The following is a 72,089-nucleotide window of genomic DNA, read 5'->3' as shown; positions in this document are numbered from 1 at the left end:
TCATTTTATTAACCCAGCCAGTAGCCGAGTCTGGGGCTCAGGACTCGGCGAGTCTGGCGATTTTGAGCCAAAATCGCCAACTCGGCAAGTCTGGCGAGTTTACTCTCCAGACTCGGCCGAGTCCGAGTCCGAGCCCCTGGGACTTGTTTGGCTTGACTCGGACTCGGACTCGCCGAGTTTGGGCGATTTCGGGCGATTTTCGTTTCTCTGGCTGGCCCACATTGTATAATGATGCGAGAGAATGGGTACTAGGTTGTGATACCTGCCAGAGAGCGAGGAGGCCGCTAAAAAGGGATTTCATGCCCCTCAACCCTTCGCATGCTCAAGAACTATTCGAGCGTTGGGGGCTGGATTTTATCAGGCCACTCAAGGTAAGCTGCGCTAGGAGGTGTCGCTACATTGTGGTAGCCACGGAATATTTAACCAAGTGGGTTGAAGTGTGGGCCCTACCTGACAACTCGGCCGTAAGTACAGCAAGATTCATCTATGAGCAAATTATTACACAGTATGGGATCCCTATGCAGTTGACAAGCGACAGGGGTAGACATTTTGTGAACCACGTTATTAAACTCCTTACTACAAAATTCAAGATTTTCCATTCATTGTCTAGCCCCTATTACCCGCGAGCCAATGGGCAAACCGAGACTACCAACAAGATTCTCGTGGACATAATTTACAAGTCGTGCGGTGTTGAGGGAGAGGACTAGGAAGAAAGGTTACCTTCAGTCTTGTGGGCCTACCGCACAACCTACAAGGTAACCACTGGCCAGACTCCGTTCCAACTCATGTACGAGCGGGAAGCTGTGGTGCCAGCGGAATTCATGGTGCCAAGCCTTCGCATTGCAGTGGAAAACAGGCTCGGGGATATGGAGAGCCTGAGGGAGAGATTGTATGCCTTAAGCAAGCTGGACGAAAAAAGAATGATGGCACAATGGGCCACAGAGGCAGCCCAGCAAAGACGAAAGGTTTGGCACAACAAGCATCTTCGACGAATGAAGTTTACTCCGTGGCAATTAGTGTTAAAATTCAATGGGAGGAACGAAATCAAACCCAGAAAATTTAAAGTACGATGGCTAGGCCCCTTCAAGGTATGCGAGGTCAATGCCAATAGGGCGATTAAGTTATGGACGCTCGACGGGAAGGAGATACCAGATGTTGTCAATGGGTCAAAATTAAAACAGTACCACGAACAGAGACGGACGACCGATCTCGAACCCTCCAGCAGAAATAATGATTAAACAAAACAAAACAAAACATACGGTCGTATGGCCAGGGGAAAAAAAAAGAGAAAAAAGAAAAAAGCACGTACGACGAAGATACCGTACGGTGGCACTCGTCGTACGGTGGGGGCCACACAGGTGGCACCATGGGTCCACCATGCGGTGGCTATATTACCGCACGCAGCATCAAAGAGGCCAACAAATAAATATGAAAACATTGCCGCAGGAGGAGATTACAAGCCAAGGTAAAATCGCGGAGGAAGGAGATTGCACGCAATACACCGCACGCCAAGTACACAGCACGCCAGCCGTACACCGTACTTGACATCTGGAAGGAAGGGCAGCACGTGCAAGAAGGTTAAAAAACCCTATAAAGGGAGATCAAGGGAATTAATCGGGGATCAATGGACACAAACAGGAACGAGGCGGATTGGAGAAAATGGTTACAGCCGTTAGAAGACAAGTTACAAGGAGGGCAAAAAACTTCAGAATCAAGTGCAGACACAGGCAAGCGAGTTTTGCCATCTGGTGTGCGTATTGCAGGCAGCCTCGGGATGAGCAGCAGTCAGAAAAGCAGGAAGCATCACCCAAAAACCTAGTCGACAAAGGACAAGGATGAGGTAACAGCAGATAATATTGTGTTTGAAGGTCTGAATGGAATAGACTGTAGAAACTAGTGGGCGAAGACACCGCATGATGACCCAATAAAGAAAAATCTTCGCCAGGCAAGTACACTGGGCTGTCCAAATGCCAGTTTTCTACATAAAAGATTTTGAGGTGGTTTTGCGTGCCATGATTAGCAGCTATGACAGACATCGCCACCAGTCTGTATTTGACTATCAACACCAGCGGATAACTATTTCATTCACGACAGGCGAGTTCAGCAGGGTGTTTGGCATACCGGGGTTGAAAGGGAAAAAAATAGACACTTCGCAGAAAATTACTCCAAAAAACCGTGCCACCTTGCTACAGTTGATGTTGAGGGATAACCTCACGCAGGGAGAAAAAGATAGCCTCAAAAGTACAGGCAAGAGTAGGGGGGGTCAAGAAAACATTTTTGGCTAAGGGAGTATGGCGATGCCTGTTGTCCGTAGTGAAGAGTCACCTTACAAGTGCCAACCGCACGTATGACATAGCTATTGCACAAATAGTGTTGATGAATGGGCTGCACAACGGGGTGGTGTATGACTGGGCATCACTACTGGTAGATAGAATGGACGAGTTCATAACCCTGCAGTACAAAAAATTTTACATGCCGCATCATGCCATTGGGTTATTTCTCGATGTAATCCGCACACAGATCACCCAAGGCTCACAGCCATTAGAGCCACAGGGTCATGTTGCACCGGACCAGCCGCCCATATTCTATTGGTTGCACTTGGACGTCTTGGCACATGGCGCAGAGGCACATCTGGGCACAAAAAGGAAGAAGCCCGCCATGTCAGACACGGAGTCCAACACAGAAGAGTCCGATGCAGTGGAGGATGCGGATAGCGGCAGGGAAGAATCCGCAGACACCTCCCAGGTGAGCAGAGGGAGCTTTCGGTTGGCAGGAAGAGGAGGTGACCAGTTGCCTGAAGAGGAGGTGGTGGAATCGACCGGTACAGAAGGGTTTGTTTTAGCATCGCAGGTTCAGGTCCACTTTACACCAACACGCTTACCAGAGACTTGCCAGTTGGCGGTGCCACGGTCATTCGGGACAGTGAGCGTAGTCACCACGATGCCAGTTCCTAGCTTTGGGCAGCCTTGGGTGACGATAGCTATGACACCACCGCGGGTCGAGACCACAGCAGGGACCGACTCTGGGGTGGCCTCAGTTCAACAAGATGTGTCGGGTGTGCTAGGTTATATGCAGGAGGTAATGATGGAAGCAGGCGCTCTCCAGGATGACCTGAGTGCCTAGTTGAGTCATTACCAGCTCACAGCCATGGCACCTGTAGGGGAAGCCACTCTATCTCCAGGCAGGGAGATGCATCCCTTGGATATCATTGATCTAGAGGAAGGGAGTTCTCCGAGCAGTAGAGCGCTTCAGAGGGCTACGTCACCCCCGGCGGATGTAGTAACCAATCCTTACAGAGAGGAGGAGGTGCCTGTGGGAGTGCAGCAGGGCGTCAGAGAATTTGAGCAGTTCATTGCAGAGATGACTGTAGGAGCACAGCGACTTGTGTCATTTGCCAACCTCCAGGCGGATGCAGCCATGGTCGAGCAAATGGAGAGGTTGTTGACCTTTTCCCGCACTGGATGCAGAGAGGAGTTTGGGAGGTGTTTTGAGTCTGTCAGGTGGCCCGAGACGGAGAACCTGGGGATGTTGGAGACTTGGCACCTCACTGAGGGGGTTGGCAAGACCCAGATGCAGTCCTTGTTGAGAGAGGTGGAGCAGGCCTTCCGCGAAGGCCATCTTGAGCTCCGAAGGACACAGCACATGGCATCCACGGTTGAGGCCTTGCGCGTAGCAGCAGTGACGGCTCAGGAGGAGCTGACTGCCAGGTTTCAGGAGGTTGAGGCTACCATGGCACAGACTCACACAGCAATGGATGTTCCAGTGGCAGATAAGTCTGCCTTGGCTATACACCTGGAAGAGGAAAGGGCATCCAGAGAGCAATTGGAGACTCGATTGGTCAGTGCACTAGGGAGCGTGGACAAGAAGGATAAGGAAGTGTTGGAGGCCACCTACATGGTGAAGACTGCACTGGAGAGACAGATGGGGGCAAAACAGGATCTAAAGAGGAGGACAGAGCAGGTGTACGAGCTGCATGGGCGATTGGCGTCCACCACAAGCGCCTTCTTCATCAAGGATGCCCTCTACACCCCCTTAGTTTTTTATGTTGGGTTCTGTAATAAGCAATGTATTCCCCATTTTGTTGTAAGCCATCTGGAGACGACCTTTCTTTTTTGGGGGGATGATATTGGTGGCAATATTGTACACGAATAAAACTAGTTAATTAAGTTGTAATTGGCTTTGTTAGTTCGGCAACCGAGGCATGGTAGTTACGGTGCGACGGTTGGCACTCGCACCCCCTCGGTACCTTTATATACCTCGAAGGTAACTTGTACAAGCACACATGATTATGAATGGAATAGCATCTCTTATGTTTTATCTAATGTCTATGGCGTTATTATTCTGCACGTGTTCTATCTGTATGTTCTAAACTGTTCACCCAGAGGGTAAACAGATGTGTTGTTTTGGACGACGATTTCCTGTGTTGCAGCAGTTGTTCATCTTTGGATGCGGATTTTCTTAAAATCAAATCTCAAGTCAATCATTTCAGACTTGGTGGGCTGTTGGTGTACTTTTTTTCAGACTTCGCAGTCTCTTGGCAAAACGGGTTTATGGTCTCAGATGACAGGTATGGCGAGTTAGGGCTATCAATATCTATATATGGGAAATGTTCAGGCTCTAACTAGTGGTTATTCTTATGCCCTCTCTTCTACTTATGATTGGGACAACGAACCTTTGCTCTCTATGCTTCATCATTCTGAGGTCCTTGAAGTAGGAACTATAAGAGATTTTAGAAGTCTCTATGGTTGTATCAGAATAATTCAATTGAGGCCTAGTAGATTCATGTGGAGCTATGGGGATGAGGTTGTTGAGCTCTTGCAAAGGATTGTTTTCATCTTTGCATAGAGATTTGGAGAAGTCACATTTACAGTCATGGCCCTGCTTGACAGTTTGATCGTGAGATGAGTAGGCTTAATTTCCTATTGCCCAGGCTTGTGATAGACAGTGGCATTATTGATATTGATTACTTAGATCTTTATGGGCATGAGATGCTGCATGATATTGATTTCAGTCCTTCAAGGTTTTTCAGTTTGAGTATCATGGATGGTAACATTTTGGAGTTACAAGGGAGGTTAGTGCAGTTTGGGCATGATGTTTTCATTGATGTGATCAGAGTGGCACAGCATCGACATGGTGGGTTCTTCTTGAAACGGGCATGGGACTCTGGGATCGTACTTGCTTTGCTGCGGATCAGTTTAAAATTTTCAGGAGTTGTGATGGCATTGCTTGAGGACAAGCAATTTTGGGAAGGGCAAATTGTAATGTCCCCTTCACCGCAGTGAGTAGTTCAATGGTCCATTGGCCTATTCTAGAGACCCGTAGGCTATTTAGAAAGAAGAATTAGGGTTTCCAACTTTTGTGGAGTTCTGCTCGAGCTTTTTAGGGTATATCAACAGGGAGGGAATTCTTCAGTTCCATCTATGGTTTCCTTCAGGGTTTTTCATGACCTCCGGGATGGTATAACATGCATTTGATTCTTTGGTGAAGTGAGAACTTACTATTTTTAGTAAGTTAAGGTTTGGTTGTTTGGATGTTGTCTTACTGAGCTTTCCAAGCTCTTTCTCCGAGTGCGAAGATCATGTTTTTTGCGGAGTATTTCATGACTTACTATTTTTAGTAAGTGCCAGTATTGAGCAATTCTATTTTTAGCAGCCTCGGACAGGGTCCTGACTCGGCACAGTTCAGTGGTCTTCATCGCACAGCTTCATCCTTGATTTTGGTATTGATCAGTATTGGAGTTATAAGTTATTAATTAAATATTAATTCCTTATCCTAAGGTTTAATATTTAATTATTTTTATTACTAATTATTTGTATTGTGGGCAACTTAGGGGAAAATATTTATCTACCATCTATATTGTTATGTTCATAAGTTAGGCGTTGAAATTTGAAGAATGCCTTAAGTTATTGTTTGAGGACTTAGGCAAGTTCGAACTTGTCTAATTATTGATTATAATATTATATACAACTTGGGCGCCCACTTTGGTAATGAAATGAAATGTAAATTGGACGCCATGTTATAGCAAAATGAAATGCAATGAGATTTGGGCGAATTTGGGAGCAATTACATTTGAATTTCAAAGGGAAAAAACTATAAATACAGTCGCTTGGCCTCCCATTTGGATATCTTATGAAATTGCATTGTTATGCTGCCGGTTTGGCAATTGAAAATCTGAGCTTCGAAGTATGGCTTCCTAGCCAAGTCTCAGTTTCGTACTTGGAAGATAGTACCTAGTTGTGTTCCTGTAATTCCAGTGTTGTCCGTGAGTGTTCTGCAAATTGTGGAGAGTTTTATGTGGATTTTGGAGTGTTTCCTTGTTGCTGGTCGAGGAGTTGCTGAAACCATATTTTGTTCATACCTCTTGACCAAGTGATTGCATCGTTCTGGGTATCGGCTCTTTGGAAGCGTATTGGGAAGACAATCATTCTCCTATCTTGGCGTGGCTTTTGGTGGTCATCACAATTTTTGGTTGCAAATCGAAGTTTGGTGTTGTAGCACAATTTTTAGACTTACCTCGGGATGCATGCAACACATTCGAGGCTTCCAAGTTGCGAGTTTGAGGTATTGGATTGGCCTATATTATATTAATCATTTGCATTTTATTTGGTGTGATTCCGGTTAGTTTTGAGAAAGTTATGAATGTTTTGGTGTTTCTGGTAGTGGCTGGATAGTGTGTTTTCTAGCTTGCAAAATTAGAACAGCAGTGGTGTTCAAGTGTGGTGTGATTTTGATAGTGGATTGTTTGAGATCAGCATTAAGCTTCTTATCTTATCTCATATCTCTATTTTGTAAGATTGTTTCAGTAGTACTGATCAATCATTCTTGTTGTTCTTATTTGTAATTCTCACTGCGTAAGTGGAATAGGTTGGCTTAGCCGTCTTCTTGCTTTGTAAATCTTATTGCAAAAATAAATAAAAAATTATCCGGGATATTACATAAATTTGCAACATTTTCTTCAATCCACTCTTCTGAATGAAGAGCAGTCTCTGGCTCGACTAGTTGTTGTATTGCAAGCAAGAAATCAAGCTATGGCTAAGAGGTAAGCATTCCGTGAAGCTTTCACTCTGCATTTCGGCAGCATTTTGTTATAAAAATTCTTGGATAACCAAAACAAGTGCCGAACACTCTTATTTATAACTTTTTGAAGCTCCAAATTCAAATTCAACTCCCTCCAAAATGTCGTGAAATGAAATGAAATTACATCGACTTTGGACGCCCAAGCAAAAATAATATTTGCCTTTATTTTAATCATGTATTTCCTCCAAAAGGGATGCCCACTTAAGTTAAAAATAATTCTTAATTCATCAAATTGACCCCCTCAAGGTAGCAAAAATATACTTTATGGAATATTCATAAAGTGAGTTAGGGCATCCAAGAAAAATATGTAAATTATTTCATAAAATTAACATATTTCTTTCCAAGGCGTCCATCATGCCTTATAAACAAAGAAACGGGACTCGGACTCGGCTCGGACTCGGCAAGGCCAACTCGGACTCGGACTTGGGACTCGGCTCCAGACTCGGCTGGACTCGGGATAGTGAAAAACTCAAGAAATTTAGAGATTTTTAAATATTTAAAACTTGTTTCAGACACCCTTTATTGAATACACCTTAAAGACACAATAACATCATCAAACTCAGCTCATTTGATTACATACACAAGTATACATCAATCACATAAGCATAAACGCAAATTGTAGCTAAAGAAAATAACAAACATAGATATATAAATATTGTCAAATGTATACAATATTACAAAACTCATGGAATAAAAAATCCATGTCATCATATGATCATCATCAAATGTTTCATACAAATACCAAAGGTAAATACAACTACAAGTCTATGGCTCAGAGGAGCCTGCACCATCCGGCCCCAGCCCCCTGCGAAGGCGTCTAAGGTAGTTCCTGGATGATTCGACTGCCATAGCCACTCCCTGTGACACCATGCCATGCTCACCAACATCAGGAACATCCGTGTTACTATCTGCCTCTGAATCTCCTGTCTGTGCTCGTGCTCTCCGCTCCTCCTCTGCCATGGCTACAGTCTCAACCTCTATATCTACCTGGTTGATCCAATCAATGTCAGACTTGGAGGTTAAATTTTCTCTACTTCTATCGACACAGTTTCCCCCATATTTTTCGACGGGGGTTTGGGGGCAGTGCCCCCAAGGTGGGGTCAAGGGGCAGCGCCCCTTGCGCGCTTCCTGTCGCGATACAGGGCGAGGTCGAGGGGCAGCGCCCCGCGAGGCCAAAAAAACTTATTACAAGTCTGAATTAGGGTTTCTTTGAGAGTCTTCCTTAGGGCCTGGTTTTGCACTTGTTGCTAATTAGGTCTTGCTTGGTGAGTATCATTCTTGAAGGTCCAAGCTAGGTCAAGTTGGTGAGTGATAAAGTCTGGAATGTTATCCTGATCTTCAAATGCCCTGAAATTTGGCTAAGTCTGGAATGTCCTGATCCTGAAATTTGACTAAGTCTGGAAAACTGAAGAATCCTCCAAAAACTAGATTTTGCAATATAACTCCTAGAGGCCCGAAACCACTCTCAAACATCCTGACAGTATATATGGAATATAACTTAAAGTTATATTCCATAAAATAATCCTGACGGAGAGACCAAAATGTCAAATTTCGCCCTTCCAAAAAAACTTATTACTTTTTAAAAAAACTTTTTAAAATGTTTTTTTTTTGTCATTTTATTAACCCAGCCAGTAGCCGAGTCTGGGGCTCAAGACTCGGCGAGTCTGGCGATTTTGAGCCAAAATCGCCAACTCGGCGAGTCTGGCAAGTTTACTCTCCAGACTCGGCCGAGTCCGAGTCCGAGCCCCTGGGACTCGTTTGGCCTGACTCGGACTCGGACTCGCCGAGTTTGGGCGATTTCGGGCGATTCTCGTTTCTCTGCTTATTAATAATTTACTTGTAAAATATTTTTCCTCAAGTATAAATCACCCCAAAAGAAGCTCCAAAAATGTTGGAAGACAAACTGCTCAAACTGACCATGAAAATTGTACTGCCTGAAATAGCTTTTGAACGGGACCACTGCACTCTGCCAAAAATAGTACTTACTATAAATAGCATACTGCTAAAAATAGTAAGTGTTTCCAAAGTTATTTTGACCACATTCTGAGAAGCAGTCGTACTTACTAAAAATAGTAAGTCCAAAAAAAGTCACCCGATGCATGTCAATCCACCCTGAAGCTCTCTGAAAACCCAAAAGGAAGCTAGAATCAGAACTGTAAAACTCCAACATATACACCCCTGAAAACACCAAAGAATCCTCCTACAAATAGGAAACCCTAATTCTGCATTTGACTAGCCTACGGGCATCCGAGGATAGGCTAACAGTCACTGGAAAGCGTAGTGCTAAAAACGGGGACGTTACAGGGAGACTTCGAAGATGGCAGCAAAAAGCACCTTATGTTTTGAAACAATTTTCCGGAGACATCTCCAGTACCAGAGACACGTCTCCAAGGTTAGGAGACAGGTTTCCGGGTAACTATGTGTTTAAGTTATTTTAATTTTTTTGGGTAAATTATGAATACTGTTTTGAACATTTTATGCATAACAAGTTGTTATAATGCCATTTTTTTTTTTTTTGTAATGCTTTTTTGTTTTAGGTTCATAGAAAATGGCAGGACGTTCTAGATCAATTGCTCCAAATGCAAAGAGATCATTAAAATCTGATGCATCATCACCTCTTTTGTCAAATATGACATTGATTGAACAAGTTCCCCAGTGAGAGGGTCTTGAGAATATTTAAATGGGACCTTTACAATCTCCTGTGAATTTTTTTATGATATGAAATTCCATGCCCCATGCCATTATATTCTTGGGAAATCCCATGCCCCATGCCATTATAATCTGAAATTTGTTTTAGCATTTATGATATTTGATCCTATTGTACCCACAAATTGCTTAATTTGTACCCACTTTTACTTAAAATTTTAATCGTAGGCTTGTGAATTTATTGTAAATATGAGATTTGACTCTGTTTGTCATTTTTAGATTTTTTGCCTCTTTTGCTAACTATCAGATTTGGCAAAAATCTTCATTTATATTCACTTTCTAAATACAAATAGAACTCTGATGTTATCTATTTAGCACCTAATAAACCATGTAGAAGTTGCAAATCCAAGTTCCAAAAATTAGCATTTACATACTCTCTTAATATCACACTTTTCCAAATTGCTTTGTGAATTTAAACGATCCTAAAGAATTAAGTGACATGCTCTCACAGGTGTAATACTAAGCAAGGTGGCTTCTTCTCTGTCACTAACGTTAATACAAAAATGGTTGCTAAAATATATTTAAGCAAGAAATATCTTTTGTATAAGCATTGATATGTTGGTTCAATGGAAAGGCCCACAGCTAGTTAGTGCCCTGAACTTTTTTAGACTCCTAAAACATAAATGGAAGCAGATATTCCTCAACAGCTCGCCAACAACAGATTTCTGAAAATAGGCCTTATTAAGCACTTCAAAATAACTAATAAGTGTGACTAAATTCCACGCAATAAATCCTAAAACATTTGCAGCATCAACAAAACAAGGAATAACTTGTACAAACAAAGAAAAACACAGAAAAGAGCAAGACAGTGACAGCACACACAATATGCCCTAGAGAAACCTTGAAAAAGGGAAAAATTATAGCAAAAGTGAATTACCAGCTCCTCGTTTCACTCTTAGTATATCCAGTTATAAATAAATAGTAGAAGAATGAAATAATATCAAAACAAGCCCCGGATATGACAACAGAGCTAGAATATCTATTATGAAGTTTGCCACCTAGAAAACCTTATTCAACACTCAATTTCCCTATATCACGAACATAATATGAGCTTTCCTTTCCCTTACTTGGAAGGGGAAAAGAACCATCCAAAACAATTCAACTTCCTTCTTTGTCCATTATGTGCAAAACTGTCACGCAGCTTGTGGTAATTCCAAAACTGCCACTTGTCGGCAACGAGCAGTTGTGAACCTGCCACTTGCTGATAGAAATGCAACTGAGGAAGAATAGCAGTTGCAAAACTCCCACTTATTATTGAGGAACAACGACCTATAGAAACCAGCAGTTTTGAAAACTCTAAAAATTGGCATCTGTCTCTGCATACACACCTGCCCTGTAGTTCTCTGTGATAATCCAGATCATTCCAAGGCTTCCTATCAATCGACCAAGCTAATTATGTGTTTGCTCAGAGAGTACCATGTATATGCTTGTTACATGACCTTCACCAATAATGTTCATAGATGCATTTCCCTCTAGTCAAAGAATAGATGGGACTCTAATACTTCTTTCTTGTTTTCATAATCCTACATTCACTGCTAAAATTCACAAATTTCTAGCACCTTTTTTGGCAGGAAATAAAAACTAGTACAAAATGTATGACTGAATAAAGGTATGTGATCAATTACAAATCTTTTTGGGTATGTTATACACAGTTTTCTGTATTATCTTCTTGTAAAAAATTGTCACCCATGTAAGCCTAATAGTTTAATTTCTATCCATAAAGAGTTGTTTATTACAATCTATTTGCTAGGGCCAAGTTCAACATTATGTAGTTGTAGCTTTCTGATGAACTTTGAAGCCATTTATTGGCCTTCTAGATGTAATATTTTGCAATTATAAGTGTAGTATAACTGAACTACTACAGAGACATGTCACCAAGAGTCATAACAAACAGAAAAATACAAATATATGGCATTGAAGCTGATCAAGTAAACACATTCTAATAGATAATATAGATCATTTTGGCCTAAACAACATTTCACAATATTCTATCTTATAAAGAAAGATGAGTTGTCCATTTACAATAAGCTTCTGAGAAATCGGATTATAGAAGGCCATGTTACCCACCAATGCAAGAAGAGTCTATGTTTTGTGTGCCAGGACTTAAATGATGAACTACATGAATGGAAATAGGTTCTAATTAACACCAAAACCAAACCTATACAATTTCTAAATAATGTGGTGATAAAAAGAATGTGACTGTCAGTATTAATAGGAAAAAAAAGAACGTGACTGTCAATATTAATGGGAAAAAGAAAAGAACATAATGTACTCACATCAATAATGAAAAAAAATCAGGCGATAATGGAACATGAAGATCTGGAAAATAAATAGTGTGACATGAAGAATGATAGTTTTTAGAAGACTATAAATGTGATCCTTTTTTCAAACATAAATACAGAAAAAACATTCTTATGTAAAATTCCCTGTTTCTCAAAAAATCAAGAATGATGGAATTGATAGAGAACAAAAAAATAAATTTCGTATCCCAGTATAAGTCATTAACATCATATAGACTCTGGTAATCTGTTGAAATTTTAGTGCATGATTTCTGCATTTTCACTTTTATCCGATCATCATTCCACCTTATTCCATATCAAAATGTGCAGAATCTATTATTAAGATCTAAAAATAGAAAGCATCACTTACTTATCATCAACTAAAAACCTTCCAGAGATAGAACATCGTTCCTCTTTCTTTAGAAAATTAGGGGAAGCAGGAAAATAGTATGGCCAACTTTGTTCTTGATAAAGCCTCTGTGGAATTACAATCCATACCGGAGAATTAGATAGCAAAGATCATGAATTTTGAATATATTTGTTTCATATTTAATGATCATCGCGTGCATATATTATTACTTTATAGATTCATGCAAAAAATTGCACCTGCTGCTTTGCATCATTCCAGAGTAAAAATGGATCTACAAATTCTGAAGATGAATTCAAGTGCACATAAAATGGACCAAAAACCTTCATCCAGGCCTCTCCTTTGCGGAATTTGCAGGAGTTGTCACCAATATAATGAGCACTGTGAAATATCTGCTAAGTCATCAACGGTGCCAATTATTTTGCTAATTTTGACTTTAATATACATACATACATCTTTCAAGGTAGAGATTGATTCTTTCCATGAGAAAATGAAAAACAAATTTAAACTTCTAGATATTGTATTTTAACTATGCCTAGTAGAAAATAATCACTATTTCATATCAATTTTAAGATGTACGTTTTGATTTTCAAGGTATTTATTACCAAAGTTTCACCCAGGTCTGTTATAGAACATCCTATTGTTGCAGCCATGTTTTGTAAACAACATTTTACTAAACAGGATTTATTGTATTGGACATTAATAACATGCCTTTCAATTGCATCTTAGTCGTATTCACAAGATTCAAGCTATATTATCGCTAAAGTTTGTAATGGAAAAATTGATAAGTAGAAGTCGGCAAGAGATATCCCTTCTCTATTTGGAGGGGACGACTTCCTTCTATAACTACCTATAAGGATGTATAATGATGTGCACATATTTACAATGATTTTTTGAAAGTTTAAAAATTTGTCCAAGGGGTTGAGCTTTTAAAGCATTGAGTTCTCAATGTGGAGACCCAAGTTCAACTCCCATGAGGGACACCTTTGTGTAGAATTCTAAGTTGTGACTCTTGGTCTTCCATTGGTTGTTTAAAGTGGATTTCTGAGTTGTGGCTCTTGGTCTTCCAATTGTTGTTTCTAGTTTGGTGCTCGAAAGGAGCTAGTATTTGTAATAAGTTTGGATGCTCGAATGAGCAAAAAATGAGCTTTGTGATTCTATGATACTTAATACAAAAAAAAAAAAAGTTTTAAAATTTAAAAGCATTCAAAACTAAAGATTAACTAAGAAAAGGAAAAAGACATTTTTTAAGGAGCGTAAGTAGAATTCCAATAGCAACAGCAAGATAATGTGATCCCCTTCAGATTGAAAAACTCTCTAGCACTCTTCTCACACATCGTTGTTGCAGTTATTAAGGACTTTTTGCATGTGTTCTGTTGATGTGTATTTTACGCACATACGAACACAGAATAAAATACCAAAGTATTTTACCCTCTCTTGAACAAAGAATAAAATACCAAAGTATTTTACCCTCTCTTGAACAAACTCACCTCAAATGCTAAAGGATTGATCAACTAAAATGATTCCAAGGTTTCTACGGTCAAGTCTTGACATGTGGGCAACTCAATGGCTTGATGTGATAATGTTGTTTTCACGTAAAGACTTATTGTTGAAATGTGGCGACTGATCAGCAAAGTACTATACACTCAACACGTATCCTTGCCGGGGTCTGGGAAAAAAAAATTTGGGTATTTTTTTTGTTGATGAAAACCGACTTTGTTTTTGCCCTAAAAATGCATGTTATAAGCGGCTGGGATGCTTAAGGCATTGTAAGGTTGATGTACTATTTTTGCTGGATAATAAAAAAGATTGGACGGTTGTGTATGGTGGACGTAACCCATTCTGGGTGAACCACGTTAATTCTCTGTGTTATCTGTGTCCTGTTTTATTTCTTTATCTTTTGTATTTAAATCTGCATATAATTGTTAGTTCATATTTGCTTCGGATCTGCTTGAAACCCTAACAATTGGTATCAGAGCGAGGTTTTCTATAAATTGGCAGGACTCTCAAATTTGAGTGGGAGCAATGGAGGATTCCAAATTCAAGGTCGAAAAGTTTAACGGCCAAAACTATCAGTTATGGAAAATGCAGATGGAGGATTACCTATATCAAAAGGATTTGTGGCGGCCATTGGAAGGAAAGGCAAAGAAAGCGACCACAATGTCAGATGAAGAGTGGGACATTTTAGATAGAAAGGCACTGGGATCCATTCGATTGTGCCTTGCACCGTCTGTAGCATTCAATATAACAGAAACAAAAACGACTGTAGATTTGATGGCGACATTGGCAAAGTTGTATGAGAAACCCTCGGCTTCGAATAAGGTATTTCTTATGAAGCATTTGTTTAATTTGAAAATGAGTGAGGGAGGTGTTGGGTCTCAAATCAACAGATTGGATAGGTTCTAAGGAAATGCCAACTCCTATGATCAAACCCTCCAATTGACTTGGCCAACTTATAGAGTGAACCTATTTGGTTACTAACTCTCTCACTTTAGGCTCTGCAGGACCTAGGCGGGTATACCTACTCACTAGTTGTTCCTTCAACTAATGCTTTTTATAGCAGATTTATTGTCTTAATCTGATATCTCCTAGTCTCAGAATGGCATAAGTTTCTCAAACAGATTGATTTCAGATGTGTGTATTGATCTATGTATCTTACAAAGGTATATATGTTACACTTTGGCTAAATTACCTTACTATACCCACTCTACTAATCCTAATGCTTAAAAGTAAAGGGTAATTGAGATGGTTAAAGGGTTTGTTTACAAATGATCAGTGCCTTTCCTCTTATTTGGGCTACAGAGTCTTATATTTCTTCAGAACTTATTGTGTAAACTTATGAGACAATTTTTAAACCCACCCCCTCTCGACGAGTCTGTCAGTTACTGTTTCTTAGGAGCTCTACTTCAATGTCTACATTGTAAACCGCTTGAATGAATTTAACCCTAACTTTAAGAGACCATCCAAGGAAGAAATACATGGAACAATTACAATTCACAAGTAAATCATTTTTTATCCAAATCTACAATATGAAACACAAAATTTCACTGGAAGAACACAAATAACCTTATCTCCTTTAGATAATATCACAAGCAACTACCTTCTAAAAATATGTTAAACTCTCAACACATATGAGAAAGAAAATGCAACTGGTTATTTTTTATAAAAAGTTTAAAAGTACAAAATTGCCTCCACCTCTTGTCTCTCTCCTTCTTCTCTCTTTACATTTTACATCACACATATATATGTGTTTGAATGGTTTTCATACCCCTTTGCATGAAAAGACACCCCCCTTTTAAATAAAAATAATTCCAAATCCCGAAATTGCCTTAGTTTATGTAATTAATTGTCACTTTACAAGTTGTTTAGGCATATTAGAGGTATTTTAAGGCTATTTTATGGGTATATAATGGATAAATGGTCTTTAATGATGTAAATACCCCCTTTGGTGCTTCACACTCCATTTTTTATGCCCATTATTGTGTTTATGTTATGGTTTCATATTGTGCAACAAATATAAAATATATTACTTGTACCTATTCAATATATATATATATATGTATATATATATTTAGAATTTTTCTTGCTCCTTGTCTTGGAATTTGGAATTCTAAAAATTGCAAATTTTAAGGTTCCAACAGGAGGATCTGTAGAAGAGTACTTAAATGAATTTAATACAATTACCAGTCAACTGTCTTCGGTAAAAATTACCTTTGCAGAAGAGGTTAGGGCTCTCTTGATTTTATGTTCTTTGCCAGAAAGCTGGAATAGCTTGGTTATGGCTGTAAGTAACTCTGTCTCTGGTAAAAATACTTTGGTATTTGATGATATTGTTGGTGTTATCCTAAACAAGGAAATGCGAAGGAAAAGCACAGGTGAGACTCCAACATCATGGGGTAGTGTTTTGAATGTGGAGAACAGAGGAAGATCAAAGGAAAGAGGAAAAGGCCCTAGGAATGAGAAGTCACGAGGGAAGTCAAAGAAAGGACGCTCTCAATCTAGAGTAAAGAAAGATTGCTGGTACTGCGGAAAGCCTGGTCATCTAAAGAAAGACTGTTGGTCTCGGAAAAACAAAAAAGGAGACAAAAATGAAAATGACAGTAAGGAAGCTAATATTGCAAGTAATACTTTACAAGATGCTTTAATCTTATGTTTGGATAATGTTAATAATTCCTGGGTAATAGATTCTGGGGCTTCATTTCATGCTACACCCCATAGAAAATATTTTCTAGATTATGTTCAAGGTGATTTTGGACAGGTATATTTGGGTGATGATGATCCCTGTCAAATTGTTGGAAAAGGAAAGATAAAGATCAAGTTGCAAAATGGAAATGACTAGTTTCTGCAAGAGGTAAGACATGTTCCTAACTTAAAAAGAAATTTAATTTCTACAGGGCAACTAGGTAGTGAAGGATGCATAGTTACCTTCTCAGACAGTATCTAAAAGGTCAGTAAAGGATCATTAGTAGTAGCTAAAGGTGTGAAGGTAGGCATATTATATATGTGTGTTGGTTGAAAATTTTGTACACTTGGGGGAAATATACAAAATTGTGGTTTCAACCACAGCACATGAGTAAAAACTCTCCTAATTAAGGGAAGGCTCCCCCTATCTAACTAAAACTCAAATAAAAACAGGATGGGACAGCAGTCTTCCTTCTTTCTTCAAGAAAGACAATATCCTTTTCTCTTCACAGAAAAGGATAGCGATTGAAAACGAACAACAGTAACTACTTTCAAGTGAAATGAGAGAAAGGAAATGAAGTTTCCTGAAAGCGCAAAGACTTCCGTCACTTCCTTCGGGACGGGACAACAATATCAAGTTCAAAGACTTGACTATTGGAAGTCCTATCTACCCTTTGCTATACTAAATTTTACAACGAATAAAAGATAACAGCTCAAAGACTGAAATAATCTATTCTTTTAACACAAAGACAAGAACTAATGCAAGCTCAAAGACTTGCTGCTATTTCTTGTCAAACAGTAATTTTTCCTCAAGAATAGACGCAAGCTCAAAGACTTGTTGCTCCTTCAAGAGGGTTTCCTATTTTAATTAATCTTCTCTACTTGCAGCTCAAAGACTTCAAATCAGATTGGACTAAGCTCCTTTAGAAACACTTTGCATAGAAGAAATAAAAAGATTCAAACTCAAACATGTAGTTCAAAGACTCAAAACTTGAGTAATCCTTCTTTCTTATTCTTCAAAACCTTCAATTCACATACATAAGCTCAAAGACTTCTTGCTGTAAATTTGGCAGAGTTTTTGCTTGCTTTCAAAAAGATAAATATTACAATAGACTCCTCCGGTATTTATAGAAGAGGAGCCTTGAGAAAAAGGTGGGAGGATCCTAACTAACTTGAGAGATTCTCTCAACCACCAAAACTCATTCAATAACTAACTGAGACTTCATTAACTAACTAAGAGTTACTCCAACTAACTAAGACTTATTCCAACTACAGTCCTAATCGGACACAACTTGTAGTTGTCTTACATGTAATTACAAAAGTGCAAGTAATGTGTAACTTGCATTTTACAAAAAATATTTTTACATGTAACTTGTCAAAATGAAATTACAAATGCATAACTAAAACTATTCCATGTGTCTAAAGACACGACTCTAACTGCATCATCCTTTGTCTGTGATGATCTTCATGTTGCTTCAGGATGCTAGAACTTGAAGTATTCTAGATTGGTAAAGACATCTTGAACCGGAACGGGAACTTGCATCCTTGTCTTCTTGCTTGGGGTAATGCTAGCTTTTCAAGAGGGAACGGGCTGCCTTCCTCTTTTCATGTCATGACCATCTTTGTCTTGAAAGCATTTTATGCTCTCAACCATGAATTGTTGTTGTATTTCTTCTTTGTATCATCCTTCATTCTTGAAATTTGCTTGCAAAATAAGGCCCATGCCTTAATCCATTGATTTGGTAGATCGTGTGTGCAAACCGGACTGACAAGGGAAGAGAGAAATTGATGCAAAAACGGGCTCACCAGTGAATTTCGGGTTTTGGAAGTTGCATTACATGTGTGGGGAAAACAAGAGCATTAACTTGCAAATGTGGGAACAAACATGCAACTTCATATGTGTAATGGGTAACTACAAGTTTGCACTTGTAATTGGACCTTTAAAACTCATTTTCAAGTGTTTTTTTGAGTGCATTTTGGACCAATTTCGGGTTCTAGATGGCTGACTGCAAGTAGACTTTAAATGGGGAAAATGAATGAAGGTGTGAAATGAGTGGATGAATTGGTATGTACGGATGAGGGAATTGGAAGCGGATAGGTAAAAATGAATTTCAAGAAGATCACTTGGAACTTTGCCAATGCAAAAATGGGAAGAACTTTCAACTTGCAACCCGGATTTCAAAAAAAAAGATGGTTAAATCTTTTATCCATAAGGGAAGAACAATGATTTTCATCCAACTTGTAATCGGAATTTAAAATCCCGAATACAAGTAAAGAGGGAAAATGGGGAAGAACAATGCAATTCTAAAATTGCTTTACAAAAGGAAAAATCTCTCTCACAAAATCTGATTTTTGGGGAAGAACCAACCATTTACAAATTTACAACTAGAAAGAAAAAAAAACAAGAAAACAAGAAAAAAGAAACAAGAAGAAAATAAATCTTACCTTGCTCCAATGTGAAAATGCCTCTCCAAAAGATAATCAATCTTTGAAATAAAGAAGAATATCTCTTAAAAAGAAATTAACCGTATTCCAAAACCCTAGCCACGTTTTTGAAAAAATGGCAAAAACTGAAAAACGTGGCAGCAAATGCATGAGAAATGGCATGGAAAATGGCCAAGAATGCAAGAAGATAGGATGCAAACCCAAAATGCCTCCTTCATCCAACGATTCCTCCACAAATTTCGCTTTGAAAAAGTCTAAAATCGCTTCCCTCTTGCATTTCGGGTTTTGAAAAACAAATGGCAAGTTCGTTTTCTTCAAAAGGGAGCAAATCGGGTTTTGAATACAAAATAACAAGTTCGATTTGCACTTTTCCCTCTTTCATGCTTAAAATCGGGTTTTAAAAGACAAATGACAAGTTTAATTTCTCACTTTTTCACTCATTAAGCCAAAATCGGATTTTTTTTGGACAAATGACAAGTTTAAAATTGTCAAAAATGAACTTTTATATTAAAATCGGGTTTTAAAAGACAAACTGCAAGTTTAAAAATACTTGTAAGGGGGAAATAAAATCCCTACAACAAGTATTAAACACTTGCACACATGTAATGGGGATTTAAAATCCCTATTACATGTGAAAACCATTAAAGTAGGGGTTTTTTGAACAAACTGCAAGTTTACTTGCAGTTGAGCTAAAAAACCCCTATTTTAACTAAAAATGACCAAAAAACAATAAAAAGATAAAAACATTAAAGGGGAAACTTAAAATAAATTACAAGTGACATATTTAGAACAAAAGTGCACATGTAATTGATCAAAAATTCCCCTACAAAGACCATAACAATGAATATCATTAAAACTTGCAGTTTGAAGAAAATTCTCCACCTACAGTCTGGGTTTTAAAACCCGAAATTGAAGGAAAGGCATAGCAAACGAACCCAGAATTGGACGAAATTCGAAACGTAGTTCGAGAATGGACTGAGGATCAAGCCAATCCAAGGATTAGTCGAAATTATGCCTCGGGAAGCGTGCCATAGAGTAAAACTTTCAATTTTTTCATAAAAATTTCAATTTTTTCATAAAAATTTCACTGTAGTGGTCCTTCATTTTTGGAAACAAAAATGAGGACAACAATGTGTACTGGCACCACTTACTCTACCTTAGCAGCTACAGATAAAGTTACTGTAAGGACAGCAACAATAGATGTTGCAAGAACAGATTCGATAATGTGGCACCATAGGCTTGGGCACATGAGTGAGAAAGCGATGAAAATCCTTCACTCCAAAAATCTATTGCCAGGACTAAAGAAGATTGATTTAGAGTTCTGTGAAAACTGTGTTTATGGTAAACAGAAAAAAGTCAGATTTATCAAGGTTGGGAAAGAGAAGAAGAGTGAGAAGTTAGAGCTTGTGCATTCAGATGTATGGGGACCGGCTCAGTTATCATCTCTTGGTGGCTCTTGTTATTATGTTATTTTTATTGATGACTCAACCAGAAAAACATGGGTATATTTCCTAAAACAAAAATCAGATGTTTTTGAAACTTTTAAGAAATGGAAAACTTTGGTTGAGAATGAGACAGGAAAAAAGTTGAAGTGTCTCAGATTGGATAATGGAGGTGAGTATTGCAGCAAAGAATTTGAAGATTACTGCTCCTTAAATGGGATTAGAAAGCAGAAGACAGTTCCAGGAACTCCACAGGAAAATGGTGTGTCAAAGAGAATGAATAGGACTATCATAGAACGCGCGAGGATCATGAGATTGCATGTTGGATTGCCCTTACATTTTTGGGCAGATGTTGTACATACTGTTGTCTATTTGATAAATAGAGGACCTTCAACCCCTTTGGATGGTGGTATTCCAGAGGAGGCATGGACTGGTAAAAAGGTAAATTATTCTTTTCTAAAAACCTTTGGTTGTAAAGCTTTTGTCCATATTGATAAAGAAAACAGAACCAAACTTGATGCTAAATCTCAGAAATGTACCTTCATTGGATATGGGATAGATGAATATGGCTATCGGTTATGGGATTTTGAAAATAAGAAAATAATTAGAAGTAGAGATGTTATATTTAATGAGAAGGTTATGTATAAAGAACAGATGCAGGAAAAGAAGCATGAACAAGACAAACAAGAATATGCGATGTTAGATGAGATTCCTGAAAATGAAATGCCACAGATACCTGATGCTCAGCAACAATAGATTGTCCCACAAACTCCTGCAAGTGTTAGACGTTCTACGAGGTCAAGTAGACCCCCTGAAAGATTTTCTCCTTCTTTGTATTCTATTTTATTAACTGATTCTGGTGAACCCAAAGAATATGAAGAAACAATGCAGGTGGATGCCAAACAACAATGGGAGCTAGGCATGAAAGAGGAGATGGACTCTTTGATGAAAAATAAGACTTGGGACTTAGTCCCTTTACTGCAGAAAAAAGAGTTGTGCCTAACAAATGGGTTTATAGGCTGAAGGAGGAGGAAGGAGGTCAGAAAAGATATAAGGCTAGACTTGTGGTAAAAGGTTTTGCACAGAAAAAGGGTATAGATTATGATGAAATATTTTCTCCAGTTGTAAAAATGACTTCAATTAGAACTGTACTTAGTCTTGTGGCTGCAGATGATTTACATCTTGAACAATTAGATGTCAAAACAGCTTTTTTCCATGGAGATTTGGAGGAGGAAATTTACATGTTGCAACCACAAGGATATGAGGTCAAAGGTAAGGAGAACTTGGTGTGCAGGTTGAAGAAAAGTTTGTATGGCCTAAAGCAAGCACCCCGACAATGGTATTTAAAATTTGATAGTTTCATGGCTAAACACGGTTATCATAGATGTCATTCTGATCATTGTGTATATTTTAACAGATTGGATAATGGCAGTTATATTATCTTGTTGCTTTATGTTGATGACATGATTGTTGTTGGGTCTAACATGCAACATATAAATGACCTTAAACAGAAATTAGCCAGGTCATTTGCTATGAAGGATTTGGGTGCAGCTAAGCGAATTCTCGGTATGAGGATTACACGGGACAAGAAAAATAGAACCTTGAGTTTGTCCCAAAGTGAGTATATGAAGAAGGTGTTGAAAAGATTTAACATGCAGGATGCAAAAGCAGTTAGTACACCTTTGGCTAGTCATTTCAAATTGAGTAAGGAGATGTGCCCAAAGGCACAGGAAGAGGTTAATAAAATGTCTAACATCCCATATTCATCAGCTGTTGGCAGTCTGATGTATGCAATGGTATGCACAAGGCCAGATATTGCACATGCAGTGGGAGTTGTGAGCAGGTTTATGAGTAATCCAGGTATGGAACATTGGAATGCTGTGAAATGGATCCTTCAGTATTTGAAAGGAACCACTACGAAGGCATTATGTTTCAAAGGATCTAATGTTGCTCTTAGTGGATTTGTTGACTCTGATCTGGCAGGTGATATTGATTCACGGAGGAGTACTACAGGGTATGTTTTTACTATAGGGGGAACTGCAGTCAGTTGGATTTCTAGGCTACAAAAGGTTGTTGCACTTTCAACCACTGAAGCTGAGTATGTTGCTGCTACAGAAGCCAGCAAGGAGATGATTTGGTTACAATGTTTTCTGGAGGAATTGGGTCAGACACAGGAGGATCGCCCATTGTATACTAATAGCCAGAGTGCCATTCATCTTGCGAAGAACTCTGCTTTTCATTCAAGGACAAAGCACATTCAGCTCAGGTACCACTTCATCCGGACTGTTTTGGAGGAGGGTCAGTTACGGCTTGAGAAGATTCACACAAGTGAGAATTCTGCCGTTATGTTCACGAAGGCAGTTCCACAAGAGAAGATGATTTCTTCATCAGTTTCTATTGGTCTTCTTGATTGATAATTGTGGAATTTATACCAGTCGAGTCCTAGTGTTTTATCCAGTGGATGGTGCATGTACGATGGTGTTGTGTAGTATCAGCCTCCAAGTGGGAGATTGTTCGATGTGGAGCCTGATCAGTCTCCAAGTGGGAGATTGTTGAAATGTGGCGACTGATCAACAAAGTACTATACACTCAACACGTATCCTTGCCGAGGTCCGAGAAAAAAAAATTTGGGTATTTTTTTTGTTCATGAAAACCGACATTGTAATAAAACCCTAAAAAGGCCGACTTTGTTTTTGCCCTAAAAACGCATGTTATAAGCGGTTGGGATGCTTAAGGCATTGTAAGGTTGATGTACTATTTTTGCTGGATAATAAGAAAGATTGGATGGCTGTGTATGGTGGACGTAACCCATTCTGGGTGAACCACGTTAAATCTCTGTGTTATCTGTGTCCTGTTTTATTTCTTTATCTTTTGTATTTAAATCTGTATATAATTGTTAGTTCATATTTGCTTCGGATCTGATTGAAACCCTAACACTTACGTAATTTTTCAATATGGGAATCTTTCACGGATTTGGAATTGGAATAGTTATACCTAACTTAAGATTTTGCAATTCAGCTCTTCGTCTAATCTAACAAAGATTTCTAAAAAAAAGGGCAAAAGGGAATAGGGTTTAAGAATTCTATTCTAAAGCCTAGAATGCAAGAAAAGTGTGAATGATTCACAGGAATCCTACTAGGCAAGGTCTCACCATCAAGTCAAACAATTTGACACAAGCTTAGTGCAATCATCTAAGGTATATCTCAAAGATGTTCAAATCATTACCATCAAACATTGATCACCATTCAAGTTAATGGGTAAACAATGGACGTATAACAATTGAAGTTAAACTCATATAGAAATTCCAGTTGACCATGCAAGGCACACTTACAATCAGCAAGAGGCTAGTGGTATGGAGTCTGGACTAATATGGATTCCACACAAATGTATTCAACAAAGTCTCTCATTCGATCTAACAAATAACTGAAAGCAAATTCTAATCTAAATTTCTAATTTAACTTGGAGGCGATGAGAACCTCAAATGAACACAACACTTAAACAAAAATCACCATCAAGTCAAACAATGATTTGTATTCAAATATGTAGCATATACTGACAACTCTCAAAAAACTCTCTTACAAATGAGAGGCAATCGGGTTAATATAGAGTCTCAAATGAAACAAATGGCCAAGATTTAATCAAAATCAAGGGCCAAGATCATGCCAACAATGCCCTAAAGTTGTTGTAATTAGGGTTTACATCAAAAATGGAGCCACCAACATATGGCCCAATGAAATAATGCCTAATCATCAAGTAGGGAATCTTCTAGAATATTTCGGTCTACATCTCTTTCACTCATAGCATATTCCAAGAATCTAGCCAATACAGAATCTAACTCCTCCATGGAAATGCTAGGCAAAACATCTTGTTGCACATCAATCGCATCCAACACATCGGAACAAGCATCTAAAGTATTCTCCCAATCTGGCATAAGCTTTTGTGAATTGTGGACATGAATCAGCAAGGAAACCAAATCATCCATCTGATTCTTCTTCAAAGAATCCAACTGATTGAAGTACGTGAACTTCATTTTATCTCTCAACTCTGCTAAGTGTAAACCACTGGCATCACTGACATCTACTCCCAATAACTCTTCAATTGATGTAAAAATCCTCAACTGTATCTCTTGAATCGATCCTTCCATCTCTACACAATCCTTGCACGTGTGCTTGTAAGTGGATTTCTTCATGGCCAATGAACAATACCAACCATGGAAATCGTTCTCCATTATGTACAGCTCCTTCCCTGATCAATGTGGACATAGGAATCTTCTTCAAAACTCTGAGGCGGGGAATAGTCTTCTCCTGAATAGGCTGGAATTCGTCCCTAATTCCCTCCAAACACTGTATCCGTAATATCATAGATGGCACACTCGCCGAAAACTCGGCGAGTGACAAAAACTCGCCGAGTTTTTGGACCTAGCGAGTAGTAATGACTTCTACTCGCCAGGAAAACTCGCCGAGTTTTTGGCGAGTTTTTGTCAAAAACTCGGCGAGTTTTAAAGAAAAACTCGCCTGGGTTAGCATAACAACAAAAAACGGCCAAAAATACATGCATTTTTTGTTTTCTATATGGTTTTGGGCTGAGAAGGGGGAAACTCACTTGGAAGGGCCACCCTGAGATGCCACTATGCCCTCAAGTAATCGCCGAGTTTTTTGGTCTGTCCGTCAGGATTCATATATGGAATATAACATTTAAGTATAAGAAAGAAGAAAGTCACTTATACTTTAAGTTATATTCCATATATACTGTCAGGATGTTTGAGAGTGGTTTCGGACCTCCAGGAGTTATAATGCAAAATCTAGTTTTTGGAGGATTCTTCAATTTTCCAGACTTAGTCAAATTTCAGTCAAATTTCAAGATCCTTCGGCGATGCCCCTTGACCCCAACTTTGAGTTGAAAGTTTGAAACTATGAGTATGAATGATGAAATTTCAAATATGATGAAAGTTTGAAAGTAGTTTTAGCTAGAGCTGGGGAGAGGAAGTTGTATTTACTTTTGGTTTTACAAAAACTATTTACTATTTTGCTTCCAGCCATCAGCATTTCTCATGAGGATGCGATTTTGTAGACACTTTGCAATCAAATATATCTAGAATCAGCTTGTTTCTTTTGTGTTATCATTTATTGACTCATTGGATGCATCTTCTCATTAAATTTTGCAAAAAAAATGCATTTTTTATTAAAATTAAGCGTGTTTTTACGTTGCCGAGTTTTTCGCCGAGTTTTTCCGAGTTTTTCCCGAGTTTTCGCCGAGTTTTTTTCTCAGGGGCTTGGCGAGTCGAGCCGAGTCGCGAGTAGTTCAACTATGCGTAATATAAGCGTTGTTGTCCTATCAAATGCCTGGACAAACTGAGTGAGGAAATCATCTGCCTGTCTCTTCACATCTTCAATCCATTTTCCCAATTCCGAGAGTGTAGCCCTAGCTGTGAAATGACCCCCTTACTTTTTTTCAATTCTAAACACCACAATGCAACCGTTAAGATTAGGAAAGAGAAATATAATATTGCTGAAAGGTAACCCTTCCACTTTCTGATCACCAAGAGCCTAGTGTGGGTGAGGTGAGAGCATACGGTGAATACGGGATCATTAGCTCCAAAACAAACTTAAGTACAATGTTGGCCAGCAAGCCAGCCCCTTCCACTTGTCCAGCGGACAAGAACAACTTAATATAAATCACTCTACCACTTTTCAGCGAGAGGACAATTATTACAATACTGAAAATAAGATCACTCAAACACTTTTGAACAGGAGGACAATTATTACAATACTGAAAATAAGATCACTCAACCACTTATTCAACTGGAGGACTATGAAACCAACTGAAATTAAAAGATAGGCAGCTAGGCCATCCTCTTCCACTTTTTCAATGGGAATACAAAATGTAAAATGCAGTGAAACAAAGGTTGATCAGTACTATTGATTTCAGCGTTACAATGAGAGCATTAGCTTGCAGATTACAATAGAAAATTGATATCTAATCACACCAAAATGTTAGGAATGGATCCTCTAACAAATATGAGCTATCCAACATATGGAAAGTAACCAAACTGGTAAATAATTCAGGTCTGATATAAAGAACAGCTAACTAAAATAACAGACCAGCAATGAGAGAAATCACCTAAATGCTCATAACTTTACCCGCACACCTCTGAATGACTTGCAATCAAGTGTGAATGATCTCTAAAGAGAAGGTGCCCAAGCCAAAGCCAACAACTCACTACAAATCTGAACCAATATCACTACACGCTTCCCAAGGCAGCCTCCAGCATGGTACAACCAAGCAAGAAGGGCAATTTTGTCTAGAAAATCCAAATCAACACCAAAATCCACGAAACTTAGCAAAATGGATCACCTAACCAAGAGGAAAACAAAGGAAGAATACCCATAAACAGCGACTGAACTCTCAAAGACTTGTGAAAGAATTTCATGTTCGGCACCACACAAAACAGCAACTCCAAAACTGAAAACAACACTCAAAATCAGAAAACAACAAATATCTTCATCTTCACTAAGCTCAATCTGCTCCTCTGAATGAGAAACAATCACAATATTCAGCTAGGGGCTATCTTTCAAGCTCGAAACTGAAGGTACTAGGAAGTATGCATCCCTCGAAGCAAGAGTCTGGAATAGATTTGATAGCACTTCGTTATTATAGCAATGGATCCCAAAAACAAGAGCCTAACACTCTTATTTATAGCCTTTGAAGCTCCAAAATCAAATTCAACTCCCTCCAAATTGACATGAAATGAAATGAAGTCAAATGCCAACTTGGATGCCCAAAGCAATATAATATTTGCCTTTATTTTAAATCATATATTCCTCCAAAAGGGGTGCCAAAATCAACTATTGCTTAGACACTTTAAAGGTTATAATCTTTAAATGAAATATCTCCAAAATGGACGGCCACCTTATGTCTTGAAAATGATACTTTATAAAAAAGATCAATAAAGTGTATTATGGTGTCCAAAGTAAATAAGTGAATTATTTCATAAAATTAACTTTTTCTTCCTAAGGCATCCATCTTTCTTTATTAATAGTTCACTTATAAAATATTTTTCCTCGACCATGAATTCGCCCAACATAAGCTCAGACTTCCCAAAATAGCTCCAAAAATGCTGGAAGACCAACTACTCAAACTGACCTGTCGGAAATAGCCATCTAAACAGACCTGCTAAAACCTTACTAAAAATAGTGTGTCCAAATGCATTTTAACCACATTCTGAGTAGTCGTTGCAACTTTATAAAAATAGTAAGTCCGGAAAAGTCTTTAGATTCATTTGCATGTCACACCATCGCAAAGCTCTCTGAAAACCAAAAAAAACCCAGAAAAATGAGTTATTATTGCCCCCACTTACTAAAAATAGTAGGTTTACCAAACTCCATTGATTGCTACGCATGTACCATCATTGTGAAGCTTTCTGAAAACCCAGAAGGAATCCAAAATCAAAATCGTAAAACTCCAACATGCAAGCTTTCAAAAATGCCAAAACATCCTCCTAGAAAATTAGAAACCCTAATTTTGCCTTTGATTGGTCTTGGAATCGGCCAACAGTCCCCAAAACAAACTAGAGCGGAAAAGGGGACATTACATGCTACCTCGTTATCAGTATGAAGTCCACAATCAACTGTAATAGGGGAAACAAAGGCAGGATTCTCACGCCTTATTGCTGCAATGTATTCTCTAAGTCTGCTATTCTCTTCTTTATACTTCTCTTTCTCTTCAATCTCCTTATCCACCCTTGCATTGATCATCTGAACTATATCATTGAGTTCCTGGAACTCTTGCTCTTTTGTAGTTCGTCCAAGGGCAATCGAAGTGATCTGGAAATCCATAGGAGTAGCCGCATCAATAGTCACATCACCAATAGGGACGGCCACCTGTGCAATCCGCATTTCAGTCTCATCTCTAGCTATATGTGAAAGTATCTCAGCCCTCCTAGGCTCTTTCTCCTGATTGCTCCTAGCTAGGTAGTCATCAATATCATCAATGGGTCGCGCCTCTATCATCTTCTTGCTTTTCTCCATGCTCTTCATTAACCAATCGGGAATAGAAGTCATCTCCATCCCATCATCAAGACACATTTCTCGATCAATTTCCTTCAATGCTGAGATAACATCATTATTATCATCATTGTCCTTAGTCAAATCATGCACGGTCTTTCCCAAGCTAACCTCCAAAAGGACAGTGGGGGATCCCGGTTGATCATCATCTTCATTAGGTGGTGCGGATGTGGCTATGACATGCAAATCCTGAGTATTATCTGGTATAATCACCATGTTGGAACATTGTTCAAATTCTTTATTCTGCTCCAGCATATCAATTTCCTTGATTGATGAGAAACTGAGGGGAGGCGAAGGAATGCTAGGCTTTTGTTTCTTCTTCTTTACTTCTTCAATCTTCTTCCCTCTAGCCTTGGTTTCTCCTGGTGTATTCTTCCTTTGCTTTGGAGCTTGGCTCTCCTCATCTGCATGAATCCTTATGTCGTTGATTGTCCTCTAATCATCTTCAGAAAAGGATTCCTCCTGCTTCATCTTATCATACGTGAAGATAACACACATATCAACTAACCTGTTCATCTGTCTATTTACCCATCATTGGGAGAAACTCAGGACTTTCTCATCAATTCATTCAAATTTGTCACTTCTTGTTCTAACCAATTAGGCAATAGGATAGCCTTCATTTCATTTTCATATTGCGGATGAGTATGATCTTGATCATCCATCACCTGATCAGGAATGAGAAAGAGTTCACACTTTTTCATGAAATCCACAGAAATTCTAGACCACATTCTTCTCTTTACTACTTGCTCGTCCATCAGGTAGGCCCAATAATCTTCAATGTCCACCTTGTGTATGAATCTATCTCCTCTGATCCTTTCGACCTTCTTATGTAGATCAAACCTTTCTCTTTTCTTGTATGTTCAAAGGCAGTAAAATGCAAGTTTCTCAATCACCGTACTGGGTGCAATAGCAGAATGGCAAACCTCCAATGTCTTTACTATAGAAATAGGAAATGTCATCCCCATTCTATGTTTATCCTTCTGAATGGAATCATATTCCAAAAGCTGTCTCACCACCTCCAACAGGATTATTTTGTCTATAGGATACCTAGGAAACTTGTAAAGCTTGGATTGAAATCCATGAATCCTAAGGTATGTGAAAGTGGGATACTGTATGTACCATGATCCGTATTGCTCTATCAACTCTGTTGCCTCCTTGGACAACCTCTTGTGGATTCCGCCTTGCAACATCCTTGTAATGTACATGGTGAATGCATTGTTCACCCTCTTATAATCTTCAACTCTATACATATTCAATTGTGGATTGCATTCATAACTCCTGTATCGCCCTTGTCCATTCCCGACTTCACCTCTGCATATCAATCCTTTATAAGTAACAAATCATGCAAGTATATACACCAGGTAAGAAGTCATGGGAAATGACTTGGTTCTCTCCACATTTCTTAATTGGAAATCCAAATTGTCGCTAATGATTTTTGACCAATTTATCATCGTTCCTATCAGACAATCATGGATAAAATAGAACATCTATCCATCATATAATGCACCTTGTGGCATCCCCATCACTCGATTCAATAGGAATACCAAATTGCTATATTCCTCCTTCAAATTTGTGCACGAGTATTTTGGGAGCCTTGGAATGATAAGGTCTATGCTTGACATCCACTCTTTGTTAACTATAGTCTTGCATGCATCTGCCTTTGATTTGAACTTTGCTTCATATTCATCTTTCGTTCTGTCCTTCATGTCCGCATTGCGTGGAATTCCAAACACCTCAGCAATTGCATCCTCAACAAGGTAGGCAATAGTTACACCCTTGGGAGTCTTAATCATTCGGGAGAGAGGATAGTAACATCTTGCACACTCCAGGATCAACTTGGTGCACTGTATAGATTGTGGAAATCCAACGGCCTGATAGATGCCACTCTTCATGATATTCGCATAAGTAGGAGAGGGAATCTGGTTTCCGAATCCGAATATGTTCAGAAAATGCATATTTGTGTCGGAATCTCCTTCCATCTAGATGACATCTTGGACTCTGGATAGAATCCCTCCTGCAATATCTTCTATTGCTCTTTCCAAATTCCGATTCCGAATTTCGACATTGCACCTGTACGAAGCTGGAAGTCAATAACTTTGGAAAATTCATCCAAATAACTATTTTCAGAATTAGACAAGTTCTGATTTCTAGAAATAGAACATAAGTATAATAAAGATAGGGTCAAAACCCTCTTAAATCTCTAAAATCATCATTTTCAAACTTAACTAAGTCTGAAGACATTAGTATACTCAAAAAATTCATTGAATATCTAGGTCATAGGAGTATACAGAATCTAGAAATGTATTAGGAAAGGTGTGAAAAGTTTGGTTTTCACTCAAAAAATGTTTGAAGACACCTTTCCAAGCTCTCTAATGGCTGCAAATAAGTCTAAAGACAACCTGCAACACTTAAAATTAGTCACTTAATATAATGTTGCAGTCACTTAGAATGCAAACACGTGATGAAACAACCTTCCCAAGGTCAAAACAATCATAATTGGGTATAAATATAGGGCTGGTAAAAGAAAGAAAATCTGAAGACAACTCTGAAAATTGGAGTTTCAGACTTACCAGCACCTTAAACAATGATGGTAAACCTAGATCCCTTCGTGGTTTCTTCGGTACAAGACAGCACCTTGCAGCATGAAACGACTGCTCTTCATCCTCAAAGCCCTTTTCTGCACTGGATTGAGGTGTGATGGACATTTTTTATTAAGGAGATAGAAGGTTATGTCATCATACCACTCGTCTGGCGAGACTTGTTCAATTAGGTATTGTTGATGTACAATTCCTGAGCATTCTGATGCGAGGGTCTGCGTCAAAGCCTGACCTCGTACTAGTTTCATGGGCTGAATTTCAATGTCATACTCTTGGATAATGGTCACCCATTTACCTCTCCTTTCGCCCAGCTCATTCTGCATCAGCAATGTCTTCACAACAACATCCAGCACTATGGCGTATATCTTACTCCTTAGTATATAATGTCGGAATTTCCTAATGGCTTTGACTAATGCATAAGCTTGCTTCTCAATATTCAGGTATCTCAACTCGGCTTCTTTCAGCAGAGTGCTCATGAATGCTATTGGGTGTTCTCCCTCTTCCTCCTTTCGCTGAGTTAAAATTGTTGCACATGTGTGTTCGGAAGCGAAAGAATATATGTAGAATGGCCTTAGGTTCTGGGCTTACCAAAACCGGTGCCTGGACAATAGCTTGTTTGATCTCCTCAAACGCCTTTCTGGTTACTGGGGTCCACTCTATCTTAGCATCTTTCTTGAGCATGTCGTTGAGCGGGCGAACTATTTCAGCAAATCCGGTTATAAATTTTCTAATAAAATTTATCTTCCCGAAGTATGACTTAAGTTCCTTTTTGCTTGCGGGGAGATTGATTTGCAGTATGGCTTTGATTCTATCAGGATCAATTGAGATCCCCTTTTTTGAAATAACATGACCAAGAAGCTTACCTTTGGTCACGCCAAACATACACTTCTTGGGATTTAGAGATATCCCGAACTGGCGACAGCGCTGAAAAACTTTCCGCAGATCATTCACATGGTTTTCTCTTTGCTTGGAAAAAACCGTCAAGTCATCCATATAGATAATGATGCATCGGCCTACAAGGTCCTTAAAGGCGATGTCCATGGCACGCTGAAATGTGGCTCCTGCGTTGATCAAACCAAAAGGCATTCTTCTATAAGCAAACACTCCCCACTTGGTGGTGAATGCAGTCTTCAACCGATCCTCATACTCAACCATTACCTGGTTATACCCGGAATATCCGTCTAGAAAAGACATCATCTGGGATCCATTGACCATCTGCAGGACTTCATCAAGGGAAGGTAGTGGGTAATTAACCTTCTCTGATGCTCTGTTCAAGTTGCGGAAGTCTACACACAATCTGATTTCACCGCTCTTTTTCCTTACAGGAACTAAGTTAGCGACCCAGGTAGAATGTCGAACTGGAAAGATAATGCGAGCAGCCAGCAACTTTTTCACTTCTTGATAGATCAAAGGCTCAAGGAGGGCATTTACTAGCCGTTGTCTCTGTTTGAAAGGCTTTGAGTCTGGCTTCAGGGGTATAGTATGAGTTATTACTGAAGTATCATAAGTCTTAAGATCCTCATACCCCCAAGCGATGATATCTAGGAATTCTCTCATGTTCTTGAGAATTCCATCCCTTTCCTGGGATGTACATACCTTCCCAATTAGCACATTCTTTTGATTTTCTTGCGTGCCAATGTTGATCTTATCGCAGGCGCCTCCTTCAGAAGTACCTTCCTTGCGGGACTTGAGCTGGTCCTAGTCGAAGATCCTTTCAAGCTGTACCATACCCCTGGGAATGGTGTTTGTCTTGAGATTCAAGACTCCTTCGATATCAATCTCGGCTTCCTGAGGTTCTTCTTCATCAATAATCTGTGTTGCAAACACATCGGAGCTTGTGATGAAGTCAATGATGTGCCTATCATCATCAAACACCTGAAAATTAGTAACATTGTCCGGAATGGATGGGACTGATGTGAACTCAACTGTGAATTTCTTCAAACTTTGCATTGACAGAGGTTCTAGCGAACTTGCGGCTTGTGCCAATGAATCAACAACCTAATTCTGTGATCGGAGGATAGCTTTGATGTTGAAAGCATCAAAACTCTCGATTATATCCCACACGCGGTTGCGATAGACGCTGAGTCTCTTATCATGGCATGTGTATTGCTTTCGAACTTGTCAAACTACCACCTCTCAATCCCCAAAGCAATGTAGGATCTGAGCTCCCTTCTTAATGGCTAGCAACAAACCATGAATCAAAGATTCATACTCTTCTATGTTGTTAGTACAGTGAAACTGTAGCCGGTAGGCGGCCAAATAGGTCTCACCGGTAGGACTTATCAATTCTACCCCTACTCTAGCTCCTCGCTTGGACTTCAAACCATCAAACCTCAATGTCCAAGTCTGATTTGGGTCGGTAACCGTACCGGTTGCGATTCCTAGGCTCATCATTTCATTCCTTTCTTGCTCCGAGGCCCTCTTTTCAGGAGCTTCGGGGAAAGTAGCTGATTGATCAAAGTACCCAAGAAGTGAAGAAGGCGTTGCATGATTTGAGCAGCAAGAACCAAATTGAATGAGATTCTGGAAGTTTTTGAGCAGAATCTTAGCTCAATTGAAGAAGATTTGAAGATCTAGCATCAAATGGATCAGTTTAAGTTAGAAGTACTCTGCAACAATATGATTATATCTAACAAAAAACAGTACATAGAATTTAATGAACTTTTGACAAACAAATCATTGGTTGTCAAAGAACTCATCAAAGATGTTCAGGTAACACTTGAAATGAGTGGTGAGGTTGAACAAGATATACTTTCTAATTTTGATAAAACGTCTTATAAGATTCTAAATTTATATGGAGAGTTACTTGCAGGAGATGAGGTACATGCAGAAATGGTTTCAAGACTCCGCAAAGAACTAGAAGCAGAACAATTTACCATGGATTAAATCCATAAGTTTGTGAGTTGTCAAGTATTTTATGACAAGATACAAACTGTTCTTGAAGAACATAAGGAAGCAACGGTGAGGTATTATGATGTGATTATCAAGATTTTTGCAGTTGCCCAGATTCCTTCAGGGCCCGATCCAGAAAGATTGCAAAGGTCAATCAGTGGTTTCCAGTCTTTCATGTCTGCGAATGAGAAGGAATAAAGAGTGTCCCATGACACTTGGTTGTTGATTTATGTATTTTACTTCTGACAAGTTACATGTAAAGACATTTTTTGTGATTGCAAGTGTACTTTTCACTTGCACTTTTGTAAAATGTAATTACATGTAGAACAACTACAAATTGAGTTAGATTAGGACTATAGTTGGAATAAGTCATGGTGGTTGAGAGAATTTCTCAAGTTAGTTAGGATCCTCCCACCTTTTTCTCAAACTCCCTCTCCTATATATACTTGAGAGAGTCTATTGTATATTTTATCTTTTTACAAGCAAGAAAATTTTGCAGGATTTTATACTCATAAAGACTTTGAGCTTTATAGTTGTAAGTTGTCATCTTTTGAGTAATATAAAAAAGTGTAGGATTTCAGACTTTGTGTTGAAATCTTGCTTTGTTCCCATTGTGTTCTTGTGTCATTTTGGGATATATCTTTGTGCTTACTTGAGATTGTCGAAGGCTGTTGAAAAGAGCTTCACCCCAAATAATTGCAGACTGTGTTGCAGATATTGTGGGTGAAATTAATTTTAGTTTGCAATTTGAAGTTGAGAAGGTATCACAAGACTTTGAGCTTGTGAAAATTTTCATTTTAGTCTTAGAAGCGCATTATATTTGCAGACTTTGTGTTGTTGTACCTTGCACTTGTTCTTGAAAATTATTGTTAAAAAAGGGTAGATAGGATTTCAAATATTCAAGACTTTGCGCTTGATATTGTTTTCCAGTCCCGGAGGATGTGACGTAAGTCTTTGTGCTTTCAAGAGACTTCATTTCCTCTCTCTCATTTTACTTTATAAGTTGTTGCTGTTATTTATTTCCAATTGCTATTACTTTTCTGTGAAGAGAAAAGAATATAGTTTTTCTTGAAAGAAGAAGAAAGACCGTTGTCTCACCCATATTATATTAGTTTAGTTTGTAGATAGGGGGAGCCTTCCCTAAATTAGGAGAGTATCATACTCACACACTGTGGCTGAAACCACAATTTTGCACATCCCCTAGGTGTACAAAATTTTCAACCAACACCTGCAAATATTTGTTTACACACTTGTAACTGAAAATTGAAGTTAGGACAAAAAACATAGATGATGTATCCCTATTTCCATATTTCTAGATGCTCTGAATGTCATAATTTCAAAACTATCACCTCATGTCATAGGTTTGTTTTTAATAGAAATGTAATTCCAAAGTTGAATTTAACTTGGAAAAGGAAAACATAACAAAATTTAAATATGTTTTTATCATAATCACAAGAAATGAGTTTAGTAAACCAAAAAATTAATCTATAATGGATAAAAGAGTATAGATTGCTCAAATCATTTCCATTTGCTAATACTAATGATTAAATTGAGAAACATAAAAATTTTAAAAATAAAATACCTTGTTTCACTTTCAAATATGCAAAACTAAGACTAAAATTAGAAGGATGAAACAAACCTAAAAATTTATTATATGCCCAAGATATGGCAACAATGGCAATATAGGTTGGAAACACTTACAACAAGGCAAATGGGTCCTGCATGTAGTGTTGAACTCTGCTTTGTAGGCCCTCCATTTCGAAACTCATGACTTGGAAAAATAATCCAAAAACCAACCATGGGATCAAAGCTAATCCATCCATAAACTCCTCCATCCTTATTATCCAATGAATATTGGTACTTGTCATCTACCTGTTTGTGCATGCAACATGTAAATTTCAATGGTAATCCTCAAGAAGACACTTAAAAAGGGTTAAGTGACAAGGAAAAATATATTTTAAAAAGTACAATATACCTTTGGATTAAGCCCAATGGTCCTTTGATTCCTACTCTGTGCAAGGACTTTTGCATTATGGTATCTATTTTAGGGTCAGCTAGATTTTGAACTTTAATGAGTTGTACTACTTCAAGTTATAACCCTTTTGTTTCGTTCTAGTGGAATGATCCTATACAACCAACTTTTTTCAGTAATAATGTTTTATATATAACATTTGTTGAATTAAGGAAACTTTGTTTGAAAAAAGGAGAGAAGCTTAATTTTAGTCTCACTCAAGATAAGAGTTTGTCGATTTTAAAATTATTTGTAGCTAGCCACCATGATTTTCATTTCTCTATACATGGTTTCAAATTTGCTCTCTATTTGTATGATACAAGATTATTGTCCTTCCAATCTTTTCCCTCCTTTAAAATTGGAAACTTTTGACATGACCCTCCAAACCACTCAAAAGACTCTTGCAAGAAAGAAGTTAAAATACAAACCTATCGTCCTACAATTTTAGTAGCAAAAGAGATACTACCTGTTGTCCTCATTTTTGGATTCTCAAAAATGTGACAACCCCTACAAATTTTTGCCTAAAAAGTGTCATTTTTGTCTCCAAGGCATGTTTTACGAGGTACAAAACTCACATTTGATAGTGTCAATTCATTGGGGGGTGTCTTTGCCATCATTGTCTAAGTTTTGGTGAGTTTTGGTCTTCCTTTTCCTAGCTTTCTGTACAATTTCGGGTTTCAAAACAATCACTACAAGTTGAAGGTTTTACTCTATGGCACGCTTCTCGAGGCAGAATTTTGACTAATCCTTGTACTGGCTTAATCCTCAGTCCATCCTCGAACTACGTTTCGAATTTCGTCGAATTCTGGGTTCGTTTGCTATGTCTTTCCTTCAATTTCGGGTTTTAAAATCCCGACTGCAGGTGGAAAATTTTCTTCAAACTGCAAGTTTTAATGATATTCATTGTTTTGGTCTTTGTAGGGGAATTTTTGGCTTATTACATGTGCACTTTTACTTAAAAGATGTTATTTGTAATTTGTTTTAAATTTCTCCTTTGTTGTTTTTATCATTTTTATTGTTTTTTGGTCTTTTTTAGTTAAAATAGGGATTTTTTGGCTAAATTACAAGTAAACTTGCAGTTTGATCTAAAAACCCCTACTTTAATGGTTTTTACATGTAAAAGGGATTTTAAACCCCTATTACATATGTGCGAGTTATTAAAACTTGTTGTAGGGATTTTATTTTCCCTTTACAAGTAATTAAAACTTGCACATCTCTCTCCAAAACCCGATTTTGCCTAGAAATGAAATAAAGTGACAATTTTAAACTTGTTATTTGGTCCAAAAAACCCGATTTTGCTTATAAAGTGCATTTTTTACATTTTAAACTTGCTATTTGGTCAAAAAATCCCGATTTTGCCTAACATGTTCAAAAAGTGAAATTTTAAACTTGTTATTTCCTCCAAAAAACCCGATTTTCATTGGTTCATGCAAATTAGAACTTGTTATTGGTTCCAAAAAACCCGAATTGCAAGGAAAAACGTTTTGTTTTTTTAGGATTTTAGGCAATTTTTTGTGGAGATTTTTTGGGAGATAGAAGGCGTTTTGGATTCCTCCCTATTTTTATGCATTTTCAAACACCTTTCACGCCACATGGAGGTTAAGATTGCTGGTTTTTAGCTTTATAACAGCAGCCACGTTTTTCCAAAAAACCACGTTTTTCCAAAAAACCACGTTTTTTTTGCCATTTGGAATGCCACGAATCAGCAATGTTATGAATCGTTTTGGCTTGGTATGTGAGGCGTTGAGGTTAGAAAGAGTCTTGACAATTTTCCATGCCATTTCTCATGCATTTGTTGCCACGTTTTTCAGTTTTGGGCATTTTTTTTAAAAAACGTGGCTAGGGTTTTGGAATGCGGTTAATTTCTTTTTAAGAGTTCTCCTTCCTTCTTTCAAAGATTAATCATCTTGTTGAAGAAGCATTTTTAGATTGGAGCAAGGTAAGATTTATTTTCTTCTTGTTTCATTTTTCTAATTTCTAAATATGTTGGTTCTTCCCCAAAAATTGGTTTTGTGAGAGAGATTTTCCCCCTTGATAAGCAATTTTAGAATTGCATTGTTCTTCCCCATTTTCCCTCTTTACTTGTATTCGGGATTTTAAATCCCAATTACAAGTTGGATGAAAATAATTGTTCTTCCCTTATAGATAAAAGATTTAACCATCTTTTGTTGAAATTCCAAGTTGCAAAGATGAAGAAATACCCATTCTTTCAAAATGGGGTTTTTAGAACCGGATTACATGTTGAAAGTTCTTCCCATTTTATTGAAGATGATCTTCCCAAAATCTTTTCATTTTCACTCATATCAAGATCCCTATTTCCATCATCCCTACATACCATTTCATCCACTCATTTCACACCTTCATTCATTTTTCCCCATTTAAAGTCTACCTGCAGTCAGCCATCCAGAACCCGAAATTGGTCCAAAATGCACTAAAAAAAAACACTTGAAAATGAGTTCTAAAGGTCCAATTACAAGTGCAAACTTGTGTTTACCCATTACACATATGAAGTTGCATGTTTGTTCCCCGCAATTGCAAGTTAATGCTCTTGTTTCCCCACACATGTAATGCAACTTCCAAAACCCGAAATTCACTTGTGAGCCCATTTTCGCATCAATTTATCTCTTCCCTTGTCAGTCCGGTTTGCACACACGATCTACCAATCAATGGATTAAGGCATGGGCCTTATTTTGAAAGCAAATTTCAAGAAATGGATGACGATACAAAAAAGAGATACAACAACAATTCATGGTTGCGAGCATAGAATGATTTCAAGACAAAGATAGTCGTGACATGAAAAGAGGAAGGCCCTTTCCCTCTTGAAAAGCCAGTACTACCCCAAGCAAGAAGATAAGGATGAAAGTTCCCGTTTCAGTTCAAGATGTCTTTACCAATCCAGAATACTTGAACTTCTAGCATCCTGAAGCGACGTGAAGATCATCACAGACAAAGGATGATGCAGTTAGAGTCGTGTCTTTAGACACATGGAATAATTTTAGTTATGCATTTGTAATTCCGTTTTGAAAAGTTACATGTAAAAGTATTTTTTGTAAAAAGCAAGTTACACATTACTTGCACTTATGTAATTACATGTAAGACAACTACAAGTTGTGTCCGATTAGGATTGTAGTTGGAATAAGTCTTAGTTAGTTAATGAAGTCTTAGTTAGTTATTGAATATGTCTTGGTGGTTGAGAGAATCTCTCAAGTTAGTTAGGATCCTCCCACCTTTTTCTCAAGGCTCCTCTTCTATAAATACTAGAGGGGTCTATTGTAATATTTATCTTTTGGAAAGCAAGCAAAAACTCTGCCAAATTTACAGCAAGAAGTCTTTGAGCTTATGTATGTGAATTGAAGGTTTTGAAGAATAATAAAGAAGGATTACTCAAGTTTTGAGCCTTTGAGCTACATGTTTGAGTTTGAATCTTTTTATTTCTTCTATGCAAAGTGTTTCTAAAGGAGCTTAGTCCAATTTGATTTGAAGTCTTTGAGCTGCAAGTAGAGAAGATTAATTAAAATAGGAAAATCTCTAGAAGGAGCAACAAGTCTTTGAGCTTGCGTCTATTCTTGAGGAAAAAAATATTGTTTGATGAGAAATAGCAGCAAGTCTTTGAGCTTGCATTAGTTCTTGTCTTTGTGTTAAAAGAATAAATCATTCTAGTCTTTGAGTTGTTGTCTTTTATTCGTTGTAAAATTTAGTATAACAAAGGGTAGATAGGACTTCTAATAGTCAAGTCTTTGAGCTTGATATTGCTGTCTCGTCCCGAAGGAAGTGACGGAAGTCTTTGCGCTTTCAGGAAACTTCATTTCCTTTCTCTCATTTTACTTGAAAGTGGTTACTGTTATTCATATTCAATCGCTATCATTTTCTGTGAAGAGAAAAGGATATTGTCTTTCTTGAAGAAAGAAGGAAGACTATTGTCCCATCCTGTTTTTATTTCAGTTTTAGTTAGATAGGGGGAGCCTTCCCTTAATTAGGAGAGTTTTTACTCATGTGCTTTGGTTGAAACCACAATTTTGTATATTCCCCCAAGTGTACAAAATTTTCAACCAACAGTTTTTTGGCGACTCTGCTGGGGACACGGACGCATTCAGAAGCCTCACGCTTTCGTTTGAAGATTAGTGTCTTGCTGGTAAAAAAAGAAAAAAAAGGAAATAACTTTTCTTGGTTTCCTGTTGATCGAACGAGATTTGAAGTACTTTGTTATTTCTGTCTTAAAGATCTCTGATATAAATTTGTTTGGCCCATCCGAGACACCAACAGTTTTTGGCGACTCTGCTGGGGACATGGACGCATTCGGAAGCCTCAAGCTTTCGTTTGAAGACTAGTGTCTTGCCGATTTTAAAAAAAGGAAATAACTTTTCTTGGGTTTCTGCTAGGATACAATACGCATTCAAAAGCCTCACGCTTTTGTTTAAAGTATACCGGTATGCTATTCATTGTAATTACTATTTTTGTAATTTCTCAAACTTTCACCAAGGATATGTTAAATGGTTGCTCAAGGTCCTTGGGGGAATGCGTTTGGTCCATTGAATTTGACTTCGCCTTTGCATGCTCTTCCTGATGGTTCGAGGAAGAACTTTCCCAAGTTCTTTGGAGATGAACAGCAACACCCTGATGAACACACTGTTGCTTTTTACATTGCATGTGGTGTTCATGGTGTTGAACACGAAGATGTATCTGTAAGGCTATTTGTGGAGACTCTCCAAGGTATTGCAGCTGATTGGTTTTATAACCTTTCTGGTGGTTCGATTGTATCTTGGGCCACACTTAAAGTCAAGTTTGAAGAGAGGTTTAAGACTGCAGAAGATGTGCATGCATTGTTAGCTCAGTTGGCTCAAATAAAAAAAGAGTCACATGAACCCATGCGGGATTTTGTGGCTAAATTCAATAAGTTGTGTAACAAAATTCCAATCGATGCTCAGCCTACTGCTGCAAATTTGAAGTGCTTCTTCTTCAATGCTCAAGTGCCAGAAGTATGTTTTTTGTTGAGAAGGGAAGTTCCGAGAGACCTTGCAGCAGCGCAAGCTCTGGCAATTGATATTGAAGATGATCTTATCCTTGCTGGTAAGATAAAGATAGAATCAAATGGGTCCAAAGAAATTTCTTCATTGGGATCGTGGGCTACCAAGAGAATAGATCCCATGGTGCAGAAGTTGGCTAATGAGCTGATTGCCCTCAAAAGGCAAATAGCTCAAGGTGTATTCTCTTCCCCTTATGAAGACATTCCAAGGAGTCCATACCCAAATATTGCTCCTAGTTATGTAGCTGAAAATCAAGATAAGCTTCCTTCATCACCAGAAGGGCTTGCTCTTGAGGCACCACCAAAAAATGCAGTAGTGGAGGATTCTGAATTTGAACAAAGTGATCTTGCTGGTCTCTTCCAAGAAGATGAGGAAATAGATGTAGCTGGCGACTCTCAAATCTGGTTTATGCAGTTCCAGAAAGCTGATGAACAAAAAGAATGGACTATGTCGGATACCATGAACAATACCCAACAAGAGGTTGAAGGCCACTCTTCCAAGGTGCTGATAAAGGAGGACAATCATGTCATGGTATGTGAAAAGATGATTTATGAACATAAAGACAATATTATTTTGAAGTTTGAAAATTTTGATGAGAGTTGTCATGAAACAAATTTCAGCTCTCCTATTCAAAAGAGTAAGGAAGATATTGAAGAGGATACATTTTGGGATGAGATGGAATTGTTTTGTTCAAGCTTTGATGTCAAACCAATATCCCATAAGTTAAAAGATCATGAGCAGCTTGAGAAAGATGAAAATCAAGAATCTATTTTCCAAGATGAAGGTTTTGATATTTGTTCAAGTCCTCAAGAAAGTTCTATAGAAGAGTCTTGTTCAAGTCTTGTTGACGATTCTCTCAAATCTGAAGTTTGTGAACAGCATGATGAAACAAGCTATGCAGCCATGTTTTCATTTGGCTCACATGAGGAAACTCATTCTTTTCAGCATAAGGTTATGGTTGAAAAAACAGCTGATAAAGGTGTAATCAGCAAGAAGAATTTTGTTTTTGTCCCATCAAGAGGATGTCCAATTAGACATCTTGCTTGGTTGGAAGCCAATGAAAGGACAAAGGTTTCACCTGTTCCTGAGCCCGTAGATACACTTGAGGAAGATGCCAAACATGCATTTTCAGCTAAGCAATAGCAGTCTGGTTTCAAAAATCTACTTTGGAGCAGCAGTTTGTATGATTCATTTCAAGAGGAAGGTGAATTTGTTCATCTTTTCCAAGGAGTGTTGCATCAAGTTCTGGTACAATTTTTTGTTCTTCAATTGGTTGTGGCTGCTCATGATCATGCAAGGTACCATAAGTTGTTGAAGAAAGGCAACTATTTTGTTGAGCCAGTGAATGGTTTCATTTGAAAATTTTTCTTTGTGACTAGTTTAGGATAGGTAGGTTTCCATATTCAATAAGTGCAGTTGCACAAGTTAGCGTCTTAGTTAGTTGCTTTGCGTCAGTCATATCATTCGACTTGTCATTCGTGTCTTTGTTGCTTGACTCTGTAACCCAATGGATACTAAGGCACTTAGAGTTCTAGATTTTACTCCCTTCAATCGCCCCAACAATCAAAGGAAGTTCCCTAGTTAGAGCCAATTGTTGTCCTCATTTTTGGATTCTCAAAAATGTGACAACCCCTACAAATTTTTGCCTCAAAAGTGTCATTTTTGTCTCCAAGGCATGTTTTACGAGGTACAAAACTCACATTTGATAGTGTCAATTCATTGGGGGGTGTCTTTGCCATCATTTCCTAAGTTTTGGTGAGTTTTGGTCTTCCTTTTCCTAGCTTTCTGTACAATTTCGGGTTTCAAAATAGTCACTACAAGTTGAAGATTTTACTCTATGGCACGCTTCCCGAGGCAGAATTTTGACTAATCCTTGGATTGGCTTAATCCTCAGTCCATCCTCGAACTACGTTTCGAATTTCGACGAATTCTGGATTCATTTGCTATGTCTTTCCTTCAATTTCGGGTTTTAAAATCCGACTGCAGGTGGAAAATTTTCTTCAAACTGCAAGTTTTAATGATATTCATTGTTTTGGTCTTTGAAGGGAATTTTTGGCTTATTACATGTGCACTTTTATTTAAAAGATGTTATTTGTAATTTGTTTTAAATTTCTCCTTTGTTGTTTTTATCATTTTTATTGTTTTTTGGTCTTTTTTAGTTAAAATAGGGATTTTTTGGCTAAATTACAAGTAAACTTGCAGTTTGGTCTAAAAACCCCTACTTTAATGGTTTTTACATGTAAAAGGGATTGTAAACCCCTCTTACATATGTGCAAGTTATTAAAACTTCTTGTAGGGATTTTATTTTCCCTTTACAAGTAATTAAAACTTGCACATCTCTCTCCAAAACCCGATTTTGCCTAGAAATGAAATAAAGTGACAATTTTAAACTTGCTATTTGGTCCAAAAAACCCGATTTTGCTTATAAAGTGCATTTTTGACATTTTAAACTTGCTATTTGGTCAAAAAATCCCGATTTTGCCTAACATGTTGAAAAAGTGAAATTTTAAACTTGTTATTTCCTCCAAAAAAACCCGATTTTCATTGGTTTATGCAAATTAAAACTTGTTATTGGTTCCAAAAAACCCGAATTGCAAGGAAAAACGTTTTTTTTTTAGGATTTTAGGCAATTTTTTGTGGAGATTTTTTGGGAGATAGAAGGCGTTTTGGATTCCTCCCTATTTTTATGCATTTTCAAACACCTTTCACGCCACATGGAGGTTAAGATTGCTGGATTTTAGCTTTATAACAGCATCCACGTTTTTCTTGCCATTTGGAATGCCACGAATCAGCAATGTTATGAATCGTTTTGGCTCGGTATGCTAAGGTGTTGAGGTTAGAAAGAGTCTTGGCCATTTTCCATGCCATTTCTCATGCATTTGCTGCCACGTTTTTCAGTTTTGGGCATTTTTTTAAAAAAACGTGGCTAGGGTTTTGGAATGCGGTTAATTTCTTTTTAAGAGTTCTCCTTCCTTCTTACAAAGATTAATCATCTTGTTGAAGAAGCATTTTCAGATTGGAGCAAGGTAAGATTTATTTTCTTCTTGTTTCATTTTTCTAATTTGTAAATATGTTGGTTCTTCCCCAAAAATCGGTTTTGTGAGAGAGATTTTCCCCCTTGATAAGCAATTTTAGAATTGCATTGTTCTTCCCCATTTTCCCTCTTTACTTGTATTCGGGATTTTAAATCCCAATTACAAGTTGGATGAAAATAATTGTTCTTCCCTTACGGATAAAAGATTTAACCATCTTTTGTTGAAATTCCAAGTTGCAAAGATGAAGAAATACCCATTCTTTCAAAATGGGGTTTTTAGAACCGGATTACATGTTGAAAGTTCTTCCCATTTTCTTGAAGACGATCTTCCCAAAATCTTTTCATTTTCAATCATATCAAGATCCCTATTTCCATCATCCGTACATACCATTTCATCCCCTCATTTCACACCTTCATTCATTTTTCCCCATTTAAAGTCTACCTGCAGTCAGCCATCCAGAACCCGAAATTGGTCCAAAATGCACTAAAAAAAAACACTTGAAAATGAGTTCTAAAGGTCCAATTACAAGTGCAAACCTGTGTTTACCTATTACACATATGAAGTTGCATGTTTGTTCCCCGCAATTGCAAGTTAATGCTCTTGTTTCCCCACACATGTATTGCAACTTCCAAAACCCGACATTCACTTGTGAGCCCATTTTCGCATCAATTTATCTCTTCCCTTGTCAGTCCGGTTTGCACACACGATCTACCAATCAATGGATTAAGGCATGGGCCTTATTTTGCAAGCAAATTTCAAGAAATGAATGACGATACAAAAAAGAGATACAACAACAATTCATGGTTGCGAGCATAGAATGCTTTCAAGACAAAGATGGTCATGACATGAAAAGAGGAAGGCAGCCCTTTCCCTCTTGAAAAGCCAGTACTACCCCAAGCAAGAAGATAAGGATGAAAGTTCCCGTTTCAATTCAAGATGTCTTTACCAATCCAGAATACTTGAACTTCTAGCATCCTGAAGCGACGTGAAGATCATCGCAGATAAAGGATGATGCAGTTAGAGTCGTGTCTTTAGACACATGGAATAATTTTAGTTATGCATTTGTAATTCCATTTTGAAAAGTTACATGTAAAAGTATTTTTTGTAAAAAGCAAGTTACACATTACTTGCACTTTTGTAATTACATGTAAGACAACTACAAGTTGTGTTCGATTAGGACTGTAGTTGGAATAAGTCTTAGTTAGTTAATGAAGTCTTAGTTAGTTATTGAATAAGTCTTGGTGGTTGAGAGAATCTCTCAAGTTAGTTAGGATCCTCCCACCTTTTTCTCAAGGTTCCTCTTCTATAAATACTGGAGGGGTCTATTGTAATATTTATTTTTTGGAAAGCAAGCAAAAACTCTGCCAAATTTACAGCAAGAAGTCTTTGAGCTTATGTATGTGAATTGAAGGTTTTGAAGAATAATAAAGAAGGATTACTCAAGTTTTGAGTATTTGAGCTACATGTTTGAGTTTGAATCTTTTTATTTCTTCTATGCAAAGTGTTTCTAAAGGAGCTTAGTCCAATCTGATTTGAAGTCTTTGAGCTGCAAGTAGAGAAGATTAATTAAAATAGGAAAATCTCTAGAAGGAGCAGCAAGTCTTTGAGCTTGCATTAGTTCTTGTCTTTGTGTTAAAAGAATAAATTATTCTAGTCTTTGAGCTGTTGTCTTTTATTCGTTGTAAAATTTAGTATAACAAAGGGTAGATAGGACTTCTAATAGTCACGTCTTTGAGCTTCATATTGCTGTCCCGTCCCGAAGGAAGTGACGGAAGTCTTTGCGCTTTCAGGAAACTTCATTTCCTTTCTCTCATTTTACTTGAAAGTGGTTACTGTTATTCATATTCAATCGCTATCCTTTTTTGTGAAAAGAAAAGGATATTGTCTTTCTTGAAGAAATAAGGAAGACTGTTGTCCCATCCTGTTTTTATTTCAATTTTAGTTAGATAGGGGGAGCCTTCCCTTAATTAGGAGAGTTTTTACTCGTGTGCTTTGGTTGAAACCACAATTTTGTATATTCCCCCAAGTGTACAAAATTTTCAACCAACACTACCATGAGAATGACAAGAACAAACAATTTGTGATATGTTAAGTCCAAATAAGTCATATGCACACAAGCATATTATCATACCAAACATTGTAATTTGCAAACAAAAGAAAGGTTTTACCATTATGAAACTACAATGGATTGGATAATAGGGAATTGAGAAGGTAGCTATGCCTGAGAAAACGTGAGCCTTTAGGGACTTGATATAAGAGAAAGTAAGAGAATAAGCATGGTACAATAATCATGAGAAATTGAGATTTTATTATTGTAACTTGTAAGATCAATTCAAAGGTCACTTAAACAAAACACAATTATTTCGAAGAGAATTTCCATATGTAAAAGACCTAATTTTTCAATTCAAGGTAAGATCTCATTACCTAGCAGTTCAAATTGGGAGATGGACAATATAAATTGAGAAGTCTAATTATGCTTGTAAAGGGGAAATTAAAAAAGGAAGGCATGATATGTTCCATGGGGATGTGTCCCTATTTATTTCCACCTATTCCCATGTTGGAGATGTTTGGGGATGTAGATATTGGTAGGAAAAGTCCCTGGAGCTGTTGCCTATAAACAAAATGTTTTAGGAAATGTTTCCTCTATGCCTCAAAAATGGCAGGGGATAGTAGGGGACGGCTAGCCACCCCTTACGTCCTAGCCTACAGAAAGTGCAATTAGAAAAGAAAATGCACAAAAATGAGAAAAAAAAGGGGGTATAACTGTTGTGTAATTCAATCTGGATTGAAAAACCATATTATACAATTGTTGTGTAATTCAGCCTAGATCCAAAATGATCCACACAAATATGAACAGATGGATTACATGTACTATAAAACACTGTCATTTGCTTTACTAATGTTGGTTTGACTTTTGCTCCCATTGCATTGTGAAGGAATTTCAATGGAGAATATTAAATTTTGACTATAATATTCTTAATGAAGCCAAATGGATGCACCAATGAAAGCAATGAATTATGTTAATTTTTGTGTCTCCTCTCATGTGAATTCTCAATTCAGTTCTAGTGTTATATAATATTTTTCTATAATGTATAATAGTATATGATGAATACCTCGTATATAAATTATTGAGATTTCCTATATTTTTAGCTTTTTCCCTATTTTTTAATTGACATCCTGTGACATCCTCTAAGAGATGGCCTCCTGTCCCAGTCATCTTATAATAGGTCCCAAAGTCCCCTATTGTCCCTATCCTAGAAACTCCATGGAACATAGGCATGTGATATTGCACCATCACATATATAAGAAATCAAGAAGCACTCACAAGGCAAAGAAGTTTTTGTATTTCATTGCAACATTCTAGAGAGAATGGAAGATGATTTGCAAATTATAACTTGAATATGTAATACTAAAATGCATAAGAAGGGGTCACATATGTAGGGGATATAAATTGCGAGTCCTAATATAAACATATGAGAGACCATAAATGACACTATATAAATTAGATAGATACCAAATGAAAAAAAGTTGAAGTGTTTATTTCTTTTCTTAAATCTTAACTTGAAGGCGAAGAAAGCCCTAATGATTTCATGATGTAATCCTTCACTATAATAACATATCTTATTGTCCCTACTAAACTAATGCATAGAACATAGGGGAATTGTAATGTCCCCATTTTTATGCTATATTGTTTTGTGAGCATTGGCCAGTTTTTGAGGTTTTTCATAATTCTAAGTGAGCTAGGAGAATTTCAATGTTCTTGGAAATCTTAGTTTCGAGTTCTCTTGGCAGCAGATGATGGTTTGGAGTTCATTCGACTTTCAAGATTGTCATGACACTCTTTGTAGTGTTTTGGGCCCTCTAGGTTTTTCTCCACAGTTCATGGAGGACACTGTTATTTTTATTAAGCACCTATTTTGACACTCGGCATCATTCTTCAACATCAGTTCCTTCTTGGTAAGATTAATTTCAGTTTTCATTGCCTTAATGGTGCTTACCACGAAGTGGTTTAGATTATTTAAATTATTGTACTAAAGTATTAAGTTAACATTTTAATATTTACTTTAGTGTAGTACCCCTTCTCGATCGGACTTATTCAGACGTATTTGATATTATTTCATATTTCATCTAGATATGAGATGCATGATTTATTTACAGTATTTTAGTACTGGTGATTTGTGGTATTTTATGGATTATTGTTATGTACTGACACTTTACTTTATCTATGCAATGTGTAATTATATGTTGCGTGCCTGCGAGTGTATTAGATGCAAGGGGACGATTTTCCTTCACTCACTTCGGTGAGACAGGGAACATCGCGATTCTCCTTCATCGGTGTGTGTGTCGTGTATTCTATATTCATATACATGCATGTGTGATTCGATGATGCAAGATATTGCAGGTACAAGTACCGGGTAGGTACGGGATATCGTCTCCACCTGGCTTCACAGGTCTGAGCGTGCCTTATATATCCGATGGGAGTGGAGGAGATAGTTGTTGACCCTAATTCTTACCCTCAGTCTACTCATGTGAGTGTTGTTAGTTGGTCGTCCGTTCCTTTTGTTCGGCCTTCGAGTCTTGTTCTTTTGGCTTTGTCGGAGTCTTCTTGTGGTTTTCTCGGTTTGTGTGCCCTAGTGGGTTCGATTATTTATTTGAGTTTAAGTCGTCATTTCCTAGTTGGTATAAGTAATTTATGCAGTATTATGCCTTTGTGTTATGGACTTAGCTAATTGAGTGAAGTTATTAGATTTAAATTAATAATTGCTTTATTTTGGAAACGTAACTATATTTAAATCATATAAAATAAAATAAAAATGAATAAAGTTAATTCTATTGCTTTTAGATTTAAAGGCAAAAAAAAAAAGAGTTAAATTATTGATTTTTACTTTTGTTGAAAAAGTTAATTAAATTTCATGATGGAAGAAATGTATTTTTTCAAAAAAAAGAAGAAATTCCCATTTACTTTTGAAGGAAAATAGATAAAGTCAATTTCATTATTTAAATATTTTTGGGTGAGAAAAATATTTCAACCTAAAAGTTTAAGTTAAAATATTTTTCCTATTTATCCCTGGAAATGTTTTTGGAAGAGGATGCTTGTTTTGGAAGAGGATGCTTGTTTTGGAGGAGAAAATTCTGGAAAATTGTTTGGAAGGAAGATTTTGGTTTTGGTCTAGTAATCTGTTGCAGGATAGAAGCTCACAAATTTCTTCCAGGGAGCTCCACAGGTTGGATGGTTTCTACTTTGTTTGTTTTAAAAATCTATGCTTCTTTTCCCCTCTTTTGGATGTTGTAAAAAGATTGATTAAATGAGTTATGTGTTATGGATTTAGTTGCTATGAGGTTTATTGAAAAATCTCAATCCATTTTGTTATTAAAATGCAACTTCAAGCTCTCCCTAATTTACTTCATCAAAAGTTGTGGTTTAAAATCCATTCTTTCATTTTGTTTATGCAAAGAATTTGATTTCCTGGTGATTGTAGCTTTTTAAGTTTTGTGAATTTGGTAGAATCATGCTGGCAAAATTTTGCCAAGAATTTCCCCTTGTGTCTTCATTTGTTTTTAAAAAAAGAAAAAAAAAATCTTCTTGGTAGTTTTCAAAATTGGGGAATTTTTTTTTAAATCTTCTCTTCCCTTCTTGTTTTGGCAAAAAAATTGAATTTGGGAATGGCAATCAATTTAGTTTCCAGCCAATTTGGTTTTGGGAATGAATTTGTTTGGTTTTTGGTGCTTTTTTTCATCTCTGTTTTGTCACAGAGATTGAATTTTCTGGCAAAATTCTTTACCAGTGATTAATTTTGATATGCCAGTTTTATTCATTTTAAGAAAAAAAAAAATAGGGAGGGTGGAAGCAGCAGCTTGCTACCCCACGGTAGCAGTGCTACTGTATGGTAGCACCTGCTACCGTGAGGTAGCAGCGCTACCCTACAGTAGCACCTGCTACCGTTTGGTAACCCTACGCCCACCTTCCTAGTTGCCTCCGAATTTTATATTCGGTATTTTTAATTTTCTTTTTTTTATGTTTAAAAAAAATTATAATAATTTTATATATATATATATATATATATATATATATATATATATTATTTTCGTTTTTTCTATTTATTTATATATTTTGGAAAATAAAAGGTATTGCATAATTTTGGGAAATAAATGTTATTTCTAAAATTAAATCTTTTTTATATATGTTTTAATATAATATAATTATATATTATTATTTTCAATGAATATATATATATATATTGAAATTATATTATAATATTATATATATATATATATATGTTTAATTTAGAATTAAATTTAGATTATGGTTATAGTCTAATCGGGCTTATTTGTAAATTAATCATGATCATATGATTGGGGGGTTAAATTTTAAATGTGGTTTTAATTAACCTTATTAGACATATGACTTCATTGTTTTCCTTATATTAATATAGATGTATTTTCTTAATTTCTGGAAAATCTTTATTGCAAGTATTTTATGCTTTGACTGTTTAAAGAAAAGATTGCCTGTTTTAGGATCTTGTGTTAATAGTAATTGCAATCACGTTTAAATTTCATTGCAATTCTGGTGAGTTATCATTATGTCGTATGATGTGTACCCCCTTAGTCAGATGTCGTTGTATAAACCCTGTGGATGTGAGGCATTGTGTGTTATGTTTCCAAATGGTCAATCCTGGGTTAGTGACTGTGGATCCTTCACCTGTTTCTTGTCAGTTTAGATATGGCTGTCAGAGTCGCCATAGGGTACTAGTAGAGAGACTGTACCTAATAGTGTCCTATGAGAGAGTGGCTTTCGAGCGGGGGCCACACCCAAAGAGGATGGCAGGATAACCCCTCGAAAGTCAGTTAATAAGTGATAACCTAATAATTGATTAGGGGGTGGGTATTTAATAATTTAATTAAGATATTGTACCCCGCACATGGTTGAGTGCTTGTATAGGCTCAAGGTGTTGTCGGAAGGCTTGGAATGGCAAACCTACCACCTTGTCTTCACGAAAGGTTGGTAGGGTCCGCATGATGCTTAGATGGAGCCGGGGGTTCAAGAAAGGTTACCAGGATAACCCAGGATGGGGGCCGAAACCTATGAAGGCCTACCTAGGGTTACCATCTTAAGTCATGTGATGACACTCTCTCATTAAGGTCACTAGTATTTTGTGGGTCGAGCCACATGAGTATAGTGGAGTCATGTTGTATTGTTGTACTTTTTCCGTTTTGCTTGCTTGAGGGTCTTTTGATATCTCCTAGCATGGTGGGGTGGTTCCATTTTGGGATCACATGGTCGGGTGGTAGTGCCACTTCCCGTCGGATATTCTGGTTTGTACCTTCATGCGAGGATTGGCTTCGCCAGTGTACCTTGGTTCATGATTTGTGTATCAGTTCTTGTTCGTGGTTATTGTACCTTTGAGACCCTCGTGGTCATTGTATCAAAAATCTATGTAACCTTGGCATTGTAACCTTTGTACTTCATTTGTACTATTGAAGCCATGTAATTATTGAATGTTGTAATTTTAATTCATTGGAATGTATGTTATTTCAGTTATCTTCTTCTTATGTGTAAATGAATCATTGGAAGTAAATATATTGTAACCCTTCAAATCTTTCAATGTGGAAAGCAGTTTATGAGTTTGATGTAATTTTATTGCTATTGAGTTCTCTAATTAGTTAGATAAATGGATTAACATTATGGTGTAGCTTTTATTCGAAGTAATTTTCGTTGGTAACCCTTTAGGATGTCATTGTTAGACTTTTGTTTGTGTTATTATGCATGCAATGTTATAATGAATGCACTTAATCTTTCAAAAAAAAATTGTTGTACCCTTTAGTTGCCTTGTAGAGTGGTTTTCCTTTAGGGTTTCTGGCGGGGCATTACATTTAGTGTTTTAATTTTATAAAGTTATATTATGTCCCCTCAAGTGGATGCCTAGGAGAGATAAGAGGGGTCTTCGCATATGAAATGTTATTAATATTTCAAAGAGATCTTTATGAGTGGGAAAATTGCTTTTATGAAAAAGCAACAAAAAAGCAAAAAGTGTTTTTTTCCAAAAAGCAAAGGAGCAAAGAAAAACACTTTTTCCTCAAAATCAAAATAGCTCTCAAAAAGTTATAAAAGGAGAGGATTGGGGCTCTCATTTCGGTGCTGAAAAATCCATCTTAGCTGGTTTGGTGACTTCACATAGGAATCACATTAATTTTCATGGAGTTCCGAGTATGCGATTCCAAGAGCAATGGAAATATTCAAGGTATTTTCATAGCTGATTTTGGGGTTTGATTCTTTGCAACAGATTCGTGGTATTTTTGGTGTTGCTTTCAGGTGAATGCTGCAGGTTGTTTGGGTTGGCCGTAAAAGGCATTGTGCCCTAGCCATTTCTTCAAAATCACTTTCAGCTGTTGCGGTTTGACAACAAACGTTATGGGTGTGGTTAAGTGTTGTTTGTAGGGCCCGTCGTAATGTCCCCTTTTTGGGAGGCTGTCAATTTCCAATTATTAACATACATCACTATTTAAATCAGAATAAATTAAGAAATAACGAATGTTCCATAATACATTCGACAGTTAACCTACTTAAGCCCTGATTCCTTACTTCTCTCCTAACATCAACCCAAAGGAGGATGGGGAAGTACTTTTCATAGGGCACTTGGAAACCATCTAGCTCCCTCAAGGCATTGGGAATGCATGTTCATACCCATCTCGAGACTCTTCCTCGAGGCATCGGAAATACATGTCCTTACCCATCTTGGAACTTACCTACCTTGTGAGGATTTACTCCACCTCTCCCTACACAACACCAACCCCTCCTCTTAAGGGGCTATAGCAAGTGATTAAGGAATAGGCTATGAATATATTACCTTCAAAGGATTATGAATAATTAGGAATATATATATATATATTGATTACACCATTATAAACTGTTATTTATACTACAGCATATATTGATCCCCTTATTCCTAGCAGCATTCATATGTAATATTCTGTAAATCAGTGTGGATCCATAAGTAAGTCACAGCATACCTATTTGCTGTTATATGATGCTTACGCACAATAAAATGCTTATATGATGCTTACCGTATATATATACAGCATAACTGATATAGAAATTCTGATTACACCATTATAAACTGTTATTTATACTACGGCATACGGCATATATTGATCCCCTTATTCTTAGCAGCATTCATATATAATATTCTGTAAATCAGTGTGGATCCATAAGTAAGTCACAGCATACCTATTTGCTGTTATATGATGCTTATCCACAATAAAATATATTTTATTTCTTCCTTATCTCTTTTTTGTGATTAGTATCAAATATATTTTATCATCCCCCTTGATTGATGCCTGTAACTTAATAACAGTTCTGATCTGATCTGATCGATGGTGATGTCACTGGAGGCTTTTGATTCCTTTCCTTTATATCTCTCAATGTGAGGGAGAGGTCAAACCTCTTCATCATGTATGCCCCTTGGCAAGAGACACACCCTTTCACCATTAGCACCCTTTGAAAGAGTGCAACTCCTCATTATTTCTGTCCTTTGAAAGGGCTATAACCTTTTACAATCAGATTTGTACTTACTTAAATCAGATCAGCACTTCTGATTCCCAAATTATCCCCTCTCAAATGAGGTTGTCTTCTCCCTTTTATATCTCATGTTTGAGGGAGTCACAACTTTTCATTTCATGTCTTTTGACCATTCATTAAGTTAATTAAATTTTAATTATATTTAATTATATTCTTTTATATTTTAATTCAAATTTTAATCGTTTAATTTGTTATTAAATTTTATTATTAAATTCTATTTTAAAGTGGGGACATTACGCCCGCACTCATTATTTTTCCATCTTCAAGGTGTAAACAAGTGGTGGGTTGAAATGTGGTGAAGGGAGACTATGAAATGGTGATTATGCATGCTGAAAGGGTGAATCACAAAGTTTCTTTCTGCTTTTTCATAGACAGACCTAACAAGTGCTTAGAAATGAGGCATGTAGCTGATTGCCTTTCCACTCATGTGAAGATAATTGGTGAAATTAGTGAGTTTGCAGCCTATAGTCATAGCTGAATGGTAGTCCTTACTGGTTGGATTGGAGGTTCTTGAAAAATTTTACTGCTGTCTTAAACTGCAGAACTGTAGCAGCAACTCAGATGAAGTTAGAGGGTTCATTGTCTGATCATTTTACGGTTTCAGACCTATCTATTCAGTTCCAACAGCAACTCACTGTCAAGACCTCATTTGGTGCATTTCTAGGTGGTTATTGGTGATTTGAGTTGAGTTTGACAAGTGGGAAAGCATCCTCGTTTGGTGGAGCAGCGTTTGCAACTTTTGGAGGTGTTTTGTGGAGTTAAACGTATGCTGATTGACCCTGCTGTAGCTTGCAGCCTTTGTCATTTGGGGTTTCAGACCTTTGAGACTTGTATGCTCCCACCACACCTTAGTATAAGTATTTATGACTTGTTTTTATGAACATCCCTCAATGTAATATCATTATTATGCACTCTTTCCAAGAAATAAATAAAAGGCATTGATTTCACATTGGAAACGTATATAAAAAATTTATGATAGTGAGAAGTATCGATGTGTTTAGTTGCTTGTTTCTTGTTGTGGCACATTTGGCAAACAACTTTAAAAAAAAAATTAGGTGTGATCTTAAACGTACAAGGACTCGAGAGAAAAAAGGACATAACATAATCCAAATACCATGTTGCTCCCCAATAAAGAGAATTGTCCCCAAAGCTAGTTAGAATTATAGATTGAAGTCCATTTGAATTATAATGTAAATTAGGTTATGAATTTAAAATGATTCACAGCAAATATGAAAAATTATAACACTATTCTAAAGGAGGGCAAATACGTATTCATGTAAACTGAACTTTTCGAAAACGTTTATGCGTTAGAATGTACAGTACAAGACACGTTTTATGAAGCGAGAGTTAACGAGTCATGGAGAGCTTCCTCGCCTCTTTTTAATTATATTTTCCATGGAATTTGCTGTTTTCTTACCCTTTACATTCCCGCCAAAGTCTGCTTTAATAAGACAGTACGGTACGCACGCGTGTATTTGCATACAGCCATGAAGTCGATACGCGCGTGGTAGACCCCAAAATGTAAACAATAAAGTTCATGTTACTTGATTAAGATTTTCCCCCGACACACACTTGTTACCCAATATTCAATGGTGCGGTGCCTTTGAAATTGCTTCAAATATAGGATAACACAATAGCTACCCGTGACTTACAATCCAAGAATTATAAGTACTCGTGGAGTCGTGAGAGGCAAAATGAAATCCACAGTCTTACAATTAACATACCTCGCCCTTAAGCGCTGGGTTTTTTGGATTGGTGAGCAGAACAGCTTCTGGATAGGCAAGCGTTTGGCATCTCGCTGGTGATCTATCATCTTCTATAGGCATTACTCTCTGTTTGTCGTCTGCTATTGCCATGTACTGAAATCTGAAATAGTCATACAATATACTTGTCCTAAATTAAATGATGAAGACAGAGATAGAGGTACAGGTACAGGTACAGATAGAGGCCTAGGCTTACTTGTCCTTGCTTAGTCTAAACACCATTCGAGTCTGCACAAGGTCGCAATCAGGAAATCCCGATGGGTGTTGATAGATGGCATACGCGTAGAATCCAGAACTCCCTCGACGTAAAATATACCTAAGCAGGCAAATCGGAACATATAAATGCAAAACATTTCGAACATAAGTATGCACAGATCGTTTCATTTCAAACATAAGTATCTACAAATCTTTTCATTTCAAACATAAGAGTGCACAAATCGTTTCATTTCAAACATAAGAATGCACGAATCTTTTCATTTCAAACATAATTATGCACAAATCGTTTCATTCCAAGAATGCACAAATCATTTCATTTCACGCGTATCCAACAAGTGAGGTGTACCTTATGTCTATATTTAGAGGAATATCTGTTTGTGGTGAAGAGAGAGCATCCCAGTTTCGAACAAACGACAACTCCACCTGGTCTGGTGTCTCCACCACCACACTAAATTCTCTTCCCTGAATCCTGCACGAAACGAATGGACTTATCTAGATAAAATTTTGACATCTTCACCTCAGTTGAAGCAGGGCTTAAAGATTAAAGCTTCAACTTACAAATCAGATTTCAGTGGACTTGAAGGTTAGAGCTTCAACTTACAAATCAGACTTCAGTGGATTTAAAGGTTAAAGCTTCAACTTACAAATCAGATTTCAGTGGACTTGAAGGTTAGAGCTTCAACTTACGAATCAGACTTCAGTGGATTAAAGGTTAAAGCTTCAACTTACAAATCAGATTTCAGTGGACCTCCTGGTTCGTTCCAGTTGAGATCCCAGTACCTGCATTGCAGTTCATTACTCGTCATTCTACTCCATTTCCCACTGAAAAATTGTACAGGAAGAAGAAGAAATTGCTGTACCCTCTGTGTGATTCCAAATTGAGAGTCTCCATTAAGTTGTTTATACCGCCATATTGAATGTCGGTTACAAATCCTCCTGGTTTCGACAATGTCACCATTACAATACCATTGTCCAATACCACCTGCGGAAAACCACTGTCACAGGCAACTGCCAAGCAACAAACAACAAACGACAAACGGCCAAAGGAATGAGAATGTCGCAGCTTACATGACTGTCGAAAATGCCCAACACCACGTCTCCGCTCTCCATTACACAATGAATTGTGGACTGGCGTGGCAGTGAATGGGAATTATAGGAGCTCTGTATGATCCTTCCAGCACCAGGCTGTAGGCTCTGCTTTTAACACCTAATATTGTTTTTTTTCTCCTGAGCTTGAAAAGCTAACTAATCCTCAACAGTTGACGTGAAACATATCGACTCTGAATGAAGCAGTTTTATAGGGAGGCAAGCGCGGCAATAAAGGCATTGGAATTTGATTTTAGCTGTTGGTGGGCCCCAGGGGTTCGCATTTCTTCAGAGATTTGGTATTTCTTTACTTGATCCGGTGGAACTCATATAAGACTGAAAGAGTCCCGTGAACTCACATAATTATTTTCCCTCTGTGATGCCCGAAATCGCATAGCCATGCTCTCTTTGGGGCTCATGTTTGGTGTCCTTTATGTCTTGACTAGGTACTGTGCATGTGTATAATGCAGGAAAGTTATCAAAGAATATAATCATGATTTTGAGACAATCATTCAAATAAACTACTGATTTTAAGTATTCTATAAATACATTCTATCATTGCATGTGAAATTAAGAATAATATTTAAATTCATTTTCAAAAGTTAATACAATATTTAATAATTTTTAGATTTAGTTCATTTCTTCAAGTTGATTATTTATTCAGATGTTTTATTTATTTGATTACAATTTAGAAATTCATGTAAAAGGTGTTTTATCGTTTATATTTATAGTGAATTTGACCTTTCTATGTTATGTCTTTAAAGTTTATTCTTTCTACTGAATTTCATATTTGAGATATATATATATATATGATGTTATATCTTTTATTTTACATCTTATTATACCTATAAATTGTGCATTCTTATTATATTGTTTATCATAGATTTTGCATTCTTATTAAATGATGGAATTATGAAAAATAAGATTTTATAAAGAAAGATTGTATAAATAAGAAGTAGCCATCTAAATTATTCTTTCAATAATAAGTTATTTATAATGAAAAATATGCTCTATTTATTTCTTCTAACATTTCTTGTGATGAATCATAGTTGATTAAGTTAGGTGCATTGTATCACATGAATCCTTGAATAAGAAGTGGTTTTCTTCATACAAATCATATGATGGTTTTCTTCATACAAATCATGAGAAGTGGTTTTCTTCATACAAATCATATGATGCTATCAAGTGAAGTAATAGATTCAATGCAAATGTTCTTCCAAGAAACAAGAGTGTACAACTGTGCATTAAAAAAATTGTTTTCTTTATTCATGAATATCAAAGGTGCCATGTCCCACACAAGCCGTGGGAAATAACTGAAGAAATGTATTATAAAAGAAAACAATGCATATGACAATGAAGCATAAGAAGAGACAAGCGATCTATCATTGTTTGGAAAGACGAATCCCACAGTTGAGTGTTGCATCTTCAGTGCCATTTTGTTTCGTCATCTAGGAATACCTGCAAGGAGATGAGAAAGATTGTGTTAGAAGCTCGGGATTCCAAAATCTAATCTTACACATCATCAACAAATGCATAGTCTACTTTCATAATGCATTATATCAGCTATGTAATCATTACATGAATCGGAGAGGAAAACAGAAGAACGGATCATAAATTCATTGTTTTTATCTAATATGTTTGTTCACCGTGTAGGTACAAGTTTGATATCCCTCACTGAGAAATTTTACAAATTAACATTAGCACCATAAGCTACAACATGTGGGGTAAAATGGGCTCCCACAAGGGTTGAGCCCAGCGTGTTATCATTTTGGTGTTTTGGCAGAGATTTGGTGAGTTATCCTCCATGACATGGTGGTTCAATCAAACATGAATCCATCATTGATAACAATGAAGCGGTACATTCATTGTTATAAATAATAAATCGATGCTCAATGGGACCACAGTGTCATGGAAGACAGCAATACTTGCCAATAACATTATTACAGATGGTCACAACCACTATCAAATATAGTGAGATTATGTTACATAGTGATCAAGAGCAGTTCACAAGAGCTTAAAAATGATGAAATGCAGTGTACAATGAATGATAAATCCATTTCAAAGGCATTACAAAAGGATATCTCAATCATTGCATTCAAACACAGCAAAGCAGAGATCAAAATCCTTTCAAGGCAGTCACAGTGTACCACAGATATATGAAGTGACAATACAGTGACCAATTTTAAAGAGCATTCATAAGAAGCATGATTGAGATTTTTAGGTCATAAAACTTTCAAGAGGGTCTTTGCCAATCCCATATACTTGAGAATTAGAATGATATTAAAAGAGTATTACAACCAGGCGTCGAGAAGGCAATAATGAGTAATCACAAAACTTTGTGCCAAGTGTAGAGTTTAATGTCATAAACTTGTTGCATCATCTTCATGTTGAAGATCTTAAGCAGAGATGCATTTCAGACCTGGTCACAAAAGTATAAAGAGCATAATGCAGTTTTAAGAGACAGTGTGCACATGAGCCATCATGCACAATCAATTAATGGTAGGGTTTGCAGCCTACAAAATCACATCCAATCACCATGTTTGGAGGATATAGTCTAAGGCATGGAGCTTGGGGTTATACACATTAAAGACAAGTCATGAGCATAGAAGGAGCAAATCAAGACTAGTCACTGAGAATTGTAGCACTATTAAGAAGATGTCAACAAAGAATGACAGTATTCTTAAATGCAAATAAATTCACAAAAAGCTTCAAAGATCACTTTAAAATAGTGACAAAGATACAACAAATACAATGAAAGCTCAAGTTTGCAAGCCTCATTACCTGAGTGCAGTTCACTTAATGAGAAGATCAAATCCTTTATGGTTTTACACCTTAGAATGATATAATGCTTTCCATCTGATGTATTGGTGAACACCGAGGCCTCAAGTCAATAAGACTGTCACAAAGAAATATTGAAAGGGCAAGAAATACAGAGATTAAAAATTCCTATCACAACCACACATAGATACAACCCTAATCATAGAGAAAGGATACAGTTTATGAAGAACTGAGCTATCATTACAAGTATGGAGTCACATGATAGAAGTCTTTGCTTAAAATATTGAACCTACTATAGAGTAACTTGTACACAATGCCAAAGGGAATTCATTAGGCATCAATATGAGTAATTTTCTTGTTAAACAGATAAATACAACAAATATATAGTTTTGTCATTATTTTGAAGGACAAATACAATTATAAGGAATGATAGAGAAGCAATCCTCAATGTCACAAATCCATCGAAGTTGAACAACAACCAAGCCGAACAAAGAACAACCACGAGTCACCATGTGCAGAGAAAAAATAGGTCATCGTCGAGACAATTGACAAAGGACATTACAGTGAGAGGGGTAAGATGAATAAAAGTATGGAGACAGTCTTCAAGACAGTGATCAATGATCAAGTCACAATCAATGATGAATGTAATTACCCAATATTAACAATGAACAAAACCCTACAATAGTCTTCAACAAATCACCAGCATACCTATGCAGCCATAGCTTCAAGGATCATAATTATATGATGATACACAAAGTAGTGATGGATGCAATGAAGTCATATTTTATTATAAGTAGAATGTGAAAATACCTATCCAAAGAAGCAAAATAAATAGAAATTCCTTAATTCTTGAGGGCATAAGCATCAATAGCATGAGTTTTAGATCATAATGCACAAGTCTCCAGAGATAGAAAAAATAAACTTACCAAGCTCGGCTTTAGTGTGCACAAGATCTACAATAAAACCTCTAGAAATCCTCATGGCGGCTCCACAACAACAACAAAGAAAAAATAATGAAATGAATAATAGTGCCCTCGCTTTAGGGTTTTATTTACTTTAAAGCGTATGTGGTCAGCATAGGCATTTTGTCTACAACTATTCATTTTTATTTTTATTTAAATCCTTCTTACATGTGTTAGTGTCATATATTTCACTAATTTGCATCGAACCTCATAAAGGTAAATGTATTAAGTGATAGTGTTTATCACTTTTACATATATTTATGCAATGTAATAGTATTTAAATGCTTTAGGAATGGGTCAAAGGTCATTAAAGCTTATTGTTGCAAAATTGATGAAGGGGAGAGGATATAGGGGAGTTAGGAGCAACTACAGACATTAGGAGGGTATCTAAGAGTTGTTTTTTAGATAGTTGGAGAGAGTTAAATGCATTTTTAAGGGGCTACTATGTTGGAATTGGTCAAATTTGACTTTTTCTCCATTTTGGAGCCTTTTTGGAGTCTTTTAGTGGGCTCAAAAATAGGCTTTTTGGTTGCATTCAACCAAGGAGGTTGGAGGTCCTATTTTCTTGTAACTGCTTGGAAAAAGCATAAGTATGGTCTTAACTTCATTTTTTAAGTTAGTTCTTATTAGTCACCTTCTTGCTACTTGTAGTTTTAGAGAGTTCTTTTGGCGAAAGTGATAAAATTTGTAACTCAATTTTTAAAGATTTACACAACATTGTACACCTTTGGAGAGCAATAAAGTTAGTGATGCCTTCTTACAATCTGGTATATTGTGTGTTGAATGGTTGATGCAGTTTCATATGAAGTATGTTTTCTTCCTTGTTATTATGTCTCATTAAGCAATACCTTTATGCAGAAATTCCATATATGTTGTAGGTTATAAGTTGTGTAGCTGATTAAAGCAATCTCTACTTGTGAAAATTGTGTTTTCCTACCAGGATTGAGGTTATCATAGCCTTCTTATAAAGTGTTGATGCAATAGTATCTAAGTGTATGAGTTGTGCATGGATAAGATTTGTTTCTAATCAAACTGTGTGTTAAAGTTGTTATCAAAGTCTCAAGAATCATTTTGGTGCATCACCTTTAGGATTAGATTTCATCTGCAGGTTTTCCTTCTTACCCTTTTCTCAGCAAATTCATCAACTAGATAGGTTGTGTGAAGTATCAAGAGGAAGTCGTCCTTCTCCGAAGGTTCATTCTCACTGCAAGTTACCCATAACCTGAGAATCAACTCCCATGTATCACTAAATTGTTGAGTTTACTCAGCAAGAGGCAAAACTAGGTGATAACATGTAGATCGTATTAAAGATTTTGTAGATCATAATCCTAGAGATGTTGATGAAAAACCTAATACTTGTAACTCTCCTAGGGTATCTCATGTGAATGAAGAAAGAGAACATGGCACCATATTCTTCTCATACACAAACCCTGGTGCAAGGGGGGCAACATCAAAATATTGATGTTTCAATCTCTCTAGATCCACCTTATTCTCCTAGAGCCTATCTTAACCGTCAAAGCATTTGTATAAAAGATGATGTTTTGCATTTCATTCATGATCTATCTCCCCATATAAAATTTTATAAATATGAGGCCTTAGATGATAAGGATCTTCCTTCTCAACCTATCAAAGAGGATATACATGATGATAGAAAGGAGAATCTCCCTACAAAGGATATTCCTTCTTCTTCCTTTGTTTCTTCTACACACACTTACACTAAAATTTTTAAATTTTTTTTATTATAATACTCCTTCTCAATTAAAAATCTCTTACATGAGTGGCTATAACATAATATCAAAACAAGGTTTTAGAGGACAAGGACTTGGAAAATTTGGACAAGCAATCAAAGTCCCTATAAACCCGCCTACACATGTTAGTATTGAAGGGCTGGAAAATTCTCATCATTCACTTATGGATGATCTCCATAGAATTCAAAACTTTAAGGAGTATCTTGCAAGACATAGAACCTATCGTCTATCTAAATGTGCTTCTTCCTCAAACACTCCTTTTTGTTCATATCATCAAACTAATGTCCATCGTGCTAATGATTGTCTGGATTTTCAAAAAAGTATGCAATAACTAGTTGGTAATGGAACTATTAAAATCCTATATGACAATGCATCTTCTTCTAATAACCCTTGTCCTAGATCACAATCTAGACAAGACCTACTCATATTGATGATTGAGAGAATTTGGCTACTAGAACCTTTTGGAGATTGAATTATGATAAGAATTTTGTTTTTCCTTTTGTTAGAATTTATAGTTCTTAGCATAAGAAAGTTAATGAACATGGTCTTTTTCATCATAGTTATTCTAATTCTCTTGGAAATTGTAAAGCATTCAAAACATTCATTCAAGACCAATATGATAGAACTCACATAACTCTTACGACCAATCTTGAACTCTTCCTTGGTGAAGAGGTAGTGCCTTAGCACTCCATTCACCCTCCATGTTGCTCCTCACCCTATGAAACCAATAGTTAACTTCATTGGGGGCTCTTTGTCATGAGTGGTGATGCCATTTCAATTACAATCATCTTGGGGAAGCAACATAATTCATTCTTGCCTCTAGGCTTGGGGGAAAGAATATTATCCTATTTCTTCTCTTTGTCTAAGCTTTCTCTATTCCCTTTAGGGGTTGCCTTGTTTTTTCATAATTTGATGTCCTTTATTGCATGAAACACTACGTCTCTTATGGGTAATCTCTTCTTAGTAGGGTATGTGATCCTTCATCTTAATCTTTCCTTTTTTGAAGATTACCTCTTCTTTAGAGTTGCATTTCACATACCTTGATATCTTTTCTTGCATTGAATATTCCTTCATGTGAGTACATAATGAATTTACTTGTGTCTAATCTCTCCTTAGATTTTGTGTAATTCTTCTCATTGGCCTTACACTTAGGGGGCATTGATCTTTCCTATCCTTTCTAAGGATCCACTTTTCCTTTGTTGAGTGGAGTTTGCTTATGATTTGATGTCATTCTTTGTGTGAAGTTATTTGATTGCTCAAGGATTATCTCTTATGCAAGAGGTGTGTATCCTTGGCTACAACCTCTTTTTCACTTGGCAATGTATATCTATTATAAACAAACCCTTCACTTTGGGTCAAAAGTGTGTCATCCTTCATCAAGAATCCCTTTCACCTAGCAATAGCAGGAATGTAGGCATTCTTGTTCACCTTCCCTTCTTTTGGTAGTGTTATCATTAAAACCTGCACCCCTTGCTAAGCTTATAAACCTAGCATGATTGTGACACATGGGAACACTCCTAGGCCTGTGGGTTGCCTAAACTTGGAGTGAGCCTCCAGAGAAAGTTGGATCTTATGGAACTTCACCTAATTCTAACTATTCTAATGATTCAACAGATAAAAGAGCAAGGAAGACAAATATGTAAATGAAACCTAACTCTAAAGGTGATGCACCAAATGATGTTATGAACCTTATACAGATTGCAACACACATAAAAAATAGTAACAAAACTTATTCCTGCACAACTCAAAACTCATAAATCTTGCATTAATAATTCATAAGAAGGTTAAATATGCATAACCCCAGCAGGAGAAAAAATGTTTTTCTCACAACTCAGACTAATTGCATTATTGACACAACTTATAACCTGCAAATGTAAATATACTTCTTCTGCATAAAGGTACCACTTATAAGATGCAATTGCAAGGATAAAGATATCACAAAAGATTGCACCAATCACTAATTACACAATTTCAAAAAAATTAAGAAGGCAAAGCTTTTACTCTCAAATGGTGTTGAAATGTTGTATTGATCACTGAAATGAGTTACAAACTCTTCACCTCTGCTCAAGAACTCAGAAAATTACAAGTAGCATAAGATAAACTACTAAGAACTAACTTCAAAAATGAAGTTAAGACCATACTTATGCTTTCCTCCAAACAGTAACATGAAAATAGGAGTCCCAACCTCCATGGTCAAATTCAACCAAAAACCCTAAAATCTAGCCACTAGATATCTTCCAAAAGAGCTCCAAATAGGTGAAAAAGTCAAATTTGACTTTGTCCAAAATGAAGGCATGCAAAAAAAAAACTCCAAGATGCTCTCCAATGCTATTAAAATCCCAAAAACAATTCCTATATCTCCTCTAGGTGTCTACAAACTACAAATATCCTTCCCTAAATGATTGGCATGTCATAAATTTTATTCTCATCCTCTTTCTTGACTAAGCACTTGTCATGTTTTTATCAGTTACATCATTTGCTTAATAAATAATATTCATTAAGTAATTTATAGTTCATTACTTAATGAATTTTCTTTACATGATAATATCTACTAAGTGATCAATTATAAATTACTTAGTAAATATTATTCACATTTGAGAAAAGAGATGTAAAGTAAAACAAATACCCACGGGATATTAAGGAAGAGGATTTTTTTTTTAAAGAAAGGCAAAATTTCCCAAGTGCTTATCGAGCATTTTAAGGAAAAAATGGAAAGCCTAAACACATTTGATCTTACTCATTTGTTTTTTCCTGCTATTGTGGAATATACTGCCATGAGGGTTTGATGAAATTTTCACAAGATTGTGTTGGATACTTGCTACAAACCACGGGTTTCCTTCTTCATTAACACGTCAAAACTGGTGAGTTTACTCCACTATGAATTATTGTCATTTAGAGCTCTTTTTAATCTTTCTTCACCATGGTTCGCAGTTTTACAACTGCAAACATAGACACCATATTTATGTTGGCTTAGCTTTTCTTTGCTACTGTTTGGCTGGGACTACTATAACGAATGCTTTATGGGCTACTATCTGTCATTTACATAAAATCTTCATGCATTTTCCTTGTGTATTTGTAATTTTTATCTGCGAAGATCTTAGGAAATGGTTTACATTGGGCTTTCATGATATACCCTCAGAATATCTCTAGTTAAATGACAGACTTTTAAGCTACAATCTTCTTCCGTAGGCTTCATTTCACAAAAGAAACCCTATGGTTTTCTTGTTGTAATCTGAGATTTCTTCTGTGTCTTTTCTCAATGACTGCTACTGATGGCATTAAAGGGGTTCTAACCTTGTCAGACATCTGTCCTAACCGGCCATAGACTATGTCTTTGTTGATTGCTATGAAGACTAACATCTATATTCTTCACAATAGTTTGATGGTGGGACAGTGTCTATGACTTTTTTATAGCAGAAATCTTCATGGATCTTCTCTTTTTAATGATCTACGATCCTATTTAGATCATTGTGTCCTTGACACTTGAGGTTGAGATCCTACTACTTGGAAAACTGCATATCTTGAAGGCTTCTATGGCTTTGAAGCTTGTTCTTTTAGGTCTACATGACTATGTCTTTGGACCCATGACTGATACTTACCACATAAAGAAACCTTGGGTGCCAAACATCTTTGTATTGAGTTATTTACCCTTCAACTCACTATCTTTTGAGTTGTTGAATATGCTTTGAACTGCTCATGCACTTGGTAGATTTGAAAAGCAAGGGTGCCCATAGTTTGTAGCAGTCATAAATGATTATCTATTAGAGCTTTGTCTAAGTTCCTATTATCATACTCTAACAGTTAATGCTTTTAATATCCTTGCTCTTCAAGCTTTCATCAATATGCATTGTCCTTAAAAGGTAAAGGTTTTTTGTGTTGGCTTCGACTATATTGTGGACCATGCATGTGTAACCTTTTAACTTGTGAGCCCCTCCATGCTAGAAAGTCTTGTCTCTGTTATGTAGCCTGCTACATATCACTTCCATCTAAGAATATTCATTGTATGACTTTTTCCTTTAGATCAGTATAGTTCCATTAGGTACAAATTTTTCATCTATAACAATGACCATATGGGTTCACTATTGTGGATGATGGGTTTCTACTTGATGAAGCTATACTGACTTAAAAACATGCTGGGCTCAACCCTTGCGGGAGCCTCATTTTACTCCACATGCTATAATCGGATAAATCAAAACAACAACATGATTTTACTTATACCTGCACAATGAGCAAACATGTTAGGTACAAACAAGCATATGATAAGTGTTTTTTTATGATTCTCCTATTTCTTGGGATTCTATGATATACTAGCTTTTTGAATGCACATAAATGATCAAATTACATGTTTATAGATGAATGTACATATATGGATCAGTGGTCTTTAATTTCTCTAACACATTTCTCTCTCAAATGTAGGCAACTTAGGAGCAATTGGGAAGCAACAAAGGCAAGCGAGAAACTGGACATGATGTAGAAGCAAGATAACTCAAGCCATACTCATCATTCAGGCAATGACGGGTCACTTTTCCCTATATGTGCATTTATTTTCCTTTTCTATAAATGTATAATGTTTTCATTTTTTTTCATTTGTTTGCATTAGAAAAGTTAGTCTCACAGCTTGTGTGAGACATTGCACATTTCATATTATCAATAAACACTGTCTTTTTTAACAGATTTGTAAAAATCTCTTTTATGTTATATGCATTTGCACAATGCAATATGGTAGAATACTCTTCAGATTTCCTTATGTACATGAATGTAATATAGCAGAGATAAAATGTACCATTCTTTTTCCAAAACATGAAATAGCTCTACCTGATTGAACTATTAGCGAAATTAGGTAATATTTTTGGCAGCATTTGCTATATTTTTGCCTTCTAAACATCAAACCAATTGCCTAGGCTTATCCATTGGGCACAAAGTCAAATTGGCAAAACTGAAACAGTCTTGAAATCTGCATAGTAACTCATCCAGAAACTGTACAACAACTACCTCTACTCTACAACCTTACTAACTATGCATAACAACACTTCGAGGAAAATGAAAATGATTTTAATCTATGTGTAGCAACACTTATTGAAAGCAAAAATTTCTAAACTAAGTAGTACTCAAATGATCATACTCAAAACAGAGTTTGAGGTGTATCCCATTGACTGGGATAGGAAGTATCTCACCATCCAATTTTGATAACTGAAATGCATTATGTTGTTTTCACTCCATAATGATAAAAGGTCTACTCCACATACTGTCAAATTTGGTATGTTTTCCAAGTCTACTTTTCAACTCATCTCATTTGAGCACTAAATCACCTTCATTGAACGCTCTTGGTGTATCTTTCTTATCAAATATTATTTTCACTTGGATTTGGAGAAAATCCATGTTTTTCATAGCTTCATTTCTGGTTTCTTCCAGTTCCATTAGTTGTGCATATCTAACTGCCATTGGATCATCTGCTTCTAACATTTCTAGCTAGTTTACAATGTCAAGTGTTGGAAGCTCAGTGGATAATGACAATCTGGCTTCTTTTCCATACACCAACATATAAGGAGAATTTCCAATTGACCTTTTTGGTGTTATTCTATCTGCCCATAGTGCATATTTTTCAACTTGGTGTGCCAAGTTCTTTGGTTATCATCTATACTCCTTTTGATAATCTTTATCAGATTTTTGTTGGTTGACTCAGCCAAACCATTACCCTAAGGGTAATAATTTGAAGAAGTACATAGATGTATACCATTCTTGACAGCCCAATCACTCAATTTTAATCCAATGAAAGCCAAAGCATTGTCAGAAATAATGGAACTAGGAACACCAAACTTGGTTATTATATCATTATAAAAGTTCAGAACAACAACTTCAATTACTTCTTTTAATGCCACTGCTTCAGTCCATCAGGTGAAATAGTTTGTGGTTGTTAGAACCCACTTGTGCCCTACACTAGAAGGTGGATTTATGGCACCTATAAAATCAATACCCCATCTCATAAAGGGTTGTTCCACTTGTCTAGGCTGCAAAGGAAGAGCTGGTAGCCTCGCTTTGCCTGCAAACAGTGCATACTTAACACATTTTTTGGACCAAGTATAGGCATCTCTGAAAAGGCTTGGCCAATAATAACCACGTCTCATGACTTTCCAAGCTATAGTTTTAGGGGGGAAATACCCACCGACTGGTTCATCATGAAACTCATATAGTACCCTATTAGTTTGATCAATATCTATGCATCTTAATAAAACTCCATTGTGATATTTTCTTAACAGAATACCATCAACTAAAACATAAGGAATAGACTATAAACAAAAGTACCTTCTCTTTGCCTTGTCCATCCCCTGAGGATACTCACCATTTTGCACAAAATGAATTATTTCTTGCATCCAACTATCTGCTACAATAGGTATAGGTGTTTGTACTTCATCTTGGATAACTAGGAGAGCTTCCTTTTTAGTATCTTCTCCCTCACCTAAATGCCTAGCCAACTATTCACAGAGGCATTTACCGCTTACAAGCTTAGTCACCTTGATGTCAATGTCATACTCCATAACTTTAGTAATCCATCCTGCTCTCTTTTCACCCAGATCTTTGCTCAACAAAAAATCTTTAACAACATGATGTGCAACCAACAAATTAACTTTGTTGTTAGATAGCATATGCCTAAATTTTTTAAAACTCCTGATAATAGAAAGCACATGTTTCTCTACAAAGTTATATTTTAACTCATAATCTTTCAGTCGCTGACGGAAAAATGCAATGGGTTATTCTATTCTATCATTGTTTTGTTGTACCAACATGGCTAAAATACTATCAATATTACCATATGCATATACCACAAACTCCTTATAGAAATCGGGATTTAAGAGAGTAGGGGTTGATGCTAAAGCCTCTTTTATTGCTTCAAAGCTCCTTTTACCTTCTTTGGTCCAACTAAAAGACATGCCCTTCCTCAACATAGTAGTTAGGTGTTTCAATAATTCAGCACAATTAGGGATAAACCGCCTAACAAAATTAATTCAACCTAAGAAACTTTGCAGCCCCTTCTTGTGTGCTGGTAAGGGAAGATCTAAGATAGCACTTACCCTCTAAGGATCAACAGCGATACTGTTAGAGTTATCTTGTATTAGCTAATAATTATTTCTTTAATTATTAGTCTATTATACTCTACGCTTAAGCTAAACTTAGACATTTAATAATATTGTAGGTATTTAATAATTACTCTAATTATTAAATACTCTTTATCCCTTTAGGGTATCTTTAGGGTTTCACATCTTCAGGGTTTCTATTCTCCTATCATAAGGATTGTATTGTAACTTTTCTATTTCAATTCCCTCTCTGAAATGATAATCTTTTCTTTAGAGCCTTTTTTGTGTTTTGTCTCCAATCTTCTCTTGTGATAGATATTTTGCTTGCAGATGTTCTTGGGATCTCAGAAGTTGTACTTTCTCAACTTCTTCATGGTATTAGAGCCATCATCTGCTGTTGCTTGTTCCTAATCTCTTTTCAGAAGATTTTCTCTGGAGGCAAAGGTTTCAGTTCTTTTTCAAAAAATTTAGTTTGGATCTGAGGTATCTTTTTTGTTTCTGGGTATTTTGAGCTCAAAAGGACCTCACCATTGAGCTCATAACACCCCAAAACACTCATTTTCATATAAAATTTATCTAGTTTGGACAACTTTAGCTTTAGAAGAAAAAAAATTGAGTTTGGCCCTTACAGGCACGCTTTTCGAGAAAAAAAATTAAAAAATAAATAATTTAATTTTTATCCTCTTTATGCCCTACAAGAGGGTTTTTTTTCTTTTTGCCATAACTTGGGCAAACGGAGTCGGATTTTCAAAAACGAATAGGTGTCGGAAATCTCTTTTCGAGCCCTACTCAAATCTGGTGGTGAGATTTGCTGATTTTTTCATTTGGTACCTGTTTTTTGCCGTCCAAGTCAATGCTCTTTTCTGCACTCCGGGAGCCATAAATTGGGCAAACGGACTCCGTTTTCGGAAAATGAATAGGACCCTTCTTATTATTCTTTGGTACAATCTCCTTAGTCTTAGTTCCTTTGTTTATTCGCTTGAGTGTCTCATCAGTTTCTTTCATAAAAAGACTAGTAGGTTTACCTTGCTCTGGATTCACCATCCTATTCCTTAAATCATAAGTCCTTTTTGCTTGTGCAACGGCATAAGGTGTAATTCTTCTTTTCTCTTCTTCAGTAGGGATTCTGAGCTTAACACTTTCATTTTTGCTGGTGGTCACAGGTAACACAGAGCATTGATCAGTGTTCATGGAATCTGATCTTCCTTCTTGAGCAAAGGATATCATGTTAACAGTTGGGTCACCCATATGTTCTTCATAACCATCCTCTTCCTCCTGCAATCCTTTTGCTACTGCGCACAAAGAAGGAGCGTGTGGCATATTGCAAGCATAACACCACATGTCATCATCTTGAGTATAGTTTACTGTTCTTTTCAAAGGATTTGGAATTTGCTGATTATCTCTATGGTTCCTGTCTACTGGTTTTCCATCCTTCCATGTAGTGCTATAGGGCATGTCATGCAATCTGGGCCTCTCAGGACGGTAGTATTGCTGTTTCTCTGTTTTGTTTACCCTTACAGATAAATCTTTTAGGGCATTTAAAACTTTGTCAAGCTTATCTTCATCTCTATTAGCCTTGGGTGCTTTAGGATTGTACAACCTTGCATCCTCTCTTTTTCCCACTTTACCAGCAGCCTTCCTGTTATTTTCTATAACAATGGCATCTTTCATAACATCCCGGAGGTCTCTAGGATTTCTGGTTCTCAGCTCATAGTTTGTTTTACTATCATAAGCATTGATGTAATATAGAATGCTCACCTCAGGTACCGGTTTCATCCTATTGGGGATTTTGTTTAGAACCTTGTTAAATCTTTTGTTAAAATCTATCACTGATTCATTTTGCTCCTTTTTTATGCTAATGATTTCATGCAAAGCAAACTCAGGGCTGTTATGGTCTCCATATTGCTCAAGGAACAAGTCTTTGAATTCTGCAAGATTTCTAATGGATGCATCAGGCAACGTCCTAAACCAATCTCTTGCATCTTCTATTAATGACTGCATAAACAACCTGATCTTAACATCTTCATATGGTAAACCAAAATCCTCGATTACTGCATCAAAGGCTTTACAATGAGCCTCATTTGAACTGCATTACTTCCTGTGAATCTTGGTATTGCTGTCCTGATTTCATTTGGGATAGGATATGGGTATACCATCATTCCTGAAAAATCAAACTGCTTCATTTGTTCCATATTTATTAGTCCATGCCCCCCATGAGGATTCCCAAAGTTTTGGTTCATATTACCATATAAGGGCATCTGATTTTGATAAGGAAGAGGGTATTGATTCTGGTGCTGATATTGAAACTGATTAGGGGGTGGATGTTGGTTATAAAATTGACCAGGAGGTGGGTACTGATTACAAGCAGCGAAGTTTGTATGTGAATTTGGCTGGAGTGGTGGTGCACTTGATTTCACATGATCATCCCTTCTGTTACCAAACAAGGGGTTCTCATAAGCCTTAAAATCATTACTCTTTGTCTTACCCACTCCCTAAGCATATTTTTTCTTGTAGTTGTTTACATCTTTATTAAAGTCATCTTCACCAACATTTATGCCTAATTTAGCACACAGTTCCAAACATTCCTGAGTCCTTCCTGAATCTCTCATCTCAGCAGCTGCCTCCATCATTTGTCTAGTTAAATCTGTAAATCTATCTGTAGGATCCGCCATACCTGATCCCGATGAAAGTGGTGTGTTTTGTCTGGACCGTGCTTCGTGATTTTCGAAACCAGGGGGAATTTGGCATCGCCCCTTCTGAGCTTTA

The 72,089-nt window shown here is 36.9% G+C and overlaps 2 protein-coding genes across 2 annotated transcripts; one reads left to right on the top strand and one right to left on the bottom strand.

The window, feature by feature from the left end:
- Nucleotides 1-785: 785 nt before the first annotated feature.
- On the top strand, nucleotides 786-1,238 carry LOC131063364 (uncharacterized). The gene has a single exon (XM_057997151.1). It carries the CDS (start codon nucleotides 786-788, stop codon nucleotides 1,236-1,238), a length of 453 nt encoding a protein of 150 aa, XP_057853134.1.
- Nucleotides 1,239-12,428: 11,190 nt separating this feature from the next.
- Nucleotides 12,429-57,103, bottom strand: LOC131063366 (uncharacterized). Its single transcript, XM_057997152.1, has 9 exons — nucleotides 56,745-57,103; nucleotides 56,537-56,658; nucleotides 56,406-56,456; nucleotides 56,023-56,145; nucleotides 55,657-55,776; nucleotides 55,422-55,563; nucleotides 35,752-35,922; nucleotides 12,669-12,821; nucleotides 12,429-12,539 (listed from the first exon to the last, which is right to left on the bottom strand). Exons 1-9 carry the CDS (start codon nucleotides 56,784-56,786, stop codon nucleotides 12,429-12,431), a joined length of 1,035 nt encoding a protein of 344 aa, XP_057853135.1. The 5' UTR covers nucleotides 56,787-57,103.
- Between the last annotated feature and the right edge of the window lie 14,986 nt (nucleotides 57,104-72,089).

The sequence above is a fragment of the Cryptomeria japonica genome, chromosome 10, assembly GCF_030272615.1.
Source record: "Cryptomeria japonica chromosome 10, Sugi_1.0, whole genome shotgun sequence".
Classification (NCBI taxonomy): domain Eukaryota; kingdom Viridiplantae; phylum Streptophyta; class Pinopsida; order Cupressales; family Cupressaceae; genus Cryptomeria; species Cryptomeria japonica.
This window is presented reverse-complemented; position numbering and strand designations above follow the sequence as displayed.

Bases quoted from the DNA above. Each gene is read 5' to 3' on its own strand.
- LOC131063366 (XM_057997152.1), bottom strand. From the start codon at position 56,786: ATGGAGAGCGGAGACGTGGTGTTGGGCATTTTCGACAGTCAT. The intron at 55,777-56,022 runs GTACACCTCACT...TTGCCTGCTTAG, and splicing joins CCTCTAAATATAGACATAAG to GTATATTTTACGTCGAGGGA. The intron at 55,564-55,656 runs GTAAGCCTAGGC...TGACTATTTCAG, and splicing joins TTTAGACTAAGCAAGGACAA to ATTTCAGTACATGGCAATAG.
- LOC131063364 (XM_057997151.1), top strand. From the start codon at position 786: ATGTACGAGCGGGAAGCTGTGGTGCCAGCGGAATTCATGGTGCCAAGC.